Below are 71,610 nucleotides of genomic sequence, written 5' to 3'. Positions count from 1 at the left end.
TAATCGATCATCTTGTCAGGGCGATTTTTTTTTCTCTCCCTGCCTCTTCAAAGTGAGATTCTTTTTTTTTTCAATTAAACTTGTTGCTGAAAGAGGGAGAAAAAGGGGAAAATGTCTTTAGGTTTTTTTTTTTTTTTGAAGGTACATTTTGCCATGTTAGTTTTAACCCCCCCCCCCCCTCACACCCCCCCCTCCCCCGCCTGCCCCACTATCCTGAAGTAATTTCCCTTGGTTCTCCAAGAACAAGCCCAGGAGATATCATGGCTCACGGGCCATTTTATGCGTGAAAGCTGCTCTGTCCAGGACATCAGCTGGTAGGTGACACACACACACACGCGTACACACACACACACGCACTACATGCCTGGTGTGGTCATTTCAAAAGCACCCCCACCCTCACCCCCTCCTGTCGCCTCATCACGAATATCCCATCAGGTGACACCAGTGCCACCAACCACCTTTACATGCCTTGAATGGCACTTTGTCTTTTCCGTCATTTACTTGACGTTTCATAAAAACGGCGCTCTTCCCTCTCCATATAAAAAAAAAGCAGGTTTGTGAGGCCTTGGCAGTCGGCACTGACCCGGCAGTAATGACTGCAGGCGAGTCTCTAGCAGGTGAGCGAGGCACCTCCGGGACTCTCTGGGGCTCGCATCTCTGGAAGCCTCATTCGCTTTGACACAGTCAGTCCTTAAACAGCGGAGAGTCCCAACACCGTCACCACTGCCGCCGCCGCCACCACCACCGCCGCCGAGAGCGAGCAAGCGAGCCACTAAAAGACATGGAATATCTCCGCATATAAAAGCCATTCATCGGTTACATTTTGGAAGGTTACCACCTGTCAGGTTCCATTTCTTTTAAAGAGGGGGTTGGGTGGGGGGAGGTAGCGCACAGTCACTTGAGGGGAATGAGAGTGCCTGTGTGGTGTTGTGAAGGCAAGGGAGGCGGTGTGTGTGTGTGTGTGTGTGTGTGTGTGTGTGTGTGTGTGTGTGTGTGTGTGTGTGTGTGTGTGTGTGTGTGTGTGTGTGTGTGTGTGTGTGTGTGTGTGTGTGTGTGTGTGTGTGTGTGTGAGTGTGTGTGTGTGTGTGTGTGTGTGTGTGTGTGTGTGTTGAGTGGTGTGAGACAGCACACAGTCACTTGAGGTAATAAAAGTGCCTGTGTGTTGTTATGAAGGCAGGAAGGTGATATGTGCGTGCTTGTGTGTGTGTTTGTGTGTGTGTGTGTTGGGTGGTGTTTCTCCAGTGTCTTTAGCTGACAGTGACAGAGGCTGTGTGTCCAGCGGCAGTGGCGGCGGCAGGGCCGGGGTGGGAGGGACAACCCCCTTTGTCCCTGGCTCTAATTTATTTATGTGGCTAATCTTCGGGGGGTGTGAGGGGCCACTCTCCTGGGTGGGTCACGTAACAGTGGAAAGAAAAAACCCTGGGAAGACGAGTGACCTCATGGAGACTCATGGAGTCAGGGGTCGCTCTCTTTTCTTTCTTTCTTTCGAAAAATACAAAAATGATTTTACAGTGTGCCAGTGAGTGTGTGTGTGTGTGTGTGTGTGTGTGTGTGTGTGTGTGTGTGTGTGTGTGTGTGTGTGTGTGTGTGTGTGTGTGTGTGTGTGTGTGTGTGTGTGTGTTGGTACACACACACACACACACACATACGTACATAGTGTTCTGTGGAAGTCAGTTTTCTTAAAACTACAGAACTACTACAGAATTGCTTGTATAAATTATTATAATATTAATTCTAAAAGCACACAACAATTCTTAGGTGTTAATTTGTGTTAGTTTTGTAGCTAAACCAGTTTAAAATCACTCTCAATCGCCACATGCCACTGGTATGTACACAATATCCATGTTCCTCCCAACAGCCATCTACAAGACCACATGAACAGCAATACGCTCGTGTCACACTGTATTTGGTGTTGGTTGCCTCTGAAGGCTTCCTGGGTGTCATCCTTGAGCCTCTCGTTCATCTCTTACCAGCGCATTTATCTGGACAGGGATGCCATGGCAGCAAAGCGAGGAAGTGGTGCGCGAGACAGAGAGTTGATTAGCGGGGAGCCGCACCGGCGTATCGCCTGATGACATATGATTGACTCGGAACAATATCCGAGGTGATCAGGACAAAGTACCGGCCATTTCGAAAAGCTCCTGTAAGGAGGAGGGGGAAAAAATCTCATTCTAATTAAGGCCAATCATCACGTTCCAAATAAAATGGCTTTCTGTGGCATTTCAGGCCCGTTGGTTAATACTACTTCACTCCCCATCCCTCTCCCTCTCCCTCTTTTTCTTTTTCTCTCTTGCTCTCTCTCTCTCCCCCTTTTCTCTCTTTTTCTTTCTCTCTCTTGCTCTCTCTCTCCCCATTTCCCTCTTTTTCTTTTTCTCTCTTGCTCTCTCTCTCTCTCTCTCTCCCCTTTCCCTCTTTTTCTTTCTCCCCCTTTCTCTCCCTCCTCTCTCTCTCTCTCTCTCTCGCTCTCGCTCTCTCTCGTTCTCCCTCTGACTCTGATTGATGTAACAAAACGAATAAAGAAAATGATTAAAGTGATAACAAAGGCATAAAATTTAAATTACAGAGGCACCACATCTGGGATCGGTATGCCACTGCACTGCCATTTTCAACCCCCCACCACCCTCAGCTTTGGCACTCCATTCTTTCTGCATGAAGGACAGTGGCAAACAGAGAGAGAGAGAGAGACAGAGAGAGAGAAGGATTGAGAGCAAAGGAGGGGGGAATGGATGTAACATTAAAAGGTAGAGAGCGAGAACGCAAATAGGCCTTCAGCTTTAGTGTTATTAATGACTCCTCAAAAATCTCTCGACTTTTCCAATCTCTCCGAGAGGCGCTTGACGGAGCCCGCCGATGAAGCTGACCTTCAGAATGTTCTTTGGTCTTTAGTTAAGAAATTCTCTCGCCATTATTGCATCATTAAGGAAACAAGGATAAAATTACTCCATGTTTAATGACCTATAGGATCCCCCACCAAAATTTGCTTCAGATCTAATAAAACTGAGCTTAGCACAGACAAATGAATTATGAGGACTGTTATCCAGGGCATTAAAAAGTGGAAAATAGATTCTCAAGAGCTCGGAAGGGCTGGACTTTTTGAATCAGATGGCAGAATGGAATTTTCTGGACAATAAATTCTACCATGTCTCAATCTAATTTCTTTTCGCTGTGAAATTCGTGGGGTATGATTGACTAGCCAGGGACTCAATAGGCTTGAAAAATCTACTGTCAACTGTTATGTCTCCCTACGCCAGTTCCAACCAAGTAAATAAATAAATACATTTACACCCACTGTGCATCGAATTAAATAAACCCCTTCAAAGAATAATTACCTTGTGTACTGTATGTGTGCAACAAGCAAATATGAATGAGAAGAATCTGTGTTATTCAGGGGTGATCATTTACTGTGAAAATCTGGATAGGACTGAAATGTGTTCCGTCTCTTCCACCAACATGGGGCCCAGATCACCCTGTGCCAGGGCTGGTAATTAGTACACCATGTCACGGGGTAGATAAAATGGGCAAAGGGCCGTTTGTGTAGACAAGTGTGACGTATGAAGCCGCAGACAAGTGCAGTGTTTCTGTGCCAGAGCCGGAGCCAGGCCTGCCCCTGCAAATAGCTAGATTTGTCTCATAATGGGATTCAATCAGCACGTTTAGCTGCTTGCGTCCTGTGCATTACTAGCGCTCTCAATCAACAGGATGTGCTTGAATCCCTCCCACCCTCCATGCAATGCTAGACGAGATAGTATCAAAACAGAAAAACAGCAATGTGGGTTTTCGATCAAACAACACAAACGAGTATGTGGAGAGTGCGTTAGCAGAGGAGCTGGACTGAGGTGTGTGTGTGTGTGTGTGTGTGTGTGTTTGTTTCTGTGTATGTGGTTTTTAGGCGGAGGCATGGTCTCCCTTTAAACTTTAATCTTTCCTATTAATTCCCTGCAACTGGAGAATGTACGAGGGTTAATGTTCCATGAACATGTTGCTCACTCCGCAATCTCTTCAAGCTAATTACATTCAGGTGCTAAATGGAGGGAAATTGCCATCCATTTGGACGAGGAAAAAATCTCACCTCCCGCTCCCTGGTGAAATATTTTTTGCCTCCTTCTCTCTCTCTCTCCCTCTCTCCCCCCCTTTCCCTCTTTCTCTCCATCTCTTTTTTTTTTTACGATGCTTTAAAAAAACGAAGAGAGAACATCCAAACCTCCTCAGAGGTAAAGGGATTTTCATACACCTCCACCACTTTTGTTTTCGTGTGTGTGTGTGTGTGTTTGTGTGTGTGTGTGTGTGTGTGTGTGTGTGTGTGTGTGTGTGTGTGCTTAAACATGTATGTTTGTAGGTACATATTCTTGTGTGTGTGTCTGTGTGTACACTTACATGTTTGTGTGTGAGTGTGTGTGTGTGTGTTTGTGTGCATGTGCATGCATGTGTGTATGTGTGTGTGCATGTGCATGCATGTGTGTATGTGTGTGCCTATGTATGTGTGTGTGCTTCTGTGTGTGTGTGTGTGTGTGTGTGTGTGTATACACGCGCATGCATGCATGTGTGTGTGTGAGACCACCTGAAACTCGACCCCCCACCCAGCTCGCTCTCATGCCTCTCAGCTCACCTTCAGAGGTCAAGAGGAGGCCAGCAGGTGCACCTCCTGACGGAGGGGGGTGGAGGTGGCGGGGAGTGGGGGGGTGCAGAACAGATGCTTGATTGGCATGAATCATCCAAATTGCCCATTAAAAACTTATGATGTGAACGGATAGGACTCCAGTTACTGAGAGAATTTTTAATAACTGTTTTGACGGGATAAACAGAGGAGAGATCTTTAAAAAAAAAAGAGAAATAGAAGGAGGAGGGAAAAAAAGACGTAATTTTTAATTAGATGAAAATGGTTATACTTCAAGGCCCGCTGCAGCCCTTATGGGCGAATATCAAATAACCTTTTCTGTCAATGTTGTCTGCTTTATGAGTACTTTGGCTTGCAATGTTGTCATGGAAGGAGACGTTTAATGTGGCATAATAATTTAAGCGGTACAGGTTTGCACTGATGAGGCAGAGTAGATGATGATTAAATCTAAACACTACGTTTCTATGGACATGTGGTACTGTTGTAACATCAGTTATCAATTACTTTGCAATGTGATATTGATTCTTTCCTATGAGGGATTGGCACTCTCTTTGGGCAGTGACAAAAATATACACTGTAAACAGTGAACAGTGCTGATGCATTTTAATAATAAAATACGTCTTTCACTTAATACACAGAATTATTATTATTTACATAATGTTTTATCTCTGATGTACAAATCAATCCTATTGGTCCCATTGGGACAGCAGAACTGAGGCTGAGTTTAAAATGTTGATGCACTTCACCACCAGATTATTCAGCAGGATGTGCGCTCAACACTGTTGATTAAAATTACTTTTGATTTTTATAACACTTTTATCACCACATTGTGTGTGGTGAGTAGTTGTGACGGAGGTTGTGTGTGTGTGTGTGTGTGTGTGTGTGCGTGTGTGTGTGTGTGTGTGTGTGTGTGTGTGTGTGTGTGTGTGTGTGTGTGTGTGTGTGTGTGCCTGTGTGTGTGTGTGTGTGTTTGTGTGCGTGGTAGTGGTAGTGGGGTTCACTTGGTCACTTGGGTGGGGGACTGATAGCAGTCAGACTCCTTCCTTGAAGAACAATGAAGCCATTTTGGATTTTTTTTTGGTCAGGAAATCCAATCCCCACCATTCACCTCCTCTTGCTCCATATGATATGCAGCCGGAGCTGAAAGAGGAAGGGAAGCTTCAGCAGGCCATTTTTATCAGGAAGGAGTCAGCAGAGATGCATCACGGCGAGGTGAGGTGAGGGGAGTTTAAAAAGCCAGCTGGAATGGGTGGGCCCCCATCATCGTGATCACTCACCTTCAACCCAGATTTGTAGTCATTATCCTGACCAGCATTTGAAGATCAAAAACAAGGACAGCGAGAGTGATGAGCAGGACCGAGAGAGAGAGAGGAGAGAGAGAGAGAGAGGAGAGAGAGGGATGGAGGGAGGGAATGGAGAAGGGAAAGAGAGAGGGAAGGAAGGGACAAAGAGAGAGGTGGAGTGAGCCAGTCCCAGGCGGCGTCATGTAGCCCCCCCGTCATCACCACTCCACCCCCCAATTTTAGGTTTGGGGTGCGGTATGTACATAGATGGCTGCGTTGGGGATGGGTGGGGATTGGGTGGATGGGGACGGGTGTGGTGGGGGGTGGTGTTTGGGGTGCTGGGGGGGTGGATGAGACCGATAGTGCCTTAAAACCAACCAAGCTGCAAAAGTAATGAATATTAAATTCACGGAGGGGTGTGGGAGGGGTGGAGTAAATAGCTAGGCCCAAGTGCGGCATCGCTGCATTATACTTTCAGATTTGTCATCAGAGTCGTTCCGCCGTTGCGAGGGAACAACAAGGCGAATCGCTCTTGAGTTCCTCTCGGCCAATCGGGGGAGCCTTACTAAATATACACAGCAGTGAGCCAATCGCGTGCACGCAAACACTATCGAGAGTGTAGCTCCTGACCCCTGTCTTTCTATTAGCGACGTGATTCGCTGCATACACGGCTACTACTGTCTAATCCAGGTGTGTGTGTGGTTTCTTGCCGCCCCAGGAATGTATAATAAATAAGTGGCACGGATTTAACTGGAGTGGGTGGGGATGGGGGGTGTGGGATGCTAGGCTGCTGCAAATTGAATCTTGTGCCAAGCATCGGGTTTACACTTCCGTTATGCCTCCCTTCATAAAGTGCTTATAATCAGTGCTCACTGTGACGGAGTGTGATCACCGCGGGGCAAACTCCACCAGAGCTCGATGAGCACACCTGGCTCTCACCTGCCTGCCTCTGCTTTGGATTTATCGTCATCCTGTCATCCTGTCATCCTGTCGTCCTCGTGCACAGGCCTTCTACTCCACACTTACCTCACTTCCCTCCTTTCTACTCCACACTTACCTCACTTCCCTCCTTTCTAGTCCACACTTACCTCACTTCCCTCCTTCCCTCCTTTCTACTCCACACTTACCTCACTTCCCTCCTTTCTACTCCACGCTTACCTCACTTTCCTCCTTTCTAGTCCACACTTACTGTACTTCCCTCCTTTCCTCCTTTCTACTTCCTTCTACGTCCTTTTCCTTCGACCACACCTCACTTGTACTTACCCTTCTGCACTCTCATCCTCTGACAAAATTATTATATTAGTAGCATTGTAATATTGTTATTGTTTTTTTCGGTCTCATTTGCGATGTAGCTTGAATGTCATTCCTCATTTCATGAGTCACTTTGGATAAAAGTGTTTGCTAAATGAATACATGTAAATGTAGATGTACTCCGCTGACACGTAGCCTGAATCTGTCTGCCACAGCGCATACTATATGGCAAAGAGTGCAGTCTCTGAATAGTTCATACAAATTGTGATGTGTTTGTTTTCAAGTACAAAAGTTGAAATTATACATTTAAACTAGTGGAAGGTGCTTTGTTCTATGTGACACATTGCCAGTGTAAATGTACTGAAAAATAGTACAAAAATCTAGAATGAGAGATATCAGTTACTGTATCCAACTCTTCAAATTTTATCTCCGTTTGAGTTGGATTTTGAGTGTTGAATCCTATTTGTCAGTCAAATGTCAGTTGTTGGCTGATCCATTTGCAGCATTATGACCAATGTGACTGTATGGAGTAAAACAGTTCAGCAGATATTGTGTTAATGTACTTATGGGACAGAAATGTCACATCAACATGTCTTGTGTTGTTTCTAAAGTATGCTTATGGATCAGTCCCCCTGTTCGGAATTTCATCTCGTCAGAATGCCGAGAATCCAGAGCAGTAATCCAATGGCGGCACAGCCGCACAGCCAAAGTAAATGAGGGTACCTGATTCCCATTGGGCTCTGCAGGGAGCGCCCGTCCCAAACTGTGCGGAAATCTCTCCCCAACCGTTTGCCAGTGAAAGCAAAGTTATTTTTTCTTTCTTTTTCTCTTTCTTTCCCTCCCCCTCGGATTTAATTGTCTTTTGTCATCCCTCTCTTTATCTACCTTCAGGGAAGCATCCACAGCAGGGGGCTAAAAGAAAAGGAAGTGAAAAGACAAGAGAGGGTGTGTGTGTGTGTGTGTGTGTGTGTGTGTGTGTGTGTGTGTGTGTGTGTGTGTGTGTGTGTGTGTGTGGGGGGTTAAGCACACACGCTCAGAGCACGGAGGATCGTTTTGTTGACTGTTTGATCTGTCTCCTCAGATGACACAGCAGGAAATTAAAGATGAAAAGGGCATTCACACTACTGTCTAATGAACAAGGAGAGAAACTGCTTCGTTTCCTCCTGTGTGTGTGTGTGTGTGTGTGTGTGTGTGTGTGTGTGTGTGTGTGTGTGTGCGTGTGTGTGTGTGTGTGTTAACTAACCACTTTGCTCTAGTGCACAGATTTGTGTTTTTGGACTGGATTCACAGCTTTACAAGAAGTATTCAATTTCTTAAGCGACTCGCCAACATACATAGGGGGCTTAGAGACTATATTTTTTACATAGCTTTTACTGAAGTTTTGTTAGATGTCATGTAACTCTTGCCTGGCCTTGTGTTATTTGGTATTTTGTATTCTTCTGATTTTTATTTGGGGTGGGGGGGTTGTCATTTATTTAATGTTGCTGAGTGCATTGTTCTAGCTGAGGAGAGAGTGGGTCACTTTAAGACCAAACCCATGTACAACAGGCCGTCTGACTTTATGTACAACCAGCAATATCTGACTGCTTTCAAACAAATTCATTCCATTCCGTTGTGGTGGTATTGTGCATATATTGATTGAGCAAAGCTTTTCTGAGAGCTCAGTTACTCTCCTTGGAGACGTATATAACACATGTAGAACATTAGCTGGATTGATATTGTAAATAATTCAACATCAACTTTGGTCTGTTGTTATTGAATTGAAAGCTACACTGCACAGCAGGATGACAAGGAAACTGTTCAGAATGTATTTGCAAAGGTTAAAGCTACTCTGGATGCAAATGTTTTGGGAGTTTTTAGGATTTCAGTTAAAAAAAATGGTTATGACATTTTTTTTAAATAATGGAAAGTTAAAAAAAATTCAGATAAAGTATGGGTGCGTAACAGATACAGTATTTGTCATTCAGAAACATTCAGATGGGTTTGTAGAGACACCTTCTAAAATCACACGAAACAGCAAAACCTTATCTATTCCTTTATCATTCATATTTGAACAGATAACTTTATGCGCAAACACAATGCATGTCATGAATCTTTTATTTATTATTTTTCTTTTCACCCGGCTGTGGCGAGGGGGAAATTGACCACTCTAATCTCTCGATCCCGAATGGCTTGAGTTACAGTTTGGTCACATACCCCCCAAAATAAAGACGAAAAAAAAAGAAAACGAAAAAGCAAACAAACGGAGCGGGGCGGCGAGCCTGGCAGGTGAACCAGTGGCCCTGCCAACCCGTCGGCCCCTTTAGCCGCTGATAACGCAGGTAATTGCATTTCCAGAAGAGCAGGACCAGATGAAACATGCCACGGACAGATACTAGCACTGGCACAGTGGCCCCCCTTCTCTTGGGGTAGAGAAAAAAAATCGTTTTTCCACAAGGAAGCCATGAATGCTAAAGGTTGAATGTTTTTTTTTGTTCTTTTTTTGGGGTTGTGGGGGGGGTCACCTTATCTGCACACAGGAGATGGGGAGTGATTCATTCAACTGAGGCTCACCAACCTAATCCAATTTCTAGCCTCCCCCAGCAAGAGATAATTACAAGAATTAAAGCAGGTGGGACAGGGGGGACACCAAGGCCTCTCTCTAGCACTTTCCCTCTTCCTCCCTCTCTCCCTCTCTCTCCCTCTCCTCCAGTCTCTATCCCTCCATCTTTTTTCCTCCCTCTCTTTCCTCCCTTACTTCTCCTCCTTCTATCCCTCTGTCTCTCCCTCCCTTTCTCTCTTCCTCCCTCCCGCTCTGTCTCTCCCCTCTCCTCCTTCCTCTGTTCTGATCTTCTTCTTTCTCCCTCGCTCCTTCTCTCTCTCCCTCCTTCACTCTCTCTCTACCTCTTTCTTCCTCCCTCCATCTCCTATTCCCTCTTTCCCTGGCACCCCAACTCTGCTTGCGGGCCCTGCATGTACCAGGAGAGCAAAGGGATTTCGACTAGCTGGTGGAGACACAGAGGGTGGTGGTGTGTGTGTATGTGTGTGTGTGTGTGTGTGTGTGTGTGTATGTGTGTGTGTGTGGGGGGGCGATGAGGGGGAATCCAAGCTAAGGCATTGTTCAAAACTAAGAAAGTGTGTTAACTAATGAGTCCTAGGGAATCCTCAGGCTAAAAAGGACATCCATAGTGAAAATGGCATAAAATAGCACAGGGCTGGTTCTCCCCGAGCACCCTCACCACACACACACACACACACACACACATACACACACACCTCCCTCATCCTGTCCCGTGCTTCACTTTAAGCCCTCATGTCGAAGGGCCTCCTTTGTTCGCAGAGGTACGCCAAGTATGTCGCACGACCTCCTCTGTTCATGCCGATTGCCGTCGTGACCAGATTTCTGGACTTTTCCAAAAAAACATTTTTTTTTTTTTTTTTTTTTTTTTAGATAAATTCCAGCACAGTCCCCAAACACTTTTCTTTTTTTTTTGTCCCAAATAATGTGTCCCAGTAAAGCGCATAAAGTTTGGTGAGATTCACCGCTAACATGGTACATTTGCACTTCTCCCTTTTGTTTCACCACTGGGGTTTGACCGGGCCAGCGTACGAACGCGGTAAACAGCACCTAGCTCATCCCTTTGATGTCGCGACACGGGGAACAGGCCGGAGTCTCTGAAAAGATTTTGCCCCCAACAATAATAATGACTTTGTGGGAAGCGGATGTGGCCAAGAGCTCTAATTAATGGGGGTAGAGACACCATTCAGCAGCACACAAAGGCCTGCCCCGTGGAGCAGAACCTGGAATTGAATATTGAAGGGGGGAGCGAGAATGAAAGAGGACCCAAATAAGAGTCCCTGTACCACCCCTGTGTGTGTGTGTGTGTGTGTGTGTGTATGTGTATGTGTGTGTGTATGTGTATGTGTGTGTGTGTGTAAGCGTGCGTATACGTGTGTTCCAGTGTATCTGAGAGAGAAAGTCTGTCTGTGTGTTTAGGCATGTCTCTCTCTCTCTCTCTGTCTGTGTGTGTGTGAATGTGTGTTTTTAAGAGCATGTGTATGTGAGAGAAAATGTGTGTGTGTGTGTGTATGTGTGTGAAGATCTTAGGATCCTGCAATGTCTTAAGATCCAACATTGTGCATGCAACATTGTGCATGCATCCATACATAAACATTTTGTCAACAGTTGCTAACAAATCCCAATTTAGGCTGAATTGATGAATATTATTCATTCACTCTGCTGAACAAAGGGTGTGTGTGTGTGTTTGTGTGCATGCGTGTGTGTGTGTGTGTGTGTGTGAGAGTGAAGGTGGATATGGGGGGCATGTTGGTAGTGGATGGTGAAAACACAAGTCAAGTCAGAAAGTTTGAAAGGCCTTCAGCTTGAAGTGTGGGCCCACCTGCCTCTACCCTGACCTCCCGCTGTTGCAGTTTAGTCATGACCTTTCCACTTCACAGAAGGCCCACAGCAGCAATCTGGTAATTAACCACAGGAAAGAAAGAAACGACAAGAGACCGCTGTTGAGTGTGTGTGTGTGTGTGTGTGTGTGGGGAGGTGTTTGATAAAGAGAGGGAGTTGGGAAAAATGAGAGTGAAAAATGTGGGACAAGCCGGATGTGTGAAGACTAGTTACACACACACACAATAATGGTATGAAGTGCACACATATTGGTACACACACACACACACACATACACAATAATGGTTTGAAGACCCACAAAGCACTAGCACATGATTTACTAAAATACTACAAATAGCTTAAGAACTACAGACATTATTTAGACCTTAGTTTTAATATGGGGATGTTTTGCTACATGATATTAGATTTAAATACTTTTGGTATAGCTCTTCATGGTATTTAAGTGATAAATACGAAGACACACTGGGGTAACAAGACAAGGTTAATACGTATCTTTGTGTTCAAATACACTCTTAAAAAGATGCTTTTATAAACCTGTAACTGTCGCCAAAACTTACGAAGCCATTTAAATTTTATCAGATATCATGTTTATGTTTGTTTCACATTATTTCTCCACTGCTGCGCTATTTACTGAATCTGTAGTGATAAGAAAATGTAAATGTTATCACTCTCTGGGAAGTAAAATCAATTAATTGAGACTATAAGTCATGATTAAGCCTCTAGTAGTGCCAGGATGCCATACACTTTGATTAACCTCGAGACCTTCAGGGGCTTGTATTGATTTAAGTAAATGTAGGACTCCCATTATCTGTGAAGTGCTTTCACTGCTTTCTATGTAAAACTTAAAAGTGCAGCACCGTTCTTTCTCCGGTCGGGTGAAGCCCCGGTTCCTCTCGCTCCTGTGGATCATGAATACAGCCGGAGTAATGCTAATGCTATTCATGATTGTCAGATTTTTTTGTTGTTGCTTTTTTAGTATCAGTATATAACTGCTGACAGAACATTCACGTTTATGTTCCTATGTTGATGTTTGGATTGACAGAGAAGGATAATTTACAGAGGAACTTTGGGGTAAGCTGTGGTTCTCTCATTCACCTCAAAGATGAGCTGCCATAGAGGCACATACTGTAGTCACAAAGCCTCAAACAAAAAATGAATACAACTTGTGTTGCTGATGACTCTCAAATGAACAAAAAAATCCTGTTCTCGGATTAAGATGTCAAAGACTAATATGCCTAAAACCAAAATAGAGGATTTTCGGTGTGTCTGAAGCCCTTCTGAAGGCTTCAACTGAGCAACAGCAACTTAGCATTTTGCCCCAAAAGGGATTGACTTAAGTAAGTGTTCTAAGCCGCTAATAGAGGAACCTAACTCCCCCCGAGACCCACCTCAGCTTTGAGGTCTCCGGCAAGTAGGGTCTTAGGAACCCAATGGGATTCCCGTACAAAGAGAGAGAGAAAGAGAGAGTGGGTAAAGAAGAAGGAAAAAATGGCGCAACTTGCATATCCATTTCAATCACAGTTTTCTTTAAGTGCCAATCCAATTAATGTGCATCACGCTGGCAGCTTTGGCATGGTGATGGGGAGGCTTACTTAAGTTTGCGGTTCAATCAGATGCAGCCCCCCCCCACCCCTCAACCCCTCCCCTGCCTCCTCCTTCTTCTAATTGCAATGTTGTTTGTCTCGGTGGGGTGTTAGAGGGTTGGGAGGGATTATTTATGCAACAGGTTCCTGAACAAAGAACCCATAATACTGCCACTGAAAGAGTTTACTGGAGTGAGGGGTCTCCACCATATTGTTTTGGCGGCAGCCCCAGTGTCGGGGTCCACTGAGGACTAAATACACAAATGTTTAAGGTGCCAAACGGCAGCCATTTTAGGCGGCAATATAAAGCACTTTATGTGTTGGACGGTAGGTAGTGATGTTGTTGGAAAGTTTTGATGTGTGCTGTGAGTGTCCCGTCATTTTGCATTGCTGAGCTTTCTTCATTTGTTCTGAAAAAAAAAAAAGAATGAGATGGACAACCTTTGCCATTGTGCTGAAAATATGTGCTTAGCAGTGAGAAGATTATTATCTGTTTTTTATAGGCTAGCCTTAAAATAGAGCCCTTGATTCTGTTACCTTATGGAGCTTTAATGCCGCATCATACCTTACTGAATAGAAAAACATAAACAAAAACTAAACAAAATCCTTCCATGTATAACACTTCACATCTAACCTCAGGAGGTATCTCAGTGCTTCTTCAATCCACCTTTGTTTTGACTGAATCAGTATTCCCAATCAATATTTCATCATGGTTGAAATAAACCTACTGTAAGTCAGATTAATTATTAATGGAAGTTATGCATGAAAAAGTCACTATACCATATCACTGACTGGCTGGACTACCAGGGAATCCCAGCACATTTTGTAACCAAAAAAATCCCTTTGTCTAAGACAAAGGGATTTCTTTGGTTACAAAACATTTATTTCAATGAATGATTATTTATTTTGTATATTTCTGTATACTGATATCTGTACCAGAGTCTTAAATCTTGGTAAAAAGCTGACTGCTGATTCTGGCTGTCTAACAGAGAGCTGAATAGTCTGACACATCTGCTTTATTATATTTATAAAACGGAGCACTGCAGTGCAATATGAACATACATTCATTGCCTGCTTCAGGTTAAGCATTTTAATAGCATTTTTTTTTCAACAATCTTAATATACTTTTTATAGAAAATGACAAAATCTGAATTAAATGTCCATTATTGTTGCCAAGTATTATAGAGCTTTGAAAATAAAGTTTTCTATGCCACAGACTGGAATGGTTAGTCCGAGCATGTTCGCCTTCAAAACCATCATTCTGGTGACATTTAGCAGCTAATTTACCCTCTGAATGTCCTGATTAGGCACACCGTACGCAGTATACGTCCCAGGCATTGTGTTAGTCAGTCAGGGAGTCTGCTCTGCTGTGCTCAGCCCCCCAATAAGCACTACTGCTCAGCCAGGCGCATACACTGACAAATGTTCCCAGCATTAAGTATTTACCTTGTGGGATGTAATGGATGTACAGGGTTTAAAATGCCTGCCGCACTAACGGCAGGGGCCAGTGGAAAACTGTTTCTAGATTACGAGGAACGAGTGGTACTCAGCACAGGGTCTGTCCAGTGCACTTAAAAAGCCATGTCTGATTGTGTGATTTTTTTTTATGTGCTGGTTTACCTGTTTCAATATATTATGTTATTCACAGACGTGTAATTTGCTAAACCAGGTTGATTTCAGTTGTGGATGAAGGCCCTCAGAATTCTCAGTTAAACAGAAAAAATACTTTTGCCACAGAGCAATGAACAGAATTGTCTCCAGTGCCTCACATATACAAACATGACCTGCTATCAGGGTAATTCAATGCACAAAAAAATACCTATGTGTACCTATAACCATACAGAACATGGATCTTTCTAGTAATTAATTTGTTAGGTTTTTTATTTATTTAATCCCTAATGTTCCAGTTAGGTCACACTCACATATGGCACCATAAGAGTTAATTACCTTTCAATAAATGTTTTCACTCCAATGGAAATGGGGTAAGCGTGAAGTCATGTTCATATTTTTACTTACCTCAGTTATATCAAATCAGACGAACAAAAGTTTGCTACAGACTCTATCAGAGTATTGGAGAAAAAGGGTGACAAATATTTAGCTCAGTTGCTTATTTCAGAATACATCACTGTTTCAACTAAACAAAGACCAAAAGACCCAAAGAAAATGCCATAATATTGCCTTCTGTTAGCAAACGGCACATCCAAAGCCAGACAAGAGAAAGACCAAACCTCATTAGTTAGCCAATCAAATCAAATCAAATCAAATTATGTAGTTATCAGGTTTGCGAGGCCCTCGCCACCTTGCAACTGACCCTGTGTTATCCATCTTTCTCACTTAGAGTCGAGCAGTCTCCATTCATCTGACTTCACACATCTGCGTAGCTCAATGCAGACCAGCGCAGAGCAGAGCAGAGCAGTGAATCATTGATACCTCATCGTTTGAAAATTGGCCCCGTAATTAAAGGGGGATTATAATAATAAGGGTGCTCTTTATGGAATAATCCACATGTTAATAAAAAAGGGCAACTCTGACTGTGCGGCCGTCTGGGAAAGTTCGTGGGCGGGGTGGCCGAGTCCAGGTCGCTGACTAGTCACGCAGTTCACATTAAAATGTGCTGACAGTGATGAGAGGACAAGTCTTTTTTTTTTTTATTCCTCCAAGAGAGCCACCAGCTAACCTCCCCTCTCAATGTACTGTTACCTTTCCAAGGTACTTCCCCAAGTGGTTATAGGGTGCTCTCCAACAACAAGCAAACTTTGTGTGTTTCTGGTAAAAGCCTGTAAAGTTGAAGAGAATGTGTGACCTTAACCGGAGCACCCCCATCTCCTTCGTCGGTGTAATATGACGCAAGAACAGGTTGACCAGAAATGCATACGACAGCTACTTTAATACCGACTCTATTTTTAGTTTGGTATGGAATCCATACATCACAGCTTCCTCCCTTTTTTCTCCCTCATTTTTCATCTGACAGTGAGTAAACAATTTTGATACCTATTCTCCTCAACAGTCAACAGTGTATATTACCATCTACATCACACTGCCATGTCCTAATTTTATTTTTTTTTGCTAAAAGTGCTACGCTGCTTAACCCTACGGAAATTTACCTTGCAAAGCTTGTTTGTTAGTGTGGTTTATTTATTTCTTAACAGGATATGTAAGGACACGCTTATAAAACAAGGTTAAGGAAATTTAATTTGAAAAAAAAAAACACACACACACACACACACACACACACACACACACACACACACACACACACACACACACACACACACACACTTTAGGCCAGGGCAGCAGTGTGTGGTGCTGGCAGTGTGTGGAGGTCTGATGCTGCCCCCCAGGGTTCCTCGGTGGTGGTACTCACCCTGATCATTCTCTCCTGCCACACTGCACCCGTGCATGCAATCAAACAACACAGAGCAGAGGGACCAAACAATGATGTGTGAAACTGCACTAAACACACAAAAAAACTGTTTTGGGATTGTCTCTGAAGAGTCACTGTGAGTTTAGTCTTTTTTGAAGCCAGAAATTAACTGTACGTATGAAGCATCAGCTGTGAGGGGAGAAGTCAGCATTTAGTCATTAATAATGACAATAATATATCCCAGTTTCAACTTGTTTCAACTTGTTGTTTCCCACTATTCTCACACATGCAAATACGTCTTTTCCTGGTTAGAGCCTTTTCAACCCAGAGCTTTACATACTCTGTGTAATGCAGCATTCACATTGTACAAACTTCCACCCTTCAGCTCTTTAGAGTCAGATTAAGAGTTTACAGCACATTGTGGATGTCTGAAACATTGAGTGTATGTAAAATGTTTTGGAAGGCCTTGGCTTTGTGGTGCTGAAAGCGCTCTGAGTGCTGTGATGTGTTGTGTTGGCCGGCAGGGACTCCAGCCTCCGAGATCCTGGTGGACCCAGAGGGCTTAGTTCCAGGGAGAAGACTGCCACCAGCTGGATACAACATGTCACTGCAACTGTGAGGCAACCAGTGAAAGAACTGTGTTCCAGTGTCTCAAAATAACAATAGAGGCATAACACCAGTGATGTGAGTGTCTCAACAAGAGAACTCATGAATGCTCACCACCATTCAGATGTATAAGAAACAATGAACAGGTTTGTAATACTGTCCATTTTACATTGGTGATTTTTGGGAAAAGGTGTTCATTGCCTTGAGTCTTTAACCTGAATTTCTGCTATATCCACATATAGTCTGATGACACACATTTAATAGTTACCTTGCCTTTTTTTTTAATGTTAGGCTGTATTACCTTGATGTTTAGGAATACACATGTGGCCATTTCTGCTACACACTGTCATCAGACCATGTTGACCGCTGTGGTGGAAAGGTTTGCACTCGCAGCAGTTACCGTGGCCGCAGCTTTTCTCACAGAGGCACTTTATATATTTTTATATTTTTATATAGCCCTCAGAGAGATCCACAAACACTCTCCGACTCACTCGGAGTTTCATTGAGGGGAATGAATAAGAGCTGGCCATGTTTTAATGTTAGAAGAGTAATAGAGTTGAGTACCAAAACATAAAGGACATATTATTTTGCGTTCTACTATTTGACCTTGTTGGACACATTATTATTTCCTAAATTACCTTACGTGTAGTATGATGTTGAGGAATGTGTGTCTAACATGTCTTAGAATTATAGTTCAATAATGTATGCTAATGATAAACGAAAAGAAAATCTATTTTTTTAATCTTTTTTTTTGTAAATGTAAGGTACAATACATCTGATATTCATTATAATCTTAAACTATGGTGTACTTAGAACATAATTACTGGATGCAATAGACTACAGGCTTATTTGAAATGCTTTCACCCATTCACTCAAAAAAGTCTTTCCCCACAAATCCACCACAAAGTGTCCTCCATCTACTCTGATATGTACCTATAATCTGTATCCAACAGGAACTGATGAAGAGGTGCAGCAGATTAAGGTATTGTTGGTCTTGTCATTTATAAGTTAAATGCATAAAGATATAGGGCTGATCTCACTGACTGATTATGCTATTAATAGCTCTCTTAGATTTGTAAAGCATGTATTGTGCAGTACAAGAATGTCGAAAAACAGAGCATAGTCGCCCCCCCCCCCCCTTCCCCCATATCTAACATGTGTTGAAAAAGATCCTGGTCATTGCAAAAACAAGCAGACATGAACTTCCATCTCTGCAATGACTGATCACCTACAAACAAACATCTCTCTCACACAAGCGCCTCTCATCAATCTTCTGCAGCCCTCGCGCTAAAGGGGAGGCGTTTGCCGGTGTGGGACGAACACATTTTCACAGGAATTTGGATTCCTAGTCTGTGTCCACACGGCCCAGACAGACTAAAATAAATAGCACTATTTTAGGATTCGGAGTGGTGCACGCATCTTTTTGGTGGTTGACTATGGAAAGGCACATTTCAGAGCATCAGTCTGTGTCGCAGAGGTGGGGAAAATTGGGGGGGTTGGTGGAGCTGGCTGGTGTGGATGGCCTCTGATTGGAATGGTCCATCTTTTGTTGAGAGGAGATAGCTGAGAGAATGTAAACGTTGAGTGAGCATGGATTAATGTCTTTTTTAGACTTGTCCCTAAATGGGCTTGAGAAGAAGGTCATTTTTCAACGTTTAAAAAAATAACTGTGACAGTGGCCATTTCAATTTTCTATAGCTTCAGGTAACTTATAGGCAATATAGTCCATATGAAACACTCTTGTTCAAATGCAGTTTTTGTGCCTTAAGCTTCTTGGTCGTCCATCACTGCCATGTGCCTCCATGGGCGCAAATATACTATTCTTAAGTATTCATTTGATGCTATGGCATTTCATAAAGATGAAGACCATAACCTGCTAATATTGAAGTGTGTATGCATATGTGTCTGTGTGTGTGTGTGTGTGTGTGTGTGTGTGGGGGGGTTAGTTTGGTAAAAGCATGCCTATTTCTCAGTGTTTCTTAAAATATTGTGTAGCTGGTGCTTCTCAAGTGGCAGCTTGCTGCTTGCCGAGCTGAGCGCGTGGAGCGAGCAGCAAGCGATGGGCCTTCCTCTCTCATTGTTCCACATGGGTGGGCTGCATTAACCCGGAGATGAGAGGGGAACTTACCTGGAACAGGTTAATGACCACACACTTTCCACACCATTTCATCCTGCCGAGCACGGCCGAGGGGAGCTAAACGCTCCACTTAGACTTCCCCTAAATTATGGATTATCCAAAAGGTGGTACGATTAAAAATTCAGGGGTGGCAGAGTTTTTCTGCCCCTCCAACCCCCCCACACACCCCCTCCCACCCCTCACCCCCACCAACTCATCCCATCCACCCCCTTTTGCCCGCCAATTGGTGAGCGGGGGGGGAGGGTCTGGAGAGGTTCTGCTCCTTCTGTTAGCTGAAGAAACCTCGCCCCAATATCTGTTACGTGGGCCATTAATATTGGAGGACGGAGACAAATAAACAGGAAATAACTAATCATCCCCGAAGGCCACTTGAGAAGGGTTCACTCGAGCAGGTGATTGACAGTTGCAAGTGTCATTTGGTAAAAGGTCGATTTTCAGGTGTTTGCAAGGCCTCAGCGAAATTAATTTTGTAATATATATGAGGGCTATTGGCTGTCTTTATTCATTTATGAACATATATCCCTTAGAGCCTTTGAATATTCGCTGACCATCAGCAAATTAATGGAATTAAGCTCCAGCAGGTATTTACTATAGGAAGAGTTGCTGCCAAAAAAACCTTTCCATCCACAAGGATTCCAGTTCATTCCAGAAGTGTTATGCTCCCTCGAGTTGGATTATTCAAAGAGTAATTTGTATAAACTTCAGCAGAGCTAATAAAGCATTTCATTTAGTTTTATTTCAAATGTTCTCTTGTCGTTTCACATTTAGTTGTGTGCTGTAGTTGTATTTGCTATATTTACATTTATACTATTGTTACAGCTTTTAAATTATACAGAATTTAGGCCTATCCTACATGATAAAATATAAAATCAGTGAAGTAAAGATTGTTTGCTTGTAGCTACTTTTTACAGTGAATGATTACTATCATCAAAGGCCCTCTAGTTTGTCAGAACTTGGTCGGGAAATCTCCTATGTTTGGAGTTAGCAATGGCTTGATAAGCTTCACCAACACCATGAGGGGAGCGCTGGGTAGCTGGCGAGGCAGCGGGAGGGATCAGTGACTCTGGTGTGAAGTGCGACGTTTCCCCGGGGCTCGCAGACATCTGCTGCACATGTGCCCGCTACCGGCTCCCACTTTCCCCACTTACTCCCAATTAATCTGGCCTGTGGTTCATATTTGTAAAACACAGAAGCAACTGAGGCGTACTGTTTTCGAGGGGGGAAAAAAGCCACAGTTAAAGTGTTATGATTCTTTGTTGATGTTTTTTGGGATGGAGACCATGCTGGCGGTTTGCTCTGTAAAAATCATTGCCTCGGTAGCTCACAAAAGATGATTAATGAGATGTTAGATCTCATTTGACACAAACACCCTTTGTAGAAAGCTGTCACATGCAACTACAAAGCCTTGGCCTAACTGGCCCAAGACTGTAAAAGTCAGTGCATTTTTCTCTCATTATAAGCCCAGCTTTGCCACTAGAGGGAGCCACACTCTTTTCTCTCAGTCGCTAAAATGGGTCTGGGTCTCACACGATCAGGTAATGTCAATATTAGTCTTGTTAACGGAGTTTGGACCTGAGGTTGATCCCAGTTTCTACACTTTAATATCAGAGAATATCTCCTCTATGTGTTATATGCATAAATATATGCATGTTAGCTAATTAAGTGGGCTTAGTTTAATATTTTGCATGAAAAAGAATATGACATTCACATAAAGCATTTTGGATTTAAAAAGGCATCAGAGCCAGAGCATTGTATTTCATTTAGCCTCTAGTAAACTGAACGTTTGCTGGACTTGCAGTAGCAAAATGTCATTTTTAATTATTTCGTTCTTTTCACTTTATTTCATTGCGTTGAATGAATTGTCCAGAACCAAAGTTAGACTGAGGAAAAGAGAAGGGTGATAGGCTACTGTGTGCCATTAGTAAAGGATTAGTTCAGTGTGGCGTCAGTGGTGTTTTGGGGGGACGTCCTCACACTTCTATGTCATTAAAATCAGGAAGCCATCGTAAAAAAAGGGGGTCAGGGTTGGTAGTCAAGTGGCTGGAGTTTGTAAAATACCTCCTCGTTTCTTTTCTCTTTTCTCACTAATTAGAGATAGCTGAACGAATTGTTGTCGTTAACATCACCACGTCCCAGTTTCTCACATTCCCCAAAGCACACCAAGGCTTCCTACTGTGACTATACTTGTGAGAGATGATTGTCAGGTGGAAAAGAAAGTGCTTTCTTTTTTTTACCAAGAAAGGAAGAGAGATCGAGAGAAGGAAAGACTTCAAAGGCTGTCCAGCTATGTTATGAAGTAGCATGGTCACCATGTGAGAAGATTCATAAGCAGAAACCAGTAATATATCTGTCAACACCATCCCTCCCTCTGTCTTCAGGCATGTTCGGAGATGTAAAGTACAGGCTGTTAAAAAACGAGAAAACCTTTGGATAATTGCATGCACTCCACAGAATCCGCTGTAGGCCTTCTCGACAAAACATTGTCTGCTACAAACACAATATTTCACCTTCTGCCACATCATAATGGTTAAACGCTTTCATTTACCAGCACTGAGCTTGGGAAAATCCCTGCCAAAAGAAGCACTGGTATGTAGTCATATAGAAAGGGGTCTACTGACCCCTATAGGAGACTAAAGGAATTACATGTAAATCTGAAGTCTGGGCTAATGCCACCAAAGAGAATATTTCGGCTTTTATTTACAGGATGGTGGCAAACAGGGCATTGTTGATATACTTTGCAACCAAACTTTTGTGAGCGTTACTGTTTCATTAAAGCCCACAGAAGGAGTCTGAGGTACACCCTTTGGGCTTGTCTGATACACACCCATCCCTTGATGTCATTTTGGTCCCTCTGAATGAAGACTTCAGGGAAGAAAGAGTGTTTTCTCACACACCACACCACACGCTGCCAGAATGAAAAGTCATTGTGGTTTCCGAGATGAAGCTACACAGTAAGGGTACGTTGGTTTAGGCGGTGCAAAGTTTCAGCCACCTACCTGTGCATGTTTAATTCCCACACTTACTGATTATCCAGAGCAACAACAGAAAAAAAATCAGACATTTTGAAGTATTTAGCAAGACACATTTAGCTAAAGTGGCATCAAGGCCAAGTTCAGTCCCCAGGCATTGCCAGGGAGCTCAAGTGCTGACAAAATGCATGTCGTGACAGAACCTCTATGTCACGTCTGCACACATATCAGCAGTGTGCAAACACTTCTTCACTGAAAGGAGTAAAGGGACACGCCAGCTCTTTCCATTTTTATCTACAGTCAGACCTAAAGGGCTTTGCAGTGGAAGTTTATCGCCCCACTCTTCACACAGGTTGTCAAAGGAGCGGGCCTCCCTCTGTGTACAATGGAGAGGGGGAGAAAGTGTTGGTGAAAAGTGCACTGCTTGCCCTTGTTCAGCCATCTGGCCACACGGAGAGAGGTGTATAAATACACCAGGCTCACGCGCTCCCCTCAGGCGAAGACAGAAAACCTCTGACCAAATCATGAGAGAATGCATTCGACGCAGCAGTGCACAATGTGAGTCAGGCCTGCTGATATCAGGAGAAAGTGCGACCACCCAGCAATCACGCAAGAGATTTAGACAAAAACAATACTTTTTTGTGCGAGTGTGTGTGTGTGTGTGTTCTGCTATGTTGAACACATCTTTAACCCAAATAGAATTTCAGTTGTTTGTTGGGGGTCTTCATGGCCACTGGCATGCCACGTATGGATAGTATATAGGAATTCAGGTTCTTGACTTTGCTTCTTTTAGAGAGGGCTTGTGGATTCAGACAAAGCGCTGATGCCACAGACCACAAAGGGAGAAGCCTAGCTGGCCAGACTTGAGTCAAAAACCGAGCCACCATCCACCCACTGCAAATTACAAACGTAGCATTACTGGTGGTGTCTGCCTGCAAGCCTTCCAGAACTCTCTGGGGTTGACACACAGATTGTTCCCACGGCTACCAGCACAGCTGTCACGATTAGTGGACATTGCGATGAACGAATGTGATGATAAACCAACAATGACGACTTTGCTACACTTTGTTAAACTTCAAGTCTGTATGCCATCTGTTTCTTTCACTGAGTTGAGTGAGTCTTAACTGAGTGAGACTTGTATAGGCCTACTTGTGACCTTTTAATTGTTTTAGTTTTAGATCACTATTCTCATAAGTGACTATTACAGTTCCAGTTTGCCACAAGACTGACACGAGATGACCCTTTTTGTGCAATGAAATGCTACCATTCACGTCAGGGCTATTTTACAGAATAGTATGTCCCATTTTATATAAGCCCTTATTAAGAGAATAGTACGTCCCATTTTATATAAACCCTTATTAAGAGAACGATGCAGTCGTCTGCTTCAGGGCCCTCTACCCACACGGCTTCTTAAACCTTTTAAGTACCATATGCAAAAAGCTCATGTACTGTAATCAGGAGGGTGAAACCCATTCATTTATGTCTAAAACTAGTGCACATCATCATCAAGTGGCCTTTTTAAAGATTTTCATTTGACCGTTAAAGACCTCCCAAATGCCGTTTCCCTGGCGATTAGGTCTTTATTTTCCTTCTCAGTATGGAAATTGTATGGGGCATGGATTTTGGCTCGAAACCTCAGGTGTCTGCTTTGCACGTCAACATGGTTGGTCTGGTGCAATAAAGCGGTCGTAAAATAATTTGTTTGAAAAAACAACACTGAAAACAGCAGCGGGAGCAAGACAAGTGGTTGACTAAAGTGTTAAGACCCATTTAGTTCTCTGGAAATGAAATGCAAGTGTGAACTTGTTTAGTTGTCCCTGATAGGGTTCTCTGTCTTTTCTGCAACAATGAACAGGTTCCCACATTAGCTGAACATGGTGAAGGACAGGAAAACCTCTGTTTGGACCTTCCATTCTCCCCTCAAACTTAGCGTAAAACTTTCTTCTCTCAAGCGTTAACGATGGGCACTACTTGACTCAGGAACTTGTTAACCTGCGTATTCTGTGAACCAGCTCATGAGCAGGAACGCCCCCTTGAGGCCAGAGGCTATCCCCCGTAATGAAAGGTGTTACGATTTAACCACCTGTTCGCTGTCAGTACCTGGACTGTTCCTAGATCGTGAGGGAAGATAGTCAGTTAATGGGAGTGGGGAAGTGGAAGTCTCTGAGATATCCTTTGTTTGAGGAAGACACACCTGTACCTGTATTTATTACCCCCAAAAAAAAAAAAAAAAAACTAATCTCATAGGTACAGGTGCTCAACAGGAGATTTGTTGTAATTGCGACTGGTAGCAGTTGACATAACGGCATGTGATGACAGCAGGGACCAACACTGCTTGACTGGTTGTCTTTAAGCTCCAAGGGTCCTGATTTAGATGCTGGGCAAAGTGCAAAGTCTAAAGTCTAACTAAAGCTTGCTTATTAGCTACGCAAAATCTTTTTGCAAATTTAATACCATGAGAAAGATCTTAAGCACAAACAGAGGTGGCCCTTATGATGCCGTTAGTAGAGAACTTTGCCCATAGACTGACTTTGCACTTTTCCCAGCATTTAAATTAGGGGCCCATTTTTAAGAGAACGTAGTACATATATGATAGATAGATAGATAGATAGATAGATAGATAGATAGATAGATAGATAGATAGATAGATAGATAGATAGATAGATAGATAGATACTTTATTGATCCCCAAGGGGAAATTCAAGAATATATATACATACATACATACATACATACATATACACACACACATACATACATATTGTACATACATACATACATACATACTGTACATAAATACTGGTACATACATTTTGTATACTTTTTCTGGAAGATCCTACTATTGAGTAACTTTAATGTTGGGGTATTCTTGTCACATTTTACTGTGCTGCTTTGCCAAGTGTAACTAGCTAGCTTTTGGGAGTTTATGAGGTATTAAGTTTAACAGGGGGGAAGACAGTGCAGACTCTGAAGTCTGCACTGTTGACAGTGAAGTTACCTTTCATTACACCGTTCTGGGGATGTACCCAGCAATATCTGTGAACATCTGAGCACACCACATAATCCAGTACATTGTTATATAATCTAAAACTATGTCAGAGACAAAGAGTAAGGCTTTAAGTAGAAGTAACACCTAATTAGTTATGTGTGACAGTCATTTGGAAAATGGCTGGATTCTTGAGAATCACATTCCCCCACCTGAACCTACTTAAGACCATGTTCACTAAAGGAAGGGCATTAAGAAGACCAACTCATAATACAACCTTCCAGTTTCTTCCAGTTCAAATTGGTCATTTATTAATGACTCATACCAGATAAGAGTTTCTTTTTTTTAAACAAAGACTCTATTCACTATTTCTCAGAAATAAATGTACTTCTTTTTTTGCGTAAGAACATTTACCTTTGCTTTGGCCGAAACCACAAACTTTCTGGCCCCACGGGGGCATCAGAAGGGCTCTTTGTGGGTGAGGAGAGACCGACAGTCGAAACCATGAATGTCCCGTCTTTCTCAAACACTGGCGTGACGGCGTACACTGAGTTCGGAGGAGGAACCCGATGTACCGGGAGCAGGGAGAGAGAGAGAGACGTGGGAGCAGGTTTCCTGCTCCACCAAAACTCACATCAACCCACACTGCTTGCTTGTCTTAAGAGGGCCCATGTTTTTCTTTTTTCTTTGACTACGACAGCAATGGAAGCTGGAAAAAAACAACACAAGGGCTAAGATAAGCTAGAAATCAAACTCAATGCTTAGAAGGCAGTCATTCAACATTGTACTATGACGCAGTTGTACGAAATATTTCTCATTCCTTACCTTGTCAAATCAATCTTGATTTCCTGTGTGCTTGGATAACATGGGCGCATGTAGTTTCTTCCATAAATGACCGTGCTATGCTCTTAGCCTACCCCCATGGAGATCTGTGAGGGGACCCAATGTTTTCCTTGCCAGGCCTATGATAAACAGCAGGAAATTGTTGCAGTGTAGTAGATTTGGTTGGTGCATTCTGTAAGACAAGGATTTTGTTTCATTATTACACTTTATTAAGATATGTTTGTTTTAAATTTGGTGTTCAGTTTTGGCCTGAACACCAAATTTAACCATAAACTGCAGTCATCCTAAACGGCACATTTTAACTGTTGTTGTTAGATAACAGCAAGCATAGGGGAAGCTGGAAGTGATACTAAAGAACTTAGAGTGCTGTGTGGCATGAGGCCTTTTCAGAGTTCAGCTTTAGAAATTGAACACTACTACTAATGTATTATTATGTTTTTCTCATTTGTTTTTATTTGTATTTATTTTATGTATCCTTGGTTTAACCAGGGTGGTCAAAATGAGACAGAAGTTTCTTTTCCAAGCGAGACCCGGCCAAGAAAGGCAGCACCTAGTTAGAATACAAAAGATACAACATAAAAAAATACAATACAATCACAGTACAAATAGGATGTAAACAGAACAAGGAAACCAGGAGGGCAGCACTCAGAAGGACAGGGACCGCATAGACACAAGGATGGGCAGATTCTGGTTGAAACAACAGTGTGTCAGTGTTGGTCAGATGACCATATTAGACTACAGTGGAAAGGGATGGAAAAGGCCTGCCATGTGTGTGTGTGTGTGTGTCTGTGTATATGTGAATGTGTACCAACGTGGGTGTGTACACCTGTTGTGTGTACAGTGTCTGTGTTACTATTAGTGTGTGTGTGTGTGTGTGCGTGTGCGTGTGTGTGTATGTCAGTATGAGTGTGAGTGTGTGTGTTTGTGTGTGTGTGTGTTTTTGTGTGAGTGTGTGTGTCTGTGTGTGTGTCTGTGTGTCAGTATGAGTGTGTTTGTGTGAGTGTGTTTGTGTGTGTGTGTGTGTAAGAGAGAGAGAGAGAGAGAGTGTGTGTGTGGTGTGTGTAACACCGCTACTTTTCCATCTTGGCACTGAGTTTATTTAAGTACCGTTTCCTCAACCAGTGCGAGAGGTCGAACACAAGGCCTCAGTCTTTCCCTCCGCCGAGGCACACCTCAATGCTATCTTTTGAGCAGCGCAACGGCTGGTGCTCCTCTTAATGCCGCTCAGAGCCTTCGTTTGTGTGGCTTCCACTGCGCCAGCACATTTCGCAGGGGTCTGAGAAGAAAGAAAAGGGTTGCCTCTATAGCTCAGGCTCTCCACACTGATTCAGTTTGGTCCAGTTTGGTCCATTGCGAAAGCACATCAGCCTCATTGAAACTGAGGTTGCTTTACTTGTGACTCACAAGGGTGTTGGGTTTTACATTTCTTGTTCAAAAGGGAAAGAAAAGTGCAAATATGTATATTTGACATGAGAGGAGATCTACGTACCTGCGCAAATGTTTGACTGTACCAAATAGAGGCAAAGTGTACCTTTTTCGTTCAGCAGCTGGCGAATGTTTGCTCGAATTGCGTAAGCAATGATAAATTAGTTTGCTTCGATCCTCTCCAAACTCAAGAGCACAAACACTCAACGGGGGGAAAGAAGGTGGCAGATTTATTAGCTGGCATTCCCCCGGAGCCAGGTCCCCGATGAGACAGGGTGCCGGGCACAGTAGGGGAACTGGGGAAGTGATATCGCCGTCTAACTAACTGACAGAGACTTTCAGAGAACTTTCAGAGAATTGAATCACTGGGGACTCATGTGGTATCCATGTGAGGGTAATTAAATAAGGACAAGGGAGGCAAAAAAATAGACCCAATGTAGTAATGCAGGCAACTGGGCCCAGGACTCCTCCTTACCTTTACTAGAAGTAAAACCACTGACCGACCACTGACCGAGTTGCTGTACTTCAAAAACGGTTCACATTCAGGAACTGAATGTTGCTCTATTTTTACTATCTATTTTAGAAGTGTGTGCAGTTGTTGCTTTGGTTGTTTATTTGGTTTGTATACGTATGTAGGTGTGGTATCCCGAAATGACTGTCAAACCACTGAATAATGTTTTATACTTAGTTCATAAACACAGACATTAAAATGACAGTATGGGGACCCAGTGCCTCAAATAATACCCACCACGAGACTTTAAACAACAACTGTGCAGACAAATTAAAATGGAAACTGCTGACAGAGAGAAAGAGAGAGAAAAAGAGGGGCTCTTGTCATCCATGTTTGTGCTGTACCTGTTTACACATCGAGGCTGGCTGTTTACTCTGCCTCCTACTGCAAAACCATCCTCTCATTCTTCACATTTCAGAGTCTATCCTGCAGAATTTGTGCGGGTGCTCGAAAAGCCACTAAATAAGGTCACTGTGTTGGATCGATGTGTGGTAGTGAATGGCCCAGAGTTAAGTGAAGGAAAGTCATCATTTGCTGACTTCTTGAGAATCAGCTGTGATTGCATACAATTAAAGCATTTAGAAATATTAGATGTTTTGAGTGGCTGACAGCTGATGAGCAAATCCGACTGAAGAACTAAGGGGATGTAGCTCTATCTGTCTGCCTCTCTCTCTCCTTTAATTTAAAACTTGGCTCAGACAAAAGCTTTAGGCTGGTGCTTTTTGGAAAACAACCAAAGCATTTCCACTGACATCTGAGGACATCATAGGATAAGCAGCAGAACACAAAGTGTCTGACGGGAAGATTAAAGGAATGTGTTTCGGAGGGTGTGTGTGTGGTGGGGGTGGTACTGCATGCAAGTTGTACAGGAGCCAAAGCCAGCCAAGCTATCTATCACATGCCCTGTCCCATGACATCACTGCCACAGAGGTGTGTGTGTGGGGGGGTGAGCAACCTTATATGGACAATTCTGGAGAGGAGCCATAAATTATCCAGAGGGCACTGTGGTATTATGTGTTTCACAAAGTTCATAAAAGAAGAATTTACAGAGAGCCCACATTTGGAGAATGTGATTATTAGTCAGGCTTGAATGCCTTGAGGCCTTAGCAAAGTAGTTGGTCCTAGTACTACAAGCTGTTTGATTCCTTTTCCAAAGCCCACCGTCTGGTACTTTGTTGCAAATAAACTCCTAGTAAAGGACTATGGAACGTGTCTCATTATTGCATGTAGGTTTTGCCAAAATTATGTACATGACATTTCCTTTCTCCATACTGTATCTGTTTTTTTGCCACCCAGGGTGTAGCTGTTGTTGATAATCCTGAAAGTAGAGAGGTTCTTCCTTTTTTTCTAATTTTCACCCAATCTTTCTCACATGGGATCTGCTGGGGACACAAACCACTGTTGTGAAGTTGTATTAATGGTGCAGTCAGCAATTGGGCACAACATAGTGTTTGTTTTTGTTTATATTTACATTTCTTGGCAGATGCTTTTGTCCAAAAAACTTGCATCATATTTTAATCAAGGACCAAACAAAACACACCAGAGAGGTAGCTCACCCCTCCCTTCAGTATTCCCAAAGAAACTCCACACAGTGTTTCATTTTTGTTTATGGGACAGGCAGCCCCCAATATATCTGTTTCCAGTTTTCAGTTTCAGTTTCTGCCTACAGAGACCAGGTGTTTTGACAGTGTACACTGGGCAGCGAGCGGATCATGAGGCGATGTTCGCTGAATGTGGGCTTGAAATCGCGTTTGATCGCTGACTGCACCTTTAAAGGTGCTCTAAGTGATGTCACGCAGTTTCTAAGCTAAAACATTTTTTGTCACATACACCAAACATCTCCTCACAATCCGCTAGCTGCCTGTCCCCCTGAATACAATGTAAAAAATGTGTCTCTGTAGACAGCCCAGGCTCCAAAAACAACCTAGTACAGCCTGGACCATGAAACATAACAAACTTTTCCAGCTATTCACCGACGAGATCCGCTTTCAGGAGAGTTTCAATTGCAAGGGGGAGGGAGGGGCGAGAGCTAGCTCTCTGTTTTGTTTGAACGTCAACAGAAGTGACATTACCCAACATCGCTTAGAGCATCTTTAAGTGAAGCCACTGATGAAGAGTTCCTCTCTCTCTCTCTCTCTCTCTATCTATCTATCTATCCATCTTCACTGTATTTCTATGGCCAGAGAAAGAAGACAGTGTCTGAAAAGAGTTGCAGCTGTAACCCCATGGAGAATGAGGGAGAGAATGATGCCACTCCTTTAAGCACAAGGGATTACTCACTTCAAGAACCTGGGTTTAGCATGGTGAGGCTGTTTCCATGGAACCAGCCCTATTCAGCCATTCAGTTGTTCATTCATTCTTTCGCTCTGAGAAGTGGCACATTGGGGAAGGCTATGAGTCTTAGCTGTGTGGTTCAGACATAGCCTTCTTTGAGAGATGTTTTTAGAAAATGGGACCATTCACAGTACCAGCCCATGTACTGAGTATGGCCAACACTATTAGCCAGGTCTATCACGAGATCCCCCATGGATTGAACATTGTAATGATACAATAACAGAGATTCATTGTGCTTGCCCCCTTTATAGTAAATACAATGTCAGCATAGTTTGTCTTTGTAAGGATTTTTTCAAGTGCTCAGTTAAATACCGTTGTGTACATAAAAGGCGTGAGAAAGCCCCATCCCAAAAATGACAGGATTGCTTTGGTGAATATTCTCTTGTAGGTGAACAGTATGCTTGACTCCTGTTCTGTGTGAGTGCATTGAATGAATGTTGTGTATTTGTTTGATTTTTGGCGGGTGCATTCTGCATTTATGTGTGTGTGTATAACCTACACAAGTGTGTGGATTTGTGGGATTGTGTGCTCGTGCGTATATTTGAACAGTTGAATGTGTGTGTGGCGGTGGTGACTTGCAGCAAGGCAGTCAACATATAATTAGACAAATGTAAGTACAGATACATTTTTAGCTAGGAATGCACTTAAATGTTTGAATCTAACCCACCCCCCAAAAAAGAAAAATCCAATTGCTTGTTTGCCTCTGAGGGGGAAATGGTAGTTAGTCAAGGAAAACATTTTGCCTTATGGTCTTATGCCTTACAATGAATTATTCCTCTCGTGGATTAGTCACTGCAAGAGCTACTGATCCTTTGCACGTTCACTGAGCTCTATTTGTCTTTAGTGAACTCTATTTCCAGTGGCAGACAGAGGTCTACTATGCTCTGAAAATGCCTTCTTATGGTCTGAAAAGAGAGAGCTAGAGAAAGGTCTCTATAAAAAGCTTAGGTTTGTCTTAAGAGGGCGGAGAAAGAACTCGTATTTTAAACAGGGGAGAAACCCTGTTGATGTGCCTACTTTGGGACGTGCAAAGCAAGCGTTTGTGGTCGTCCGACGACTTGACCTCCGCCATTTCTTTTGGCTGCCACAGGGTTTTGGTCGCCTCAGCGGCATGGACAGGATCCGGGAATGTGTGGTCCAGGGACATAAAAATCTGTTCAATCCCACGGGAAGGTTAAGTAAACAAGGATGTTTGCTCTATGTCTGTCGCGTTAGCAAGGTGCCATTGCCTTACCCTGGAAATCTAGAGTTCTCGCGAGAGCACAATTTGAATTACACTCTGGCAATGAGTAATGAATGATGCACGTTACTTTTACCCCTTGCATCGCGAGGAACCAATCACATCGGTGTATCTGATATAAACGGGCCAGCGGCAAGCTAAACAGATGACGACAGCGCTGCAATAAATTAGTCAGTAAACATTGGTCGTAGTGTTATCCAATTGCGTCGAAGTCCGGAATCAATCAGTAAACATTGGTCGTAGTGTTATCCAATTGTGTGCAGTTGTAGCGGATGCCAGCTAGCTTAGCTGTGCTTGTGGAACGTTGGTAAACCTCACTCCCCGATGCCTCAAGAGTGCTGCTGGCATGCGAGCCAGTAGCCTGGGCTATTGGCTCAAGTGTTAGCGCGCTCGCCTCCCGATCCGAGGTGCTGCTGTTCACGGGTTCGAGTCAGGGCGTGTGCAGAGCTGAATCGCGCAGGTACAACACAACGCAGGTTACACAGTGAAATTTTCAAATGCAAGCTTGGTGCCGCCCCTCGAGTTGGGCCATTACATTATGTCATGGCCAGACCCTTAATCTTTCTAGATTACCAGGGTCTGGATTTTCCAGGCTACCGTTGCCTCCTTGTTTTAGTTGAACTCTTATCCCCTCTTTCAGAATTGATCTTGCAATAATAGATGACTAAGAATCGGTAACATCATCTACACTATTTTATATTCTAATATGTGAATGACTTGCTCTTAAAATAGCTTATTCTGTTGTTTTTAATTCAGGGCCATATGCAATAACATCACATATCTGAGATGGTCACATTTCAACTTCATGAAATAGTTTTAGGTTTGATGACAGCCTCAAGTCTTTTCCCATTATTGTTCATCTCATAATCCTGCAAACCCAATGGCTGATAACTGCATGTCCAGACAGAGTCTTTTCATTTCCTGAACGACTTGAAAAGATGTTCAGAGTCAGCTGTTTGTGAGCGCCTTGACTTCTCTCACTGAAGGGTGCTCCAAATGTAAGCAGAGCTCTTCACTGTAGTTTTTTCCATGTTTGGGGTACACTCTTGCTACTATGAATGCGGAGCAAATATATAAATATCACCATATTGAGTTTTGGTTTCATGAATTAAATTAAAAGATTTAATTTATTTGATTATCTGTGTGCACAAAAAGTTAGTTTCTCCCAAACACCACACACAAATTCCTCTGTATAGTCATAGTCATGGAATCTAAACCTTACTCCCTAAGAAAATTGCCTGATTTCATTGTATGGACTTTAACTTAGTAAGGTATTTAAGATTATTAGTTTTGTTCAGTGTGATAGGGAAAATGACTCAACATGACAGCATTTCGTAACAACACACAGTATTGCAGCCTGAAATATAAAACACCATGCAGTCTTTTCCTTTCCAAGTCTAATTGACATTCTCTCATCTCGTAATATGTTAAGGCCAGTCGGTAGCTCCCAAACTGCTTGATCCTGAGTCATAAAACGCTAATACAAAACATGTTTTCGACACGAGTCGTTTGGTTAGACTGACACAGTTGCTGTGATCAAAAACAGTAGTGAAGAGAGCAGGCCGTTTTGGCCATGTGAACCCTGTCAAAACTCTATTTGTAGGTGAAATTATCAAAGCAATTTCCGCTGGATGGTAACCTTGAACCGGAAACCCTAGTGAGCTATAGCCAAATCCGTTCCTGTGACGACAAACGGAAGCCACTTCCACCCAGCTTTTCCTTTGGCCGAATCAATTCCAACCACTTGTTGCTCTGTGCTATGCTGTGCCACATATTAGCTATATTGAGAGTAAATTACATGCTGTCAGCAAAGCCACAGGCCTGAGCTCAAACTCACCACAAATGCTTTCTCTGGCTTTGATGGTGTTGCTGATGACTACCAATGGGGATTTATATATTTCTGTTTATATATTTCTGATGATGATGATTGGATGAAGGTATTTTGGGACGACGACGTCACATTTCCAAAACTGACTAGCTCAACTGTGTGATGACTCATGCCCAAAGAAACAGACAATCTGTTGCATTGTATCACTTATGTGTCCGTGGACATGGACACCGATTAGCACACACACATACATTAATGGCCAATCCAATTTGTGCAGGGACCGCATGAAATCAGACTTGACACAGGCCCCCCTTGACCTCATGCATCCTGGTTCCGATGTGGTAGGGAAGGCCTCTGAGTAGAACCAGCTGCCCCTGTTTTGGCTGCCGCTGTGGGGAAGAGGAGTTTTTGGCGCAGTGGTGAGTGGTTTGCGTATTCTATATTTGCCCCGACCGTACAGAAAGCTCCACCCTCGACTATAGTCACTCAGTAAAACCTTCATATCCTCTCAGCATCTCTCTCTCTCCCCTCCTCTCAGCCTCTCTCTACCAGAGCATATATGAATTCCCTGGCTCTGCTCATTAGCCTGATACGTCACCAAACACACAGCCACATGGGCATGTAGGTAAAATGCGCACTTCCAAGAAGTAATTTGACCTTCTACAATGTTAAATTCAACGTGTAGAACCTCTGAAACTCTTTAGTCGAACTGCCTCTCCTCCAAAAGGCAATATCATAGCAGCACTTCTGTGAGTGGGCAAGAAGTCTTCAGACCCCTAAGGCGTTCTACATACTCGACACACCCGACCGGTAGCGCGACACCGTGACGTCGATCTTGCTGGCGCGCCAGGATTTTAGCCAGGTAGCGCACCATTCTTTTTTTCAGACGAGCGCGACAAAGCGGAAACAGGAAGATGGACTAGTTCGAGGCCAAGCGAGAGTTGCAGTGTTTTGTTACAGTCGTGAATTTGTCATAGTTTGCTGGATAAGTTAATAAAGTTACCAGCGAGAGTTGCAACACATGGAATTAAGAGGAAAGAATAGAAACGATTTATTAAATTATTATATATTTATTTATTATTTAAATTAAAAAGGATATCTATTAAGGCTTGAACAAAATCTCTTTCCACTTCAGGAAATTACACAAACTCAGCCAGCTGCTAGCTAGCTAGCTAACTAAACTGTTTAAATTATTAAAATTTCCCTCGGGATGACTAAAGTATCTATCTATCTATCTATCTACCTGTGCGCGCACCTTGGAAACTAGATGATAATGATGGTGGTAGTTGTGAATAGTAGCAACCAAAGTCTGAAGTACCATCACAGAGGCTAGCTAATAGCAGAGCCCGTTTACATCCTCTGCTACTAGTGTTTCTTAATGCAGCTTCTTCTGCTGTGTAACGTAGTTAGCGTTAATCTTTTCACAACAGCGACACCTCTGTTCAGGAGAATACTTAAGGCTAAACAGCAGGTAGCCCTGCCCTGCTGATGTGGAGGTGTTAAGTGCAGATTTGCATGTGAACACACTCGTTTAAGTATGTGTGTGTGTGTGTGTTTGTTTGTCTCCATTGCTCTGAGATTATACCCTAGCAGGCTGGCTAAGAGAGGGTGTGGTTGCGTGGGGCAGGATGACTTTGGGACCATGGACGCAAATGTAAAGTGGGGTGGTGATGGTGGGGGTGGGGCATGGGGTGAAATTGCTACTCTGGAGCTTTGTTGAGAGTTTTAAATAGTTGCATCTGTGCTGCAGTAAACACGATTGGTCGCCACAGTAGCCCTCTTCCTCGAAAGGCACAAGGGCCGCCGGTGGCGGACCACAAGCACATGGTGCTGAGACTAGGCACAAGGGCGGGAAAAGACACTCTTGATTTAGACAAAAGGGGGGAAAAACAACAGCGGAGGATTGTTGTCGAATTGCACCACTAGACCAAGCTGGCAAGGGAGCATCCCAATCAAACTGCCATTCTTGGTTTTCTACGAAGCAAAGATGTGACATTAAAATTGCCAGCCTCTGAAAACACTAAGAACATAGATTACTAAATGGGCACTGAAAAAGAACATTCTTTCCTCAAATTAAAGCAGTTAAGCTTCTTCTTTATACAATGGTTAGAGTGGTATATTTTTGGGCTAAGCAAACCAGTGCCCAGTAGCATACCCCTTAGCATATTAAAACAGTCATGAAAAGGCAATTGTCCATTAAAATGTTACATATTACTCTCCTATTCCCTAACCACCCACACACTCACTTATTCGCTCAACTGCACACACATACACAAATACACACACACACACACAGACTCTTGCTCACAAAATGACACACACACACAGTATATATATACTGCCGTTCAAAAGTTTGTTTTTATAGACAGAAACAGAATACCAGCTGAGATCAGTTGGATTGTTCTTTTAATCAGGGCAGCAGTTTTCAGATTGTATTATGTGCTTACAGAATTGTAAAAGGGTTCTCCAATGTTTTCTCAGTTAGCCTTTTAAAATTTTATCAGATTAGTAAACAGAATGTGCCTTTGGAACATTGGATGAATGGGCCTCTGTATATTACATTACATTACATTTGGCTGACGCTTTTTTACCAAAGCGACTAACAACATGGTAAACAGTAAGTTTTAGAACAATTCTCACAATTTTAGGACAGTTTAAAAAAAACATTAGAGTACAGTAAGAATAAGTCGTCGGAGTGCTGTTTTTAGCAGTTACTTGTCAGTTTAAAACGGCTGGTGAGTGCTAGGATCAGTAAGACTTGTTGTAAGTAATATTACATTACTAGTTATTAGTGTAACGCTGTGTACACAGCATTTACTAAAAGAAAGGTTTTGAACAACTCACTTGGGTTTTCTGCTCGGTGTCATCTTGCCAGTCAAGGAGTGAGTTGTCCAAAACCTTTCTTTTGAGTAAACTATGTGTACACAAACAATGTTCTCAATGCTCGAGTTCATGTGTAGAGACACTGATGATACTTCGATCAAAGTTTCATGTTGTGTCAAGCCTTCTTAGTGTTCCAAAAATAGCGATTTTGACAAGATCATGTATAAAAATAGTAGTGCCCCTAGGATTCCCATTCAAAACTCAATTTGACCCGAAAACGACAACACGGACAAGCTTAAAAGTGGCGCTTCCGACGTAATTACGCTTTTAAACGAAAGTCACGCTTTAAAAATCAGCCATTTCTTTCTACAACAGTCTATTACAACATTAATGATGAAAACAAGGATATTTCTAAGTGACCCCAAACTTTTGAACGGTAGTGTACAGTATATAGTAAGACATCCATCCATCACTCTGGAAACTGATTTTTTGAGCAGGGCAGTGGCAAATATTACAGCCTTTTGGCATCCATAAAATGACTCACTCAATTTAATCACAAGTAGACATCAGCAATATTTAATTTCATAAGCAATGAAATCCAGATGCGTCAAAACTGTGACCTCGTAAAAAAACAAAATAAAGGCAGAGTGTGTAAATTGATGTATGTAGAGAAGAGAAACAGTAGCGCTACGCAGCAGACAGACAAAAAAAGAAAAACAGTCTCCAGTCTCCTCTAATCGTTTGCCAGGAGACATCTGTCAACAGAGACAAACAGGAGATAAATGTCACACGCTTCTGCAAGCCAGCTGCAGAAAGAATGTCAGAGAACCACTCGGAGGAGTTGTAAACATCTGTTGTTACAGGGGAGGAGAGACCCCCATATGGACCTGTGGCTCTCACAAGCCACCTCAGTCGTAGAACACACACACACACACCTCTTTCCTAGAGGAGGGTCATCATGAACTACACATTAACCATTCCTTAGTGTCTGTGAATCTGTGTGTTTAAGCGTGCTTGTGATTGTGTGTGTGTGTGTGTGAGAGAGAGAGAAGCAGAGAGAGTTCATGTCCGTGTGTCAAACAGCAGCAAGGCAATTCCAGACATATATGGCAAGATGGAAGGATAAATCCTGATATCCCTTATTCATCTTTGAAAAAATGGCACTTTTGTATAAATGTTGCACTTTTGCACATTGCTTTCGGCCTAAAAGCAGCATGTCTTCGCCAAATCTCCATGTCACTTAAGAACACTTTGGCCCTCAAATGCTTATATCCAAAAAAGATATATGCATCACTTTGTTCTTTGTTTTTCTGATATGATAATGAGATCACTGAAAGATACCAGTTACCACAAGCCACATAGTCAATATCAATATTCTTAGACTACTCTGTAAAAAAAATATCACTTAAATAAAGTTCTGTTTCCCTCTTTCTTAAAATACCAAATACCCAGTACTCTAGTGTTCAGCGATTCTAATTTCATAATTCTTCTTTAGACACAGTTACTTGATAAAATAATAAAAAACATCAAGCCATATCCCAAAATCTACCTCCTTACAGTTTTCAGATATGTAACTACACAATGCTGCATCAAGCATGTGTTGCCCTCAATAAATACCAAACAATTGTTAAATAACCCCAGCTAGGATAGCAACTCCTTGAAGAAAAATAAAATAAGTTGTGTTTTATGAAAAATTCTTTTCCGCGATTAAACTGATGGACTTGTCCATTAGCATCTCTTTGCTCTCTGCAAATTTATACCCAAACAGTTTCATTGTGGGCCCACAGACCTTCTGTACAACTTGGGCTAGTTTGAACGGTATGCTAAATCTCCATTTCTCCACCTGCTCAGAGGAGTTCTTCTGGGTGGAGTATACCCCACTGACCTCCTTGGATGCCTGAGTGTTCTTCAGTATCCACTCTTTGACTTTGGATGTGAAGGGGATGCCGGCGAACTGGTACATCTCTGTGGCCTTCCTCATGGGGAAGCGTGCTATGTCCTCGTAGCGCACTAGCATGTAGCGGTCGCGCAGCCACTCCGGCTGCTTCAGGCCCACCTCGGCGGACACGCGGATGTTGTCGCAGTTGCCCTTTAGTTTGCGGACCTCGTCGTCATCCACGGGCACCTCCCCGTCCACCGCCCAGCGCTTCCAGTTCTTGTACTTGGCGGAGAACGCCACCATCCGGGAGGCGAGCACGGCACGTGGGTCCCGCACCAGCTGGATGAACTTGACGTCCAGCCTGGGGTCCTCGGCGAGGGGCCGCAGGGTCTCCAGCTGCCGGACGCGCACCGACTTGATGGCGCGGTGCTCCTTCTGGCGGCACGACTCGGACGCCATGGTGAGGTTGAGGGGCCCACAGCGGCGCGTGCGGCACCGGTAGCGCTCAAACACGCCCTTCACCACGGGCCCGCAGACAGGCTCCTCGCACAGCGAGCTGCTCGACTCGCGCCGGAAGAGCGCCGGTGTGACGTGGTCGACCGGTGGCGGCTCGATGAAGCCCTCCAGTGTCGTGAAGTCGCACAGGAAGAGCCCCTGGAGCACGTCGCGATAGGCGGGCGCGGCCGCTGTGGCATTGGTGCCCCCCGTCTCCAGGGTAAGAACCCTCTCGACGTGCCACAGTGGTTCGAACAGGTAGAACATGTTGCCCCCCTGCTGGTTGAAGAACTCGCCCACGAACGAGGAGCCTGTGCGCGTGGTGGCCAGTAGCAGGATGTGCTTCTTGCCCCACGACGAGAGACGCTCGGGCTCTGGCTGCTCTGTGAAGTTCTCCAGGCGCCGCTTCATGTGCCTGGGTAGGCCGGGGTCCAGACGAGCAAGTGAGATCCTGGACTCATTTTGTGGCGTTGCTCCCACTAGGGCGACAACGCTGGCCTGGAGCGGAGTCTGGGGGGTCTGTCGGGGGGTGAGCTTGTCCGATACCCTACAGAACACAGAAGAGAATGTTGACTGCGTTGGAGCATAACAGCAGAGCCTTGAATGTGCATGTTGATAACGGTTAGTCAGTAAATGGCTCAGTAACATGTTACCCAGATGAAATGAGAACCAATCTGTTGTTAGCCAGTTAACATGAGCATAACACTTCAGATCAACCAAATCTACAGTTTTTTGCTTGGCTGACTATCACTACCTCAAACGATATCAATCCTGCTACAATAGTGGATTCAACAAGAGCTTTTAACACTCATGGCCATGTTATATAAATATTATGGATGACATTGGAGGATAAACAGAAAGCACCATGAAAGCAAAATCCAGCAGTTAAACTACTAAAAAGAGAGTGTAGGAAGACCGAAAGAAAATGGTGTATATACAAGCTTCAGATCCACTATGAAAATCCATAAAGAGATGCTCCGCACATTTAACTCTGAAATATGCAAAGCAAGATAGTCTTTCTTCTCTAACGTCATCAGTAGAAGTTCAAATAACACTCATGTACTATATTTAACCGTCAAAAAGTTAACAAATTCCCCCTCACAATTAGCGCCTGAACTCTCAAAGCAATGACTTTGCATCTTTTTTCAAAGGTGAAATTGACAAAATCAGACTCATATCTCTGTAAATGGAGCAGGACCTAAATGACTATCAGACATGCTTCAGCAGTACACACCTTCTCAACCTCTCAGGTCTCAAGGGGAAAAACCTGTTGTTAGAACAAAACCAAAGTTCACAAAGCCAGAACTGAGAGACTCAGGAGAAGTTTTTATCCCCAGGCCATCCGAACTCTGAACTCACACTATACTGACTTTGCACACATTCACTCTTCAGCACTCTCAAACATTTCCCAACTCTGAACTCACACTATACTGACTTTGTACTCATTCCTCCCTCAGCACTCATGACCCCCACACACACACACACCTACAAGACTTTTAGCACTTTTACATCCCTCACCCTATGCTATAGACCTTTATTCATTTCTTTTTTTCATCCTGCGTCCAAAACACACACACACACACACATATCTGACTTTCTCAACTTTTGCACATCTCCATAGAACTTTTTATTTATTATTTTTGATTTCTCCTCCATCTACCCATGTCCTTGATTGCCTAGCCTTTCTGCCCCCAGCCCACCCCCCCACAACACACAAAAACACACACTTACATCTTCACTGTCATACAGTACTCTGCTTGCAATAGTAAGTCCCTTCACCATACTTGCAGTACAACGCCCCCAATACACAGCACATTGTCTCATGAGGGAAGCTTCTCCAGCACACACATGTGCACACTGCCCTCTCCCCACATACACAGCACACTATCCATCTCCCCTGTCATCCCCCAACACACACACCAAGACCCCTGGCAGTTGGGTTAGCCTCTTGAGCCGTGGATCTGCCCAAGGTTTCTTCCTTGGTAAGGGAGTTTTTCCTTGCCCCTGTTGCTCTTGGGTGCTCCTTGTTGGTGCCCCCCCAATTCCAATCCTCCCCCACCTTTCTTATGCAGCCCTTGCCACTTAATCTACTAAACCCCTCTTCTACTGCACTTTTTACCCCCCCCCCCACTTTGCACAAATAGGCTGACACCAGACATAATTTCACTGCATTTCTTACTTCTATAACTATATGCATGTGACAATAAACTTCCTTGTATCCTTGTATCCTTGTATCGTTGTAAACCTGGTGAAGCAACTTTTAGCTGCTGTGCGGTTCAGCTCTGGAACCAACTTTCGGAAGACATACAGTATATATATAGGCTTTGCTAACAAATGCTTAGGCAAATGCTTAGATGTGGACTCTAAGCGGTTTGCCTTAGTATGTTCTAAGTATGTGTTGTGATTATATGACTTTATATACAAATGTTTATGGAACACAACGACCAGAAGACTGGCAGCCTTAACCCTTAACCCCCTACCAGCACATCGTATGGAAACTGTGGCAAGGAAAAACTCCCATATTCCAGAAAGAACCCTTGAGCAGAACCTGACTTAACCTGACTATTGCCCTTATATGCTTTTAGTTGCTATTACTGTAAAGCACATTGAATGACCCCTGTGCGCTATATAAATAAACTTGATTTGACTTGACTTGTTGTTGGGCTGTTAGTCTAGACATGATTAACAAATGAAACCAGCTTGCATCACTAAAACCAAGAATTGTGCAATCCTCTGGCAGAGTGACTTTTCGAAGGCTTCAACCTTAATGGGTAGGCTTACCGGGATATGATGTTGTTCTCCTTCTCGATGATGACGAGGGCCACAACAAACACAAGAAATATGGTGTATTTGATCCTCATTCTCGGACACACTTGGATACGTTTCCACATGCCACCTGGGAGCAGACGTGCACTGAAACAGCCAGACTCTGCAGTGACCTGACTGTTCCAGGGGTTCACTGGTTCATCCTTCTACCCATCACAAATGCCTCAATCTGCAAGACAAAAGCAGAGGGGGCAAATGAGGCAAAAGGCTGGATAACACTTTACTTGGATGGTCTGAGATTATCAGATTAAATTGAAATTCAGTATATAAAATTGATGTTGAATAACTACTGAACATTACCTTAACCAAAACCATCCCCTAGCCTTAACCTTAACCACACAGTAGTAGTCTAAAGAAATAGTAGATAGTCTAAAGAGAACTATCCAAGTCAAATGTGACCAAAGGTGGCATCAGCAGCACTAAAATGCTGAGACATGCAGCCGGCACCAGACAGATTTCCCCAATCAGGCTGATTCTTGTCTGGCTGTAGAGCCTCCATATGGACATTGGTTATCATGTCTGCTTTTCCATCTGTTGTGCTGATAGATCAAGACTACAAAGTTAACCTATAGTGATAACATATTAGGCTAATGATGATGTCCCTTGTGAGTTACATTGGTATGATCATGTGATATATGTACAGTATGTATATCATTTGGCCCATTTCTGTTGTATCATCAATTTCAGGCCCAAAAAAGGCCCAAACATAAATGATCACATTCATCTAATCTTTCCTAACAATCCACTAGCTGTCTGCCCCATAAGCAGGCTGTCAAAAAAACGTGTCTCTGTAGGCACTAGGCAGCCTAGGCTCCAAGATCTGTACACAACAACAATTGCTACCAACAAGGGTTGGCAACCCACTCAAAAGCAAAATAAAGTGTTTCAACCAATAACCGACGAGATGCGCGTTTAGGAGAGTTTTAATTGCACGGGAGGGAGTAGCGAGCTAGCTCTCTGTTTTGTTTGAACATCAACAGAAGTGACGTATCCCCGTTATCGCTGATACAACGTTTAAGGCAGTGTAAAGAATTTGAACATTTCTGAAGGTTTTCTTTCCCCCACCAGTGGTGTGTTTTCTGAAAAGATAGAAGTCAACAATTGAAAAGGAGGGCCAGAAATGTCAACCTGACAGTGCATAGCATAATTATGCCAGCCTGTAATCAGTCTCAGTGAAAAGTGTCAAAGTGGAAATACCAGTGAAATTGCAACTCACTGTTCACCCCTTCCATCCGGCCTCGGACACCACCTTATTCAGAGAAGTTTAACCTTTTTCCTTCAATTCTCACATCTTTATGTGCTCAATCTATATTTCAAGACACCCTGTGGGAGACAGCCAAGGTGCACTACATACCAGAGGTCTCAACAGGTCAGTGTCTGAGTCAACAGCACAGGGGCCGGATGAATGTCAGTGCTATCTGATGGATCGCTCCAGGGCCCCTTCTATCTGCCGAGCCTCCGCAGTGGTTAAGGGGGAAGCCCACCCATTATGCCATGGGAGCACCCCTGGAGAGAGCCGGGCCATTCACCATCCATGTTTGCCCTCCTCTCGCTAAGCTAACGTTGATAAAAAAGACAGAATAGCACACAGTACTACAGATAACACTGAAGAGTGAAGTTAAGCCCGTCATAAAAAGAAACACTATCAACCACCACTGAGTGGCTCCTGTTCTGCTGAACAAGTGTTGGGAGAAATTCCACAGAATTCCATCTATACAATGTGGCATGGCGGAGCAGCACTAATGTCCCCAAATGACAATCGGTCGACCCGGGTTCCATTCCCATTGAAAAAAAGCGTCTGCTAAATATCAGTCAACTTTAACTTTAAACGATGTGTAGCCTGTATCTATAATACTCTGTTTTGAGGGGTGAAAGAGTTACATGTGATCCTGGCAAGAGTGTGGCGTTTGTGTTGGCTTCTCAGTCCCATAGAATTCACCTACATAAAATGTAGCCTGTATAATTACACTACATAGCTTAGAGATTAGTGTGTTTGTTAGCCTACATAAAATACTTGTGGCCCTCCAGGTGCGAGGAGACAAATGACTAATGGCGTAAAACAATGTTTTAGTTAAGGAAAAGAGGCTCTCCATCTTCTGGCCTGGCGACTGAGAGGAGGCAAAGAGACGCAGCTGGACAGCTGGAAACCCGACACCTGTCAGCGTGTTAAAGAGCGGCCTTTCGAGTGTGAGCAGGACATGTGCCATCTGCTCCGCAATCTCAGCTGTGACTGAGGAGGTGAGATTCAACCCCTTTCCAAACACTCCAATCCCAAACCCCCCAATCTGGAGGCAAACTGTCTGGGAAACTCGAAAGCTACTACACTTCAACCCCTCAGGCATTTTTGGTTCGTAGCCACCCATTCACTTTTGCCTTGTCTCTCATACTCAAAGTCATTAAGAAGTGGGTTAATGAAGCTTATCCTTACATTGGTGATCCAAGACTCTACTGTCCTCCAAAAATACAGACAAAGCACCCAAGGCTAATTAATAAGACCCTGATAATATGCATTTGTATGGCAGGTTTATCCAAAATCACAATTATCCAAAGTACAAATCACACTAGCACAGGATATTTTTGAAATTGAATAACTGAAAGTTTGTAATAGATTAAGACTGGCACACTTTGTTTATGTTTAGGTTTCCACAGGAGTCCTTAAATGAGTGACTACTGCTGAGACATTTGGATGAAAACAAAAACAAGCATTCTCTTGTGACATACAGCAACAGGTTTCCTCGTTCCCTTTTTTGCCTAGGAAGGGACGACTGCTTGAAGAATAAGGACAGTAAGCTCTTAAGGAGGCCAGCCAAGAGTGAATACAGACATTGCTTAACAGCAACCGGACCTGTCTGCTTAGAGCCTGCAAATCACAGCCTGCTGGTGCAATATGAAACATGTGATTCAGCTAAGATCTGGCGGAATGGGACCCATTAGGTGAAAACACAGGTGAAGGTAGAATGCCATTCATTTATACGCTTTGGATTTCTATCCACATTTGTCATTAGCTTAAACTGGAGACACATCTTCTTGTTCAGTAGTTAACTACATTTTCCAAAAATTAACAAATTAGAAGTCCTCTCTAAAGAAAGAGGCTTACTGTTTCAGGGCAGAAAACTCATAATGGCATATAAGGTCAACTTCTTATTTTGATAATTGTATTCCGCCTTTCCAGTTAATAGTGAGAGATGATACACCATCATGGATCTGGAAAATTTTGAGTATTCTATATGCAGATGGAAATAAATGATCATAAATGATCATACATCACATAAACACATGACTAGAAACCTCGCACATCCCAAAAAAGGATATGGTCAGAGGTGTTAAAGTCATAACAACATATAAAGGATGTACTATACCTCTATAGTCTATATCAGTTGTTCTAGAGTGCGGAACAAAATTGAAATAACGAGAACCCAGTGTATCAAGAACACAAATGTTTAAGAGTCAGACAGGCGAAGAACATTCTCTCACTAACAGACTGGATGTAATTCTGTTTTCTGCAACAGAGCTTCTCAGAAACAGCTCATCAGATCAGACTAAATAAATTGTGATCTCTTCATTGCATCCTCCTGCTGTGCATAATATACATCATGTTTGTTTCTAATGTCCTCTTTAATAAGGTTTCAACACAGCCATAATCTCAAGGAAAAGCCAGGATGAAAATACTTGGAAAAACTTCAAATAGGAAACCCTTTGACACAATGTATTTTGCATAGCAGGGAGACCCCACACAAACAGCACGAGGCTACGTGAGTAATCCAGAAAAGACTTCTGGCTGAATTAAACTAATGAAGCACATGACTTTATTATTCCCCTACTCAAATCAAAGCATTTACAATAGATCACATGCATATTTCCGAGACGACTCAGCTGCCAGGCTCTGTACTTAGTATAATTACATGTGGGTCCGTCTAAGATACCTTCAAGTTCTTGGTGTCTGTCCCAAAACTATAGGTACGACTTCATGCATGACTTTTTCTTCATTTGCCTTTTGACCCCACCCCCCATTTGTCCAAAAGGGATCACCACAAAACTTTTAACAAGTACAACTTAGCTGTTTGCATCCCAGTTGTGAAACTAATGCATCAGAATATTCATAAAGTGAAGAATTCAACAAGCCATATATATATGTGTATATATATAAACAATTATCCATAAAGAACTTGATTATTGTTTTTGATAAACAAAACAACTTTAGTGATTTGCTGACGATGTTGGGGGGGGGGGCTTCCAAAAGGTGATTAAGACACCCTGAAACCGTGGCAGTACTTGGCACTATTAGGTTTTTGAGCTTCTACCCATTACTCATGCTAGCAATTGTGCCCGTTAATAACCACAAACCCTTAACCACCACGAGTCTAAATATACTATATATCCTACACTGTAAAAGTACAACCCTCACCAGCCTCATTCTGGTGTGGTCTGAGTCCAACTGAGGACAAGGCTAAGGGTTGTACCCCACAAGCTTCTTTTAGATCCACCACTGCTATGGAGTTACAGTCTTGGCTTGTCATGAGACAATACTAATATGGGACTATAACTTATAGTCCCATCTCAAGCCCAAATAGATCAGGATGCTTAACTCCTTCCTTCCCTCCTAACAGATAACTAATTTCCTGTTATCACTTCCTGCTATAACTTCCCTTAGGAGTATGGGCGTAGGGAGAGGTGACACAGAAGAGCAGTGCTGCTTGGAAGGCCAAAAATGAAGTGTTTGCCAGAGATACAATCAGAGAAGAAGGGAAGCAAACCCACTTTATCAATCTTACGGAGAGGAGTTATTTTGTTGCCATGTGAGACGGCAAATAGGAAATTCTTTCATCTCTGACTACTTTAACGTTCTTAAGGTCCTTATTTTGAAGATGTAGACACTAGCTGATGATACATGTGGCAACTGTTGCTGATTGTTCCTCATTGTGGTTCTGGCAGGTTCCCATTGATATTAGGCAACAATTACTTTTCATCATCATCTTTTATCATCAGTAGGCAAATCGTCATGATCATCCAATCAGAATAAATGGAACTGATTACTGTTAAGCAGTGGAGTCAACTGGCCTATTTAGTTAAATTATTAGTTAAAGTCAATGCTAATATATTAGAAGTGCTATGGTGCGTTTGTTGTGGTGTTACCACAATGGTGGTCTTACTTACAATGAAGCAATGATGGGACGAACTTTAGGACGAAACCTCAGACAGTATAACATAGTTTGAAAAGTAGCCTACTCCCTAATACCAAAACTCTGATGTGTAAAATGCAAATAAAAGCAAAATATGATCATCTGCAAACCTCGTAAACCCATATTTAGCTGCAAAAAGGACATAGACAACACATCAAATGTTGAAAATGACAAATTTGACTATTTCATGGAAAATGCATGTTAATTTTGAATGTGATGCCAGCAACACATTTAACGGGGCGGAACGGGGGCAACAAAATGCTTGCAGAAAACAAAATGAGGAGTATTTCACAACTAATTAGGCTAACTGGCACCATGATTGAGTATAAAAAGAGCATCACAGAGAGGCTCTCAGAAGTAAAGTTGTGGAGGTATTCATCACTATGGGTAAATGATGAAACTATAAGAATAATGCTTCTTAACATGAAATTGCGAATAATAAGGGGATTTCATCTTCTGCAGTACATAGCATCATTAAAATATACTGAGAATCCAGAGAAATATTGGGTGGCCATGGTCTTTTGGACTTCATATGGCACTGCAATAAAACCAAACTTGTTTCTGTAAAGAAAATAATTGTATGTGCATAGGAAAACTTCCGATAACCATCGTCTAAGTTTGATACTCAATCCACAAATGCCAGTGTAAACTTTACAATGCAAAAGAAGAAATTGTATTTAGACATTATACCGGAATGCCACCGTCTTATCTGGACCTGAGCTCGTTTAAAAAGGACTGAGGTAAAGTGGAAAATGGTCCTGTGGTTCTAACCAACTATCCAACTTGTTATAGTGCACAGTTCCATACCCAGCATGATGGTGTGGAGATGCATTAGTGCCAATGTCATTTGCCATTTCCCCACACATTCCATTCTGAATGATGTACACAGGTTTTGAGCAACATATACTGCCATCCAGGCCAAGTCTTTTCAGAGAAAACCTTGAATATGTCAGGAAAACAATGGCAAAATTAATTCTGCACATATTTAAACAGCTCCATAGAAGAAGAGTGCAGGTGCTAAAATGGCCTGTCTGTAGTCCAGACCTGTCAAATTAGGTGCATCATGGAATGAAAAACATGATTAAGAAGATCCCAGACTGTTGAGCAGCTGAAATCCTATATCGGGCAACAATAGGACATTTCATTATCAAGACTCTAGCAGCTCAGTTCCCTAAATATTTTCAGAATATTTTGTTAAATGAAGAAGTGAAGCAGCACAGTAGTAAACATGCCCATCACAACTTTTTTTGAAACATGCTGTTGGCGAGATTTGTTGATTATCACATCTTATTTTTATTTGCATTTTACACAACATCCCATTTTTTTCTGATTTGTGGTTGTAGTTCTGGAAAGTACCAACTTGTCAAACCTGAAAGTATGTTGGGCTGGCAAACATGTTGAGCCTAGAGGGTGCTCATACCTTCAAATCTTAAAAATAGCATGACTGCGTTCTTGGAAATTATGTTTTGTGAGGCGGCAATTATATATCAAGGTATGTATGTAACGGGGCTGAATGTGTTAACAGGAACATTGACTGATGGTAGGGGGTGGGGCTGGTTAATAGTGTATGATTACGTTGTGGTGTGTATGTGGTTTGTGTGCTCTTCTACAGGTGCATTCAACGCCCTAAATGGCAGACCTGGGCGCAGTTGGTGGTTGAGAGATTTAAAATGCCAATGGCGGCCTTTGACTGTGTGATTCTTGGTAGCAGTAGGCACCATAAAGGACTACCACCCGAAGTCCGAGAAGTAAAGGGGGGCTCGGAAGACGAACGCACAACGCACCTGGGGAGAGGCCATATATCGTTCTAGCAGAGCGGGCGCTCAGACCGAATACAACGCACTCAATATATCCACGTTAAGGGAAGTAACTTGACCATCGTTCTATGAGTGAGAGGGCTGTCATCGCGGCTGTGGTGGACGTTGATTTCTACCCCTTTCCCCTGCAGTTCGGAGACAGCTGAATCGAAAGTGGAGGAAGACGGCTAAAAGAGAGGCCTACAACGCACTCTATGTATTGCACTAAAGGGAAGTACTCATATCGTAGCCTACCACTATTTGTGCGAGTGGCCTAAATTTCGTGTCAGTGTGATTGCTGATCACTGTTCCTCCCCTTCCGCAGCTCTGTTCGTGTCTGCGAAGAGGCGTGTGGGTCGTGAAAGCGAGTGCGTGCCATAAGGAGAGGACTACTGGGAGTGTCGGGTCTGGACTGTTCACCGCGGCGACCATTGAGTAGGCTAGCTAGCTTCGAGCGCTAGCAGCTACTACGTGGAGAAGTAAATCGCTGGGTCGTGAGTGGTGCATGGACTGTTCCTCTATAGCCCTTATTAGCCTTTTCCTTGTACGAGCTAAATACTACCAGTTGTCTAGCCTTATTATTATGTCCGGCTGCCCATGGTGCTAGATAGGCCTGCTATGTGATCCTAAATCTGGTGATTGTCTTATCGCTGTTAAGTGCTCTATGTCTCTGTGGGCCTATTGCCCGTTTTGTCTGAGCGTCGCCGTAGCTTAAGTTTGCTGTGTTGCCGTGGTGTTCAGTGCTCTTATGATTCACCGTGATGCTGTTGGCTTGTATGGCCCTTTACGTTTGCTGTGAGGATTGATAATTGTGTGCTGTGTTACATGATAATTGTGTGCTGTGTTACATGCCGTCACACCGTCAGGCATACCCACATTGTGTAGAGCATTATAGCCTGAGATCTCCCTCCTCTAGAGGGCGCCAGAATATGGTATTTACATATACCAGGCTACTGATTTGTTTTGTAGTTTCAGTGCTTCCATACTGGTCCTATACTGTAAACAGGCTGTAAACTTACATGGGCTATTGAATTGTTCTGTGGCCCTTCAGTTCTTTCATACTGGTCTTATACTACAATTGGGTAGTGAACTTCACATAGGCTATTGATTCAATTTGTGGCCCTCCAGCTCTTTCACACTGGTCCTATACTTTTAATTGCTGACAACTGGTAATGTATTCTTGTGTCGCGAACTGTTTGTGTCGTATCTGAACCGCTCCATTTTTAAGATAATTTAATAAAACGGTTCCGAAGTTTAGTGGAGAAGGGGAGTCGTATAGGTTTATTGAATGGAGGACTCAAATAGAAGCCTTGATCAGGGCCCAGGGGCTGAATGCAGAACAACGGGTCGACTTTGTGTTGAGTGCATTAGAGGGGAATGCTAAAAGAGAGGTGGCACTGTTGCCGCCGGAGAAATGTGACTCTGATGGTGCGATCTTATAAGAATTAGCGCTGCTGTATGGAGGCCAGCAACCAGTGGCTCAATTGCGCATCCAGTTTTTTAACTGCAAACAGGAGCCAGGGGAGGCTGTACGGGCCTTCACCCTCCGCTTACGTGAGTTGCACCACAAATGGAGAGCGAGGGAACCCCTTGCAGCTGGGACCGATGAGGAGCTTCTTCGAACTCAATTCGCCATGGGCTTGAGGTCTGGCCCAACTAGTCAGGAGCTGCAGAGACTACTCCGCAGGACCCCAACACTCACTTTTGCAGAGGCCTGTCAGGAAGCAAAGGCGCTAGAAAGGGAGCAAGGCCAAGCCGAAGGAGCACAAGTCTGCCCAACCTTCGCTGTAGCACCAGGGCCTCCAACGCCAAAGCCCACAGTGACCACAGATTGGCAACAGATGAAGGAGACTTTGCGTAAAGAATTGCGGGAGGAATTAAAAGAACAGGTGACCCTTCTAGGAAAGTCCATTGTGGATGAGCTGCAGGGACGGTTGAAAATCAGCCCATCGGCACCCCCGCCACTAGCTGCTACTTCCCCCCAACCAATTGGGCGACCTCCAACTAATGCCACGCCCACTCAACATTTCTGGCCCCCACAGTCAAATGCCCCCCGACGTCAAAGATTAGGGTCAGCCCCCCCGGGGCAGTCATTCTATCAGTGGGATGCCCAAGGCAGAGCTATCTGCAGAGACTGCGGGGAAGCTGGCCACACCCAGAGATTCTGCCCTCAGCGACGTCGGACCCAGGCGGGTTTTCGGTACTCCCGGTCACATCAGGGCGAGTGAACCGGGAGGGGTCCCCCACTGTGCCCCCACAAAAGCCCTCGATAGTGGGTAGATGCCCCGAAGTTGAAGTGCTCGTCCAACAACAACGAATACCATGCATACTTGACACTGGTTCGCAAGTAACCCTTTTTAGTGAAACCTTGTTCCGGCGCCATTTTGGTGAAGGTAGTATCCTCGACCCGAGCAGCATATCATGGCTGGCCCTGAAAGCAGCCAATGGGCTAAACATTCCTTATGTGGGGTATGCAGTTTTAGATTTTTTCAGATTGGGGCATAGATGTGAAAGGGAAAGGGTGGTGATTGTCCGAGATGACTGCATCAACACTGAGTGTGGACTCTTGGGCATGAATGTCATAGCCGACTGCTGGGCTGGTATTTTCTGTGGTGGGCACCCTGGTGTTGCTGCATTTAAATCTGTATTCTCTCCTGCTGCAGAAAAAATCTGGGACGCTGCCTTTGCTGCCTGCCAAAGGACTAACACTTCAGTAACGTGTATGGACCTACAGGGGGTGGCTAGACTTCCGCGGCAGCCCCCAGTGGTGATTCCGCCTTCAACAGAGATGATGGTCTGGGCTCAGGGTGCGCAAGAAGCTGGCCAACCCGACTGTCCCGCCTTGATTGAAGATCTGGAAAACTATGGACAAGAATGGAGGGTGGCTAGATCAGTGAGTTGGACTCAAGGGGGAAGGTTCCCCGCGTATCTGTAACCCTAACCCTTTTCCCCTGGAACTCCCTCAGAGACGCCCCCTGGCTTCAGTTAGCCAGATTGATCAACAAGACATTCTGGGGCAGTCAAGATTGGTGCTGCGAAACGCTGGACCTCATGTCGTTGAGGTTGATATCCGGCATGTTGACCAGACTCCAGTTGACGACCACCCAGCCATGTCCCTGTGTGGCAAGGGACTGAGCAACGACCAGCAGGCACAGTTGAAGGCGCTATTGCATAGGTGGTCCCATGTGTTTGCAGCCAACGACGAGGATTTCGGGAGGACGGCTGTCATCACTCACCAGATCCCCACTGGCACGGCACCACCAATTCGAGAGCGCTACCGCCCAGTTCCCCCAAAACTCTACATGGAACTGCGGACCTTACTGCAAGGGATGTTGGACAGTGGGGTGGTTAAGGAAAGTAGCCCTCGGGCTGCTCCAGTAGACCTAAAAAGAAAGATGGCTCATTGAGGTTCGGTTATGAACTGGCGGTAACCCACAAGGACTCTTTTCCATTGCCACGGATTGAAGAATCTCTTGCCAGCCTGAGTAAGTTTGAGTGGTACTCCACCCTTGACCTTGCCCGGTTATTGGCAGGTAGAAGTTGCTCCTGGAGACCAGGAGAAAACCGCCACACTTTTTGGGCTCTACCAATTTGAGCGAATGCTTTTTGGCCTCTGCAACGCACCAGCTACGTTCCAGAGGCTGATGCAACGCTGCTTGGGAGCGCAAGTATATGACTATCTCCTTATCTATCTTGATGACATCATAGTGTACTCCTCAAGTTTCCACGCCCACTTGAAACATCTCGAACAGGTCTTCACCCGCCTCCAGGAACATGGCCTAAAGTTACAGCCTTACAAGTGCCACCTGTTCCAGCGCAGTGTGACATACCTAGGACATGTTGTCAGTAAGCAAGGCGTTGCTACAGACCCTGACAAGACCGCGGTAGTCCAGGACTGGGCCACCCCAGCGACTGTCAAGCAGGTGCAATCATTCTTGGGTTTTGCCGGGTATTATCGCCGGTTTATTCCAGCTTTCGCCAAGGTAGCAGCCCCACTACATCAACTTCTCCAAGGTCAGGCCAACCGACCCTCTGCCCGCATCCAGTGGACAGCCGATTGCCAGGCTGCATTCGAGCCCTCCTCAGCACCCCTATCCTTGCCTATGCAGACTTCCAGCTGCCATTCCGACTATACACGGACGCTAGTCTGAATGGCCTGGGTGCAGTGCTAGCCCAAGTTCAGAATGGGAGAGAAAGAGTCATCGCCTACGCCAGTCGTAGTCTCTACCCTGGTGAGCGGAATGATCAAAACTACAGCTCTTTCAAACTAGAACTGCTTGCACTAAAATGGGCTGTTACAGAGAAGTTTAAAGACTATTTGTGGGGGGCACAATTCACTGTCTTTACAGACAACAACCCGTTGGTTCACCTGGATACGGCAAACCTGGGTGCGACAGAACAGCGGTGGGTGGCTCAACTCGCAAACTTCTCCTACGAAATCCGTTACCGGCCAGGGACGGCGAAAGCAGCATGGGACGTTCTGTCTCGACTTCCAGGAGAAGCAACAACTCCAGTAGTGCATGTGGCAGGGTGTACCATATCCCCGGAACAGCACAGCAGGCCCATGGAATGGAGTAAACGACAGAAGGAGGACTCGGATCTGCAACTCCTTCATGCTTGGAAGGTGAACAATAAGCCCCCATCAGAGAATCGACCAGCTCTTCTCTGTCCCCACAGCTGCGTTGCCTCCTCGAGAGTGGAACCGACTAGAGCTGCGAGGCGGTACTGGTGAGGTGTGTCATGGAGCCAGACACCGGTGAGCCAGTGGACCAAGTTCTCGTCCCAAAACAACAGGCCCGAAGACTCTGGGGGGATTACCACCAGGCCGGGGGCCATGCAAGTGGCGACAAGATGGTGTCCCTCCTAAGGAGAAGATTCTATTGGGTTGGGATGAGTACAGGCCGACCGGATGTGGGCAGCAGAGTGCACCACTTGTGTAGTGGCGAAGTCTGGTGCGTTGCAAAAGCCCCTTTATGTCGATCCCCTCAGCTATCCCTTCGAGACTGTGGCGTTGGACTTCCTGTCTCTAGGGAGGCCATCTGACGCCTACCAATACATCCTCGTCATTACGGACCTCTTCTCTCGCTATGCTCTGGCAGTGCCGACAAAGGATCAGACCGCCCTAACAACGGTGAAGGCCCTATGGACAGCCCTCATTCTCCCATTTGGCTGTCCTGAGCGAATACTTACGGACCAGGGAGCAGCTTTCGAATCGGCACTGATGCAACAGCTGTGTGCGGTGTATGGCTGCAAAAGATGCGCTCACAGCCCTACCACCCACAGAACAGCGGTGCCTCGCGGCGCTTTAATCGCACTCTCCTGTCTCTGTTGGGCACTATTGAGGTTAACTCTCAGACTCATTGGCCAAGTTTACTTCCTGCCCTTTTGCAAGCCTACAACAACACTACACACGCAAGCACGGGCATGACCCCTCATTACGTCATCTTTGGGCGCCACGCCAGACTACCCGTAGACATGCTACATGACGTTGCTCCTCCACAGCGTAGAGAGGACCTGGATAGCTGGGTCGCAGCCACCACAAAAAAGCTCCTGCATGCCTATGCCCGGTTCGTAACAATGTAGAACAACGAACTCAATGGAACCAAGATCGTTACAACCGTAATGCACGGACCATGCCACTCTTGCCTGGAGAGCGTGCTTATGAGGAACTTCCGCCGTAGGGCTCAAGGGAAGCTAGCACCCCAGTGGCTACCCGCACCCTTCGTTGTGGTTGGTCAACCATACAGAGATCGCCCGGTCTTCACTATATGCCCCGAAGGGAAGGACGGCCCCCTCCGGACTATCCATCGCAATAACCTCCGCTCATGCCCAAGGGACGCACCTTCGGATGACTACCATCAACAAAATGAACGACCTGTGCCCCCTTGGCCAAGTGCTCCTTTCGCCCTGTTCCCACCGGCTCCGCCTCCACAGGTCGAACCTCGGATGGCAAGAACAATGCCAGTCCATAGACCACTCCATGCTGACACACAATCATCCCCCTCTTTTGCCTCAACCAACCCATTTCAGGAAGCCCCTGGCCCAGAGCCTCAGTCGGTAGTTATTGCTTGTGATCAGATGGCTCCCCCTCATACAGCACCAGCTCACGATCCAGACCCAGCGGTCCAAAGGGCAGAACCAACTACCGCAAGTCGATACCCAACCCGCTCCAACCGTGGCAATCCCCCTGCACGGTACAGACCTTGAAAGTCAAAATGGACGTTACCAGCCACCAAAAAAAAAACATTGAACATTGACTATGGTAGTGGTCGGGGACGACCACCATTAAGGTGGGGGGGAGAAATGTAACGGGGCTGAATGTGTTAACAGGAACATTGACTGATGGTAGGGGGTGGGGCTGGTTAATAGTGTATGATTACGTTGTGGTGTGTATGTGGTTTGTGTGCTCTTCTACAGGTGCATTCAATGCGCCCTAAATGGCAGACCTCGCAGTTGGTGGTTGAGAGATTTAAAATGCCAATGGCGACCTTTGACTGTGTGATTCTTGGTAGCAGTAGGCACCCATAAGGACTACCACCGAAGTCCGAGTAAAGGGGGGCTCGGAAGAGGCAACGCAACAACGCACCTGGGGAGAGCCATATATCGTTTAGCTAGCGGCGTTCAGACCCGAATACAAGCGCACTCAATATATCCGCGTTAAGGGAAGTAACTTGACCATCGTTCTATGAGTGAGAGGGCTGTCATGGCGGCTGTGGTGGGCGTTGATTTCACCCCCTTTCCCCTGCAGTTCGGGAGACAGCTGAATCGAGTGGAGGAAGACGGCGGCGAAAGAGAGGCCTACAGCGCACTCTATGTATTGCACTAAGGGAAGTACTCATATCGTAGCCTACCACTATTTGTGCGAGTGGCCTAAATTTCGTGTCAGTGTGATTGCTGATCACTGTTCCTCCCCTTCCCGCAGCTCTGTTGGTGTGTCTGCGAAGAGGCGTGTGGAGGGTCGTGGCGAGTCGCGTGCCATAAGGAGAGGACTACTGGGAGTGTCGGGTCTGGACTGTTCACAGCGGCGACCATTGAGTAGGCTAGCTAGCTTCGTAGCAGCAGCTACGATGGAGAAATAAATCGCTGGGTCGTGAGTGGTGCATGGACTGTTCCTCTATAGCCCTTATTAGCCTTTTCCTTGTACGAGCTAAATACTACCAGTTGTCTAGCCTTATTATTATGTCCGGCTGCCCATGGTGCTAGATAGGCCTGCTATGTGATCCTAAATCTGGTGATTGTCTTATCGCTGTTAAGTGCTCTATGTCTCTGTGGGCCTATTGCCCGTTTTGTCTGGCGTCGCCCGTAGCTTAAGTTTGCTGTGTTGCCGTGGTGTTCAGTGCTCTTATGATTCACCCATTGATACTGTTGGCTTGTATGGCCCTTTACGTTTGCTGTGAGGATTGATAATTGTGTGCTGTGTTACATGATAATTGTGTGCTGTGTTACATGCCGTCACACCGTCAGGCATACCCACATTGTGTAGAGCATTATAGCCTGAGATCTCCCTCCTCTAGAGGGCGCCAGAATATGGTATTTACATATACCAGGCTACTGATTTGTTTTGTAGTTTCAGTGCTTCCATACTGGTCCTATACTGTAAACAGGCTGTAAACTTACATGGGCTATTGAATTGTTCTGTGGCCCTTCAGTTCTTTCATACTGGTCTTATACTACAATTGGGTAGTGAACTTCACATAGGCTATTGATTCAATTTGTGGCCCTCCAGCTCTTTCACACTGGTCCTATACTTTTAATTGCTGACAACTGGTAATGTATTCTTGTGTCGCGAACTGTCGTATCTGAACCGCTCCATTTTTAAGATAATTTAATAAAACTGTTTTTTTTTTTTTTTTAAAAAATCCTTCCAACGTTGTGTGTGTGTGTGCCTCAAGGGTCAACAGTTATAACCTGCTTCCCGTTACATGTAGCCTTATGACTACTTTGTTTGAGTGAAAGGGACACACGCACATTTGTCAATATCAGGACTGATTAATGCTCCACACAACGTGTAGTGTCAGGCCTACTTTATTATAAGGAACCCTTTCGAGATGTATGTGACATTCCTTCCTCAAACACTCAATAGCCTACATGACGGACTCCATGCCTGTCCCATCAGTCATTACAGGTGTGAGTGACAGACAAGCAGCGCAAACCCAGATGTGTTTTTTTACTCTTACCCTAATTTCATTAAACGCTTTCACGACCGCCATCAGACATTGCACTCAAATCCCCCAGGCGAAGATGACAATGAGCTTGAAGCAGACATACCAAGGGTTGCTCAAACCAGCTTGCATCATCCGGTAATGGTTTAAAACGCATTTACGCGCTGGCTGCCTCTTGCATGACACTGAATCATCTCTGCAAATAATAATTTGATGGCAGAAATTACTCATTTAACACCTTATAAATGAGTATATGCAGTCAACCGCCTTTTATCTGAGGTTCGTCTTCGTTCTCGGCATCATATAGCGTTTCTATGGGCTAAGCTATAGCTTGCAGATTGCATTCACCTCAATTAGCCTACCCTTGCATTCAGTGACATTAGGCTACTTGGATTTGCAGTAGCTAACTTATACGTAGCTAACAGTAGAATCCCTCAAATGAATATTCTTAGGTAGGCTATAAACGAAATCTATTGGAGACAGTGATCATGAACGTACAAAACAAGTGCTACTTTACCATTGGTAGTCGCATCGCTCGATGGCTTACAGCAGGTCCCGACGCATCCTGCATGGTCTAAATCGGCAAATAGAAAAAAAGCACGCTTGCTGCACTTCTGATAATCCAAAAGTTTCTACTACGACTGCTAAACCATTGCGTATACTTTAACTAACATGATCTGCCATTACTTTTTAACGACAATAGGCTTACACTCTTCTTGAGCGCAAACAACAAAGGACGTAACGTTGTCCATATAATAGCCCCAATGTAAACAAGATATAGCCTAACACTATAGGCTACATTCATAGGGATGTCCGAGTAAAAGTTATAAAGGACTGTTTGCGGGTTGGTAAAATTCTATTCTTAATTTTCATCACGCTGTTGTGAAGCAGAAAAATATCCCCAGAAAAACTTAGAATTAAATTATTCCCAGTGCGCTGCGCAGCCTTCAATAAGGCAATGTGCCACTCTTCCTAACTGAATTCGGTCAGACAAGATATCACGTGGTGCATTGGTGGCGCTCTCCCGTGTCCCCTCCCCCCTGTGAATTGCCGCTCAATAAGCACAAGGACCCCACTGTTACCGACAAGGTGTATGCGGTACACTATCCTACTGTATGCCAGCTGAGTCAGCCTTTCAACAATTACCCAGTGGGGTATATTTCCACGATGAATTATGAGAGAGGGAAGGATTTCTATAGCCCAGACCTACTTCTGCCAGTCCCTAATCTAAAGTGCAAGTCTGGAATTGTATGTTAACTGATCATCTAAGAGGCATTTTAATAAATCTCGCTACACATAGGTTAGCTACAATTAATTCAGGCATTAACAGGAAAGGCCAGTTCACCATGTTAGTCCAAGATTATAGGGAGAAACGACATGTGTAATAGCCTACGCCCATGGACCTCTCAAATGATAGCATTTTGTTAATTATATTATATTAGATTAGATTAGATTAGATTAGAGGTCTTTATTGTCCACTACTGTGGAAATTCGTCTTTGGCCCCACCAAACATGTAACACACACAAGCAAGACTACACAACAGGTACAACATAAAGCAGACACAAACAAAGACTACACAGCAGGTACAATAATAACAACATAATTCAAACACACACAAAGACTATACAGCAGATACTACATATAGCAAGCACAAACAAGACTACACAGCAGGTACAACATATGGAGACATGGAAATGTGCAAAAGAAGTTCAAAGTCAAAGTCAGCTTTATTGTCAATTTCTTCACATGTTCCAGACATACAAAGAGATCGAAATTACGTTTCTCACTATCCCACGGTGAAGACAAGACATATTTTACCAATTTAGGTCCACAGACAAACATAACATTCTAGTAAACAAAAAAGTAAGTAAATAAGTAAATAAGAGGGCACATATAATAATGAAAAAATAAGAGCAGCAAAATGTGGTTGAAATTGTGCATAGACAGTCAATAAAAATACTAGTGCAAATTCAGGCCAATAAAAGGCTTGGGTAGTTCTGTTTGACCTAAGTAAGAAGAAAGTGGCATAGTGGTGCAAGTTATGTAAGAGCAGCAGAAGTGTTGTGTTTCAGGACAACAACACCAGTTGTAAAGTGTACAAGTGTGCAAGTGTGCAAGTGTGCAAGTGGAGTAGTGCAGGCGGCCATTTTTGGGTCCAATGTCCAGGATGTTATGTAGCTGAGGGTGGAGGGGGAGGAGGGAGAGAGTTCAGCATCCCACGGCTTGGTGTATGAAGCTGTTGGTGAGTCTGGTAGTGCGGGAGCGCAGGCTTCTGTACCTCTTCCCAGAGGGCAGTAGATCAAACAGATCAAACAGATTGTGAGCGGGGTGACTCACTTGCATCACTCACAATTTTGGTCGCCTTGCGGGTGAGGTGGGTTGTGTAAATGTTAATTTAAGTTGTCAATAAAATGCAGTAAATAATATAAGTTAATCAGTTAATCATAAATCTCATAAATTATATTGATTTAGCAAATTAATAGATGATGGTGTCAGGTGTCAAAGATGTAAATGTGTCAAAGGTCCCCAGGCGACACAGGACACAACACAGGACACAACACAGGACAGCCCATGAGGGTCAGATGTAGGAGGCTGTGGATGTTTTAATGGCTCCATTACGCCCCCTGGAGGTGATGTGGGAGCGTCTTAAAAGCTGCCTTCTTACTGTTCCATGGGTCAAAATTAATAATCCATAACAACCGTACAGACAACGCCTAATTCAAACACTGTATCGCTCAGTTTATAACTAGCTATCAACATCACAGTAGACAAATCATTCCTGCACATAACAGTGTAACAGTGTAGCATGTAAGTACAATGGTAGTACATGTCTTAATGTTGCACCAAAAAGTACATTATCTTGAATTTAAAATATTGTCATTTAGCATATGTGTAATGCTTGAATGACATCTGTAAAAGCAACACTGTTGCAGGAATTCTGAAACAAACAAAGCAGAGACAGGGAAAGTATTTTGTTTGTTTATTTTACTTGTAACGAGGGCAGCACAGAGTAATTGCATCATTTTCCAGGGTGTGTGTGTGTGTCTCTAACAGGAAAATACAGGTTAAAGAAATTCCCTCAGGGAAGTGTGTGTCTGCCTTGAGAGACACACACACTAAGCAATGTGCATTCAGCAGTAGTATTATAATAAGGTGTGCTTTTTGGACTTAGCTAGTCTGTTTATATTCATATTCTTTTTTCATGATACAAGGTGAAAGAAAAACAACACACCCATCATACCCCACCAGCTGCTCTCTTATGGACCCTTTCAAGAGAGTTCCATTATCAGCATCATAGTTGGCCCCACAAGGCTTCCTTTTTAACATTCCATATGTTATCTTAATGCAGAGGAAGTAGATTGGGGCCCAAATAGAACGTTCAAGCATTGTTTTTGTTTACCTTGTTGAAAGGGTCTATAGTCTGTTGTCAGGTGTTGAGAAACCTGCAAGAACAGCTTGGCAAACATGATTAGGCAAAATATCAGGTTGTAAATTCCCCAGCTTTGTCAGATCCAGCTCGGCAGTTGTTGGTGATGGTATAGCCTATAGTTGGCTGATAGCTAGTCAGTTCTCGGATTTTGACCTGATCAAACCAGGGGCCTCATTTATAAAAATGTTCTTACACACTTTGACGTGGGAAAATGTTTCAAGTTCCAACTTGGCGTACAATAATTTTCTTGTGATAAGCTCATATCTTTCTTTGCCATATGTATGATCAATATCAGCACAGGTTTTTGAAGTACTTCTTAAAGCATGCAGCTTTCATAGTATCACATGAAACTGGCAATGGGAACATATAGGCCAAATGTGGGCCTATAGCTTAGGCTACTTATTTTATAATATCTTTAAAAAAATTACTAAGCCCATAAAGTGGATTGATTGAAAATCCTTAGGTGATCTAATATTTAATGTTCCCATATTTACAAAATATTTTTGGTCTAATATTGACCATAAAATGTCCAATTGCAGTCATCTAAGAGAGGAAAATTACATTTGCTCTCATGATATGCGTCCGTTCCGTCCTTCGGATGAGACGTTAAACCGAGGTCCTGACTCACTGTGGTCATTAAAGACCTCATGGCACTTATCACAAAGAGTAGGAGGTTCCCCGGTGTCCTGGCTAAATTCCCAACCTGGCTCATTCAATCTGGCCTCCTAATCATCCCCCAGTGCAATTGGTTCATTCACTCCCTCACTCTCCACCTCAAGCTGGTGTGTGGTGAGTGTTCTGGCGCATAATGGCTGCCGTGCATCAGCCAGGTGGGAGCTACACATTGGTGGTGGTTAGTGAGGTTCCTGTGAAGCGTTTTGAGTGTTGTGGAAAGCGCTATGTAACATGTTGTTGTTGATGTTGACATTTCCAGCTCTGCAATAGAAAGGTAATATTGAATATAAATGTGAATATGAATATAAGCTATTCATATATATGAATATAAGCTATATGAATATAAGCTTTTCATATATATGAATATAAGCTATATGAATATAAGCTATTCATATATGTGAATATAAGCTATTCATATATATGAATATAAGCTATGAATATAAGCTATTCATAAATATGAATATAAGCTATATGAATATAAGCTATTCATATATATGAATATAAGCTATATGAATATAAGCTTTTCATATATATGAATATAAGCTATATGAATATAAGCTATTTAAGGCCAACTTTTTTGTCATGTATACACCACCAAGGGATAGAGGTTATCCTCTGAAAGCAGGGCCTCACATATTTAGAGTTGTGGCCGTGTTGAGCAGGGTGTTGCAGAGCGCGCACCTGTTTGCTTTATGACTGGTCAGAACAGATGCTAACAATACATGACAAAGATAAAGGTAAAGTATGACGTTATCAATAAAGGGCTCGGTTTAGGCCACTGGACATTCTTCAGAGAAAACAATCACAAAAATACATAGCTTGAATCCTGACAAACCGGCAAACAATACAGGCTAGACGAGACTATACCAGCCAAAACATATCCTAAAAGAAACAATACATTTATTTACATTTATTCATTTTAAAGACACTGTGACTTAAAGCAATATAACATTCAAGCTATTAACAGTTAAGAATTGTAACATTTAAGCTACAGGGCTAGAGCTACAGCAATAATATAACATTTAAGCTGCAGTGCAGAGGAGACTAAGAATTACCACTGCACCAGTCAATAGTAGTAGTACTTTGGAAATAGGCCTACGTGAAATATCACGCTTAGAATTTATTTCACCAGTCTTATGTCCCAGGGTCATAATGGAAACCTATTGTAGCCTACCATAAGAATGAGGTATCAAAATAATAGTCTACCTATCAGCCTACACATCTAAGGTGTTTACGTAACTGCTTAAAGGTGTAAAGTGGTCAAGATCGGATCGGATAATCAAACGTATTTAAATATTAAAATAACCTGAGTAGGTACGAAATGCAGTTTTTAAATACAAAAATGAACTCACTAAATTAACCAATTAATCACATTTGATAGAAAGACCCAGGCATGATTACTGTCAGCCCTGTGTAATCTAAACATCACTTAAATAGAACATGTCTGGCAGTGTGAGGTAGGCTAAAAGGTCTCAAAAAGTAGCACATGATGCCGTGATCTAAAGAAATGCAAGAACAGATGAGAAACAAAGTCATTGACATCTATCAGTCTTGAAAGGGTTACAAAGCCTTTTCTAAGGCTCTGGGACACTGAGATTATCTACAAATGGAGAAAACTTGTAATAATGGAACCTTCCCAGATATGGCTGGCCTACCAAAATTCCCCCAAGATCACATTGACGTATCATCCAGGAGGTCACAAAGAACCCAGACTAACATTAAAAGAACTGCAGGCCTCACTTGCAAGAGAACTCCGGGCGTTTTTTCACATAGATCTCCATTTCTCGAGGTCACCGAGTGCTATCCATACAAAGAAAAACCCCTGAAAACAATCGGTTCTAGCCCACGTTGCTGCAGTTACCAGCTAGACCTGCTAGGAAGCTACAGCGTTACACTCTGGGAGCATGAACTCTGGAGTCATGAAGCCTAGTAGCCCTAGCTGTTATAGCAGCAGCAACTCAAGCTAGGTAAAACAGAATTTTTTCGTTTTTGAATCGCTAATAAATGAAATGATAATTTAAAAGTAGCATTTTGTGTTTACTCCCATTGTCTTTGTCTTATATTAAAATGAATTGGATGATCTGAAACATTTAAATGTGCCAAATAAGCAAAAATACAAGAAATCAGGAAGGGACATATACTTTCTCACAGCACTGTACTGTATGTCTAGTACACACCCTGTGTTCATTCCTCTGCTTTTTGCCCTGTCAATTGTACTTGTATCAAGTTGATTTGGAGCTGAATAGTCATTTGTATCCTTACTACTGTTCCTTGGCCAAGTTTATAAGCTGCTTGTTACAAATATATACCAAATTCATAACCGTCAGGCCTAATCTTTTAAATGGTTGCATTAATAACATTAGTAATGGATCTTCAATCAGTTGATCCAATGCAGTGTTATAGAATAGAATAGAAGCTTTATTTGTCATTGCATAAAATACAGAGTATCAACACAACGAAATTCAAGTTGCCACTCTTGGTCAGTGCTTTTTTTTTTTTTTTAAAAGAGCAATAAATAATTCATAAATAAATAGGTAAACATACAGACAAACATCCCCTATATGCTCCGCCCTCTCTCTCTCTTACTCTCACACACACTCTCATCCCCCCAGCCCCAAGAACCCCAGAACACCCTCCAGCACACATGAGTAAGATAGCCGCAGCCTAATAGCAAGAAAAGTGCCATAGTGCATAGGAGCACAGAATGCATATTGTCCAGTGTCAGTGGTTGATCATGGCAAGGGAGGGGAAGATTGGGGGGTGGCCACAGTTTTAATTAATGGATCTTCAATTAGTTGATCCAATGCAGTGTGTTTTGTATGCCAAATTAGTAGGCCTATAAAGACAAAGGAACAACTAATAGAGCTATATAGTCATGGGTATGTGGGAAACAGACATACTAGCTTGGACTAAGCCATAACTCATTTCAGCCAATAAAGACATTCAGGAATATGGACATAGTTTTCCAGAAATTAGGAATATTGATCATGGACTATTTTAACATTGCTGGAACACTTGTGAGCCTATCTACAGTGGGCTATATTCTTTATATGTTTGTTGAAAATGAGTGGAGGACTCACCTCCTTTACAAAAAGCAGTAGGCCTACTAAATGAAAGTCCCACATTACAAACCACTCATAAATCAAAGGTAGGGTATTACTAAGAATACAGATCTGGAAGAAAAACACAAGCTTTCAGTGTACGCACATGTTGCACAGAAACTTGGGGGCGGGGTAGATGTTTCCCAGCATGCACTGCGGATTTCTCCCACTGCAACGTTTAAATGTTATGTTTGCAAAATATTTATACTCTTAGCATGTTTTTACTAAAAAGACTGAACACAATATATGAATGTGTATTATATATGCTCAAATTAATTTCAATCATGTTGCAACCCTGACTGTGAGTTGTAGGCTCCATTCACTAATACTGGAACAGGCTCATTTTACCAATCAGTACACTCTGGGTTCTCTTCAGATCGTATAAATCTTTCGCCTTTTACTAAAGATTTCCGTGGAGAGGACCATTATGAGTTTTAAATAATTTTTTGATGCCCTGTCATAGACAGGGCTCCCTCTTGTTGTCAAAACTAATGAAAGTACAGGGAAAAGTTTCCACGCTGAACTCAAAATTCTTGTTATCGAGGGCGCTGAAGTAGTCTGGATTAGCCGTATGATGGATTCGTCTGGTGGGGCTGTATTGATGCCATCCGCGCGAGAAACCGAATTGGTCACATCCCGATGAACAAATCGTAGGCCTAGGAACAAAATGAAAATGCTACCGCTTGTTATTCTGTTAGCGATAGTTACCAGTTATGTAGCAATACCAATTCGCAACGAAACATTACACCGTATTTTACACAAATACACATTGTAGTAACATAGCTAGATGGAGGTTGGACATTATTGTTTCTAAGACTGATTTGATGACACAAATATGACAAAATGCAAATAAACAGTGTGTACACATGTTACGGTTGATACCGAGGCTCCGAAGCGTGTGTCGAGAACGTCAAAGCCCCGTATCGAGGCTTGAGTTGTATTGGTAATTTGACGTCAGACGTGACGTTCGAGGCCTCGTTTGGCTCCACTGCTTCGAGTTGTGGTTCACTTTAGGCAGGACGCTTCGACTATTAAGATGCCCCATACTCGGAGACGTAGCCTACTCGCGGTTAGCTGTCAGTCGTTGGTTGGTTGTAGGCATATATATTTCACTGCTGTCTGTTCATTTATACTACCCAGTAACCAAAGCACTTTCACTGCCCTCTGTTCTTCAAACATACTCAGTTACAAAAGCACTTTGCTCTCTTCTGTGTCATTTTACCCAACGTCAGCCTACAATTTAATATAGTTTTTTTTTCTCTGAAAGAAGGCTGATTGTAGGATATGACACTGGGTAAGGCGTTGGACTAGAAATCGTGCGACCTGGGTTTAATCCCTCCTCGAGATAATATATTTTCGCGGATCACCTTCTACTTCTACTTCATTTGTTACACAGAGAGAAAATTTTTCACTGCAAGGACGTTTCTCTTTGGGACACTGGGCAGGCAAGGCGTTAGGTTATTCATGAATTTTCACGATTTTCACAGATCGCCTATAGCTACTGTTAGGCTACAAAGAGAGGATATATTTCAACATGGAAATCGCTTGTATTCCCCAATGCCTGTACTTATGAATGTATCAAGCATTTGCAGACCAAATTACGCTTTTTGTATTGCTCTTGTGTGTGGAATTTTTATATGTTGTATTTTTATTGACCAGTAGGTGTCCTAGGGTGCATTCGAAGCCTCGAGAAATGAACCAATTTTCAACACATTTGGCTGGAAAGCTTCAATGTTTCAAGAAGCTTCATCCCGCCATCACTATACACATGTATAGGTCCACATGTATTGTTTATGGGCGCAGCAATCTTGAAAATTCGAACTCATGGTACGAACGAACAGACAAGCAGACTTGTTGGGCTAGAATGCACTGGCGACAATTTGACACAATACACACATTACACAATGTTGGAAGACACAATAATAAGATTCATGCAAATCAGTTTCATGCGAAGGTGCTTTCAACAGAAAACTGTTCCCTCGAAATACTTATAATCATGAGACTCAAGACATTGCATTGTGTGCTCACGGGGAGGCGCTCGAGTCTAATGGAATGCCCCCTTCTTTTCTTCGAAAACGGTACACGGAAGATGTGCCATGCTTTGCTCACGTGTCCTGTGCAAAGATTTCACGAAATAGTAGCCTACATTTGCATTTAAGTTACCAAACGCCTAGTTAAGAAGAATGCAATGTCGATAATGGTTATGCATCAAATTCTCGTGGAATCGACGTAGCCTAGTTGATGCACGTGGGTTGAAACTAAACAGCATAATTCACCCACTTTTACATTCAACAGAGGAGCCCACACTGAAGCACACAAGTTTGTAACAATTCACTTGATGGTCCTCAAAGGAAATCTTTCGTAAAAGGCGAAAGATCTATTCGACATGAAGAAAATCCTGAATGTAGGCCTACTTACTTATACAGACCCTTACTTATACAGTATGGTAGACTATACTGACAAGCCTGCGGGAAAAACGCGTTTCGCGGAAAATGTAGGGCTACCTAATGTAGCATAGGCCATGAAAATAAATGTTAAATCGAAAGGCCAATGTAACTTTATCAGGATGCATAGTATCCTGGATCCATAAAAGAACTGGCCTTTAAAAAAAAATCTGCCTGCCTCTATGGGAATTTAACATTGGGGTGTATTTGCATATGCCCCCTGTATTTTAAGGAAGAACATCTATTTATTTGCGATGCATCATTCATTCACAGGTTAAATTTTTCCTATTTTTTTTAATTAAGGCATTAATATCGATTTCCTCTTTTTAGTCAACTTTAGCATGGGTGTATTCACTTATGCTTAGCACTGTACCTCACTTCCTGTTCCACATGGCTAATGCAGTGTACATATGAAAGTTGTTCTTCTTTCCCCAGACCTCAATACTATAGAAAACCTGTGGGGTGACTTAAAAAATGCTGTTTCTGAGGCAAAACCCAGAAATGCAGAGGAATTGTGGAATGTAGTTCAATCGTCCTGGGCTGGAATATCTGTTCACAGGTGCCAGTAGTTTGGTCGACTCCATGCAACACAGATGTGAAGCAATTCTCAGAAATAATGGTAATGCAACTAGATATTAGTGCAGTGATTCAAAGTAAACCAAAATCTTGAGACATTTTTCAGTTTATACAGTAAATGTCTGAGTTTGTAAAGAAAAATGCAAACACTGCTATTTTTTTGAACGGCCTAACATTCCTTTTTCTTCACTTTCTGTTTCATGTTTTGATTTGAAATTGAATGTGCAGTGTTCCCAATGCATTAATATTATGGAATTAACAGTTATTCTAAGGATTCTGAGCGTTATTATATTTTTTAAAACACACTGCTATTATTCTGCACATAACTGTATGTTTTCTGTCATTCCCTTTAAGAGGCATCAGTGCAACACCAAACAGCCCATCGGTATTTTGACAGTCAACTCATCTGAAGGGATCTGCTTGCACAATTCCATTAGTACTTGCTTTATTAAAACCTGTGTGTGATTAGCAGAGTATATCCTACATGCATTCTGCACTTGCCTATTAGTTGAACTCATAGGCAAACTGAACTGAAACTAACTTCACAGGTCTTATATGCAATGACAAAACAGATAAAAATGATTTACTTTCAGTATTGACTGACAAGGGGTTATGCAAGTCTTACATCGGGTGCACGATAGGGCCCTTCTTCTTACAGATGTTATTTAGTAAAAAAAATATACGTTTCTACACTGACTGCCAATACATTGGCAAGACATTTTATTAGGGGAAACCTTTGTTCATTAAAAATACAGAAAGCACAGTTTATACCAGTGTCTCAGAAAACCAACATAACTTAAATGTTAAAATTATTCTTAAAGCTCTTCAGTAAAGGTACAGGATTAGAAATAATTCAACATTGCTTACATTAACAATATGTAATTTACAGTAAATGACTGCTAATGCAACAGCAACAGCATTAACCTATATGCCAATAATACATATTTCTACAAAGTTAGATAAAATGTATATACTTCCATTGACTAAGAAACGTTAAAGAAATACATCCTCTAGTTATGCAACATACTGATCTACATACTATACTTATTGCAATGCCACTCATCTAACACACAACAGCATATATAGGCTACATACCAACATTTGGGTTCAAAAGAACCACTGTACGACAGAATGTCTATTTTCAAGTGTTTTCAATTGCATTTTTTCCTCATTTGTAATTCACGGAATATGTAAACATATCTGTAGTAACTGTAAGCTAAGATACAAAGAGTTATGAATGTAAAGATGAGTGTGACATAAGGGATGAGATATTCATACTTCCTGTGAAGACATACACAAAAACAAATACAGTGAGATGGAAAACAAGCATGTTGTTAAATTTCAATTGGATCAGTTTGAGGGAAACCAAACAGTATTTCATGTGTCATCATGACAATGGTTGAATCGTGTGTCTTACGTTTTAGTGATTCCATAGGTCTGGACAGTAAAGGTGGTTGTCAGATCACAGAAGCTGAGTAAGGAAAATCATGAAAGGAAACAGACGGTAATTTATTTTCCAAACTCTCAGCACTGCAGCACAATAACAAAAATCAACTGGTCTTTGCAAATATGAATTTGCTTCCATCGAGTCATTATCAATATCACCAGAGGATATCAGAGAGGTATGTGTTTGTTTAAACTATGTTCTATAATCACATTAGTTACTAGGCCTCCAGGATTTATATAACTATAAAATGCAAATATAGATGGAAAAGGTATGTTGGTATAGTGTTGGCTCAATGTGTGTGCTTTGCCCAATGTAGATTTAAGTAAGAATTCAAGTGTGTCATCTGTTATCACCTGTAATTTGGGTCCACAATCCTGGCTTTAAAGACATAAATAGCACTGTCGTCCTGAGAGAAGGTTATGTGGTTGCTAGAGCTTTGGTTTAAGATATCGTATGGCTGTGTCAACTTTCCTATACGGCCCTCCTCCAATATAAAACAGGACTGGTAGAACTGTAGGGGAAAAGACATGACATGTGTACACAAGTAACTTAAAGCAGCACTAAAGAAGATTTGCTCTTAGGGTCCCCCTACAGTTGAGAAGCTCAATAATAAATTAACCAAGTGTGTGTTTTTGCAGCAAACTATAAACACAACTGTGATACAGTATAGAGGGAATGCAACGGCCGCAGTCTGCAGAAAGAGAGCACCGAATTCCTGTAAGTAGCTATGGTTACACTTTACTTGACAGTATCGGCAGTATAAGAGTGACATGACACTGTCATGAACGTGTCATAAACAAGTCATAAACGTTTATGACATAACACTTCTGTTATTAAGCGTCATTCGTTTTTTGTCATAAGTTAGGTTTAGGGTTAGGGTTAGGGTTGGGGTCATGACAGTGTGGAGGTGGAGGTGGATAGAACGGGCTGAAAATAAAGAAGGCACTGATATTCTTTAAAATCTTGTTTTCTGTAAATTTTGTCAGTCATTCAGATTAATCTTTGCAATTAATGCACTGGCATGTTTAACTGTTGGCTGCAGTGCTCCTAAATGTTTTAACTTTAACAAACAAAAAATACTCCATATAGCAGTTCAGTTGGAAATAAGTAACTTTTTATATTGAGAAATATGCACAAGTGCATGTGAAAATGTAGCCTAGGCCTACAGCACATTTCAATTAAGTGCAAAACAAACAAATAGCCTAGTCCATTTCCATTAACTATGTTCAGTTTACTCGTTCAGTTGAAATTGTGTGAAAGTGGAGTGTAAACTGTGTTTAGCTCGTAGATTATAGCGCCATTCAGGCACGATATGAAGGTTCTTGTGCTTTGGCTATGGGTGAAGCACAGAACTGTAATTTTGATTTGGACTGCTTTAGTTCCTCGCGTTTTCTCAGGAAAAAATAATCAACTGGTTTGTCTTTTAGCACTATGTCACCCCCCCGCGTGCGCTCACATTCCAAATAACCGTTAAACCAAAGATTCTAGATCTCGGAAAGTCCTGGAGGACCACCAGAACCACTTTGAGAACTACTGGTTTACATTATAAATATTAGAATCTTAGTGCAGGCTCAGCAGGCTAACTAGAATATGCTTCAACTTACATGTCTTTCAAAATGTTGACAATTCTGCACTTATGCATATTCTATATAATATATGACTGACAGAAAATTAAGTTTGCTTTTAGATGGGTTAGGGTACGTCAAGCATGTCTACCGGCACATTAAAATCAATACAACGGAGCTTCGGCCCTAAGTAGAAAACCGTATTTCTAAATACTGAGGTGAAATGGCGACGCCCATTGTTGGCAGAAGAATATCAGGAATATCAGGAGGATATTTTCAGGAACCAGCAGGGGGCTAGAATTCTACTGGGATCTCAGTTTGACTTACAAATGAATGAACAAAATGAACCCATTTTGTAGAAAATACTGGTATAAATATATATCACCGTTCATCCTAAAAATACAAGTTTTAAATACAAGTTTTGGTCCATAATCGCCCAGTCTACATCATCACCACCATCATCATCATCAATGTCATAATCATTACCACCACCACCACCAAAGGTTTAAAAGTCCAGCTTCAGAAAGTAAAAGTCCTGCCACATTTTTGTTCCAACCATTCACTTAACCCTTAGAACCCGATTGACGCAAAGTGCGTGCGTCAAAAAACACACCCTTTATTCTCTAAGCGCTTTCAGATATAACCTCCGGAGTATTGCGGAGGTTTGTCAAACGGAGGTCCTACCCTTCGGATGATTCAGATATGAAGCTAACCTGCGGACCTTATACTGACCTTACACGGACGTATGTGTGAACGACATACACGCACATTACAATCTCCGTGTGGTTGTCGAGTGAGGGGTGGGGGCTTGTAGAGTTCACAAGATGCGAGATATACGAACAGAATATACGCGGCCGCTGCCTGTCACAGCTGCTTTTTGTTTACAAAGTGTAGCCTATGCATTATTTAGGCTAAAGAAGAGAAATCTATTCTGCGTAGGCTAATACTTGAAGTAGGCTAGTCACGTAAGTGCGCACATACAGTATTTGTATGTGTGCTTCAAATAAACACATTTATCTGTTTTCAACGTAATGTACCAGAATCTGGTTTGCGTTGGAGAGTGAGAGCATGCACAAACTTTATGGCAGGCTACCAGCCAATTCAGTAGGCTAACTCAAGACTTCAAGGCCATCACAACGTTTTTAAGCAACTAACAAAAATACTAACATAACAGTGAAGTTGAAGACAGCTACGCCATTTCAGCGCGGTGTATGAGTAGGCCTAAGAGCAAGAAGTTTTATAATGCCCTGGACAGCCACATTCCACTGCAACTATGCGCAGCACTTGCCACTCCGACTCATCAATAAAAACTGCGCGCACACACCAGACCCAAAAGCGCACTTGACTTTACATCATTAAACTATTTCAGTATATTGCTTTTCTGATTGTCAAAACCACACCAGAGATGTTTGGCTTGAAAATATATGCTAATTAGGCTGCAATGACCTACAATGGCAAACAATTTCTGAGTAGCCTAACTTATGGTGTCTCCACTCCACAGCAAAAGTGTCCTAACCACAGCTGTTTCTATCTAAGCGACTCCAATAGTGAAAGGATATCAGGGTCATATTTCGGTGGCACTAGCTAAGCTGTCGTGGAACTCGAGAAGACATGTCTACTGATAGGCAACAGGTCTCACCCACACGAAATTCTAATTGCAAAAGATGCATCCTACCTCATCTGTTGTACTGGAGTTATTCGAAATTGGGCTTTTCACAATCCAACGATATATCCAAAGTGCGAACTAGTTGGTGATGGTCTATGAAAACTGCCAGTATGCACGCTACACCGAGTTCTGACAGGGCTGCATGGCCTAATAAGCAGGCAAGATATAACC

The 71,610-nt window shown here is 43.1% G+C and overlaps 2 protein-coding genes, 1 long non-coding RNA gene and 2 other non-coding genes across 8 annotated transcripts in view; 2 read left to right on the top strand and 3 right to left on the bottom strand.

Moving 5' to 3' along the window:
• Positions 1–17,103: 17,103 nt before the first annotated feature.
• On the top strand, positions 17,104–43,588 carry LOC125287169. The gene is made up of 3 exons (XR_007192325.1): positions 17,104–17,247; positions 18,055–18,083; positions 43,468–43,588. It is a non-coding gene; the product is annotated as an uncharacterized LOC125287169 (long non-coding RNA).
• Positions 36,757–57,484, bottom strand: LOC125287146 (carbohydrate sulfotransferase 3-like). 3 transcript variants are annotated; one of them, XM_048232698.1, is made up of 4 exons: positions 57,052–57,484; positions 56,641–56,730; positions 41,352–41,565; positions 36,757–39,117 (listed from the first exon to the last, which is right to left on the bottom strand). In XM_048232698.1, exons 3-4 carry the CDS (start codon positions 41,459–41,461, stop codon positions 37,881–37,883), a joined length of 1,347 nt encoding a protein of 448 aa, XP_048088655.1. In that variant the 5' UTR covers positions 41,462–41,565; positions 56,641–56,730; positions 57,052–57,484; the 3' UTR covers positions 36,757–37,880. The 3 variants fall into 3 exon arrangements, with proteins under 3 accessions (XP_048088655.1, XP_048088656.1, XP_048088657.1); XM_048232699.1 differs by lacking the exon at positions 56,641–56,730; XM_048232700.1 differs by lacking the exons at positions 56,641–56,730; positions 57,052–57,484 and adding an exon at positions 56,550–56,636.
• A 6,613-nt stretch (positions 57,485–64,097) lies between these two features.
• LOC125288065 lies at positions 64,098–64,212 on the top strand. The gene has a single exon (XR_007192435.1). It is a non-coding gene; the product is annotated as a U5 spliceosomal RNA (small nuclear RNA).
• A 1,819-nt stretch (positions 64,213–66,031) lies between these two features.
• Positions 66,032–66,147, bottom strand: LOC125288067. Its single transcript, XR_007192437.1, has one exon. It is a non-coding gene; the product is annotated as a U5 spliceosomal RNA (small nuclear RNA).
• A 1,141-nt stretch (positions 66,148–67,288) lies between these two features.
• Positions 67,289–71,610, bottom strand: part of LOC125287128 (cation channel sperm-associated auxiliary subunit epsilon-like) — a 55,205-nt gene continuing 50,883 nt past the window's right edge. Inside the window, exons 18-20 of one of the 2 annotated variants that reach the window (XM_048232663.1) lie at positions 68,562–68,719; positions 68,179–68,232; positions 67,289–68,042 (exon numbers count right to left, since the gene is read on the bottom strand). In XM_048232663.1, coding sequence (XP_048088620.1) covers positions 67,913–68,042; positions 68,179–68,232; positions 68,562–68,719 — 342 coding nt within the window. In that variant the 3' untranslated portion in view covers positions 67,289–67,912. The remainder of the gene's footprint in view (positions 68,043–68,178; positions 68,233–68,561; positions 68,720–71,610) is intronic. The other variant, XM_048232662.1, reaches the window with a different exon arrangement.

This window comes from Alosa alosa, chromosome 22, assembly GCF_017589495.1.
Source record: "Alosa alosa isolate M-15738 ecotype Scorff River chromosome 22, AALO_Geno_1.1, whole genome shotgun sequence".
In the NCBI taxonomy this organism is placed as follows: Eukaryota; Metazoa; Chordata; class Actinopteri; order Clupeiformes; family Clupeidae; genus Alosa; species Alosa alosa.
This window is presented reverse-complemented; position numbering and strand designations above follow the sequence as displayed.

Coding starts and splice junctions, on each gene's coding strand:
- LOC125287146 (XM_048232698.1), bottom strand. CDS start 41,461: ATGTGGAAACGTATCCAAGTGTGTCCGAGAATGAGGATCAAATACACC. Junction 39,118..41,351: donor GAGAACAACATCATATCCCG/GTAAGCCTACCC, acceptor TGTGTTCTGTAG/GGTATCGGACAAGCTCACCC.